We start from the raw sequence: 72,089 nt of genomic DNA, 5'->3' as shown, positions 1-72,089 counted from the left end.
TGACTATTTATACACTTGGCCAAGAAAAGGAGTTTGCTTTTCTCCAAAACCAGTTTGAGGGTGATTTTCTGAGTCCATTGCATACCAGTTCCACAACACTTTGTCTAGAAATGACTGAATGAAACCAGAAATATCATCTTGTGTTATGGCAAACTCAATCCCAGATCTTGCTACAGGCTCTGCTTTGTGTTTTTTGATATTATCAATGGATTTTATGGTTTTGAATGAATTTAAGCAGGGAATATTTTCTTTGGTGCTGGGAAGCAGTAATTAGTTCCACAGGGAGACATAAACTCAACACATTCGTGCTGTTTAGGCATAAAACTACAGCAATTGCTGCAAAGAAATATGATATTTGTGTTGGTGTAGATGACATTTTATGCACTTGCCTAAGAAAATGCTTTGCTATTCTCCAAAACCAGTTTGACTGTGATTATCTGAGTCCATTGCATACCAGTTCCACAGCACTTTGTCCCGATATGGCTGGATGAAACCAGAAATATCCTCTTGTGTTGTGGCTAACTCAATTCCAGTTCTTGCTACAAACTCTGTGTTTGTGTTTTCTTGATATTATCATTGGACTTTAAGTTTTAGAATGAATTTCAGTAGAAGAAATTCTGTTTTGTGCTGGAAATGCTAAGTGCTTCCATATGGAGTCGCAACTTGTTCACATTTGTGTTTCTACGCAGAAAGCTAGAGCAATCGTTGCAAACAAACACGATATTTATATTTGCAAACATGACTTTTTATCCACTTGGCCAAGGAAAAGAGTTTGCTTTTCTCCAAAACCAGTTTGAGGGTGATTTTCTGAGTCCATTGCCTACCAGTTCCACAACAGGTTGCATGGAATTGACTGGATGAAACCAGAAATATCCTCTTGTGTTATGGCAAACTCAATCCTAGATCTTGCTACAGGCTCTGCTTTGTGTTTTTTGATATTATCAATGGAGTTTATGGTTTTGAATGAATTTAAGCAGGGAATATTTTCTTTGGTGCTGGGAAGCAGTAATTAGTTCCACATGGAGACACAAACTCAACACATTCGTGCTGTCTAGGCAGGAAACTACAGCAATTGCTGGAAACAAACATGATATTTGTGTTTGTGTAGATGACATTTTATGCACTTGCTTAATAAATACTTTGCTATTCTCCAAAACCAGTTTGACTGTGATTATCGGAGTCCATTGCATATCAGTTCCACAGCACTTTGTCTGGATATTCCTGGATGAAACCAGAAATATCCTCTTGTGTTATGGCTCACTCAATCCCAGATCTTGCTACACACTCTGTGTTTGTGATTTCTGGATACTATCGATGCACTTCATTGTTTTGAATATTTTTTATCAGGGAATATTCTATTGCATATGAATTCCGCACCACTTTGTCCGCATATGACTGGATGAAACCGGAAATAACCGGTTTTGCTTTGGGTAACCCAATCAGAGATATTGCGACAGGCTCTGTGTTTGTGTTTTCTAGATATTATTGATGGACTTTATTGTTTTGAAAGTTTTTTTTTATCAGGGAACATTTAATTGTATGCTATGAAACACTAACTGGTTCTACATGGGGACACCAGCTCTACACATTCGTAATTTCTAGAGAGAAAGCAAGAGGAACTGCGGCAAACAAAGATGATATTTCTGTTTGTTTACATGACATTTTATTCACTGGCCTAATGAAAAGACTTTGCTTTTCTCCAAAACCATTTTTACTGTGATTTTCTCAGTCCATTGCATACGGATTCCAGACCACTTTTTCCAGATATGAGGGGATGAAACCAGAAATATGCGGTTCAGGTTTGGCTAACTCAATCCCAGATATTGCTACAGCCTCTGTGTTTGTGTTTTCTGGATATTATCGATGGACTTTATTGTATTGAATTTTTTTATCATGGAACATTTAATTTTGTACTGGGAAACTTTAATTGGTTCCACACGGAGACACCAGCTCTACACATTCGTATTTTCAAGGGAGAACGCAAGAGGAACTTCGGCAAACAAACATGATATTTCTGTTTGTATAGATGACATTTTATGCACTTGCTTAACGAAAAGACTTTGCTTTTCTCCAAAACCATTTTTACTGTGATTTACTCAGTCCATTGCATACAAATTCTACCCCAAATTGTCCGGATATGAGTGGATGAAACCAAAAATATGCGGTTGTGTTTTGGCTAACTGAATCCCAGATATTGCGACAGCCTCTGTGTTTGTGTTGTCTGGATATTATCGAAGGACTTCATAGTTTTGAATGTTTTTATCAGGGAACTTTTAATTTTGTACTGGGAAACTCTAATTGGTTCCACATGGAGACACCAGCTCTACACATTCGTATTTTCTAGGAGACAGCTAGAGGAACTGCGGCAAACAAAGATGATATTTCTGTTTGTTTACATGACATTTTATGCACTTGCCTAACGAAAAGACTTTGCTTTTTTCCAAAACCTTTTTCACTGTGATTTTCTCGGCCCATTGCACATGAATTCCGCACCACTTAGTCCGGATATGACTGGATGAAACCAGAAATATCCGGTTGCGTTTTGAATAACCCAATCCCAGATATTGGGACAGCTCCTGCGTTTGTGTTTTCTTGATATTATCGATGGACTTTATGGTTTTGAATGTTTTTTATCAGGGAACATTTAATTTTGAGCTTGGAAACACTAATTGGTTCCACATGGAGACACCAGCTCTACATATTCATATTTTCCAAGGAGAAAGCTAGAGGAACAGTGGCAAACAAACATGATATTTCTGTATGTATAGGTGATATTTTATGCACTTGCCTAATGAAAAGACTCGCTTTTCTCCAAAACCATTTTTATTGTGATGTTCCCGGGCTGTTGCATATGAATTCCACACCACTTTGTCCTTATTTGACTGGATAAAACCAGAAATATCCGGTTGTGTTTTGGCTAACTCAAGTCCACATATTGCGACAGCCTCTGTGTTTGTGTTTTCTGGATATTATCGATGGTCTTTATCGTTTTGATTGTTTTTTATCAGGGAACATTTAATTTTGTGCTGGGAAACAATAGTTGGTTCAACATAGAGAAACCAGCTCTACACATTCTTATTTTCTATGGAGAAAGCAAGAGGAACTGCGGCAAACAAACATGATATTTCTGTTTGTATAGGTGACATTTTAAGCACTTTCCTAATGAAAAGACTTTCCTTTTCTCAAAATCATTTTTACAGTGATTTTCTCGGTCGATTGCATATGAATTCCACATCACTTGTCCGGATATGCCTGGATGAAACCAGAAATATCCGGTTGTGTTTTTTCTAACTCAATCCCTGATATTGTGACAGCCTCTGTGTTTGTGTTTTCTGGATATTATCGATGGTCTTTATTGTTTTGAATGTTTTTTATCAGTGAACATTTAACTTTTTGCTTGAAAAACTAATTGGATCCACATGGAGACACAAGCTCTACACATTCTTGTTTTCTAGGGAGAAAGCTAGAGGAACTGCGGCAAACAAACATGATATTTCTGTTTGTATAGATGACATTTTATGCACTTGCCTAACGAAAAGACTTTGAATTTCTCCAAAAGCATTTTAACTGTGATTGAGTGTGTCCATTGTATACGAATTTCACAGCACTTTTTCATGATAGGACTAGATGAATCCAGAAATATCCGGTTGTGTTTTGTCTAACTCAATCCCATATGTTGCAACAGCCTCTTTGTTGGTGTATTCTGGATATTATCGATGGACTTTATTGTTTTGAATGTTTTTTATCAGGGTACATTTGACTTTGTGCTTGGAAACACTAATTGTTTCCACATGGAGACACCAGCTCTACACATTCATATTTTCAAGGGAGGAAGCTAGAGGACCTGCGGCAAACAAACATGATATTTCTGTTTGAATAGATGACATTTTGTGCACTTGTTGAAGGAAAAGACATTGCTTTCCTCCAAAACCATTTTTACTGTGACTACCTCGGTCCATTGCATATGAATCCCACACCAGTTTGTCCGGATATGACTTTATGAAAGCAGAAATATCCGGTTTTGTTTTGGCTAACTCAATCCCAGATATTGCTACAGGCTCTGTGTTTGTGTTTTCTGGATATTATCGATGGACTTTATTCTTTTGAATGTTTTTATCAGGGAACATTTATTTTTCTACCATAAAAACGCTAATTGGTAGCACATGCATACACCAGCTCTACACATTCGTATTTTCTAGGAAGAAAGATAGAGGAACTGCAGCAAACAAAGATGATATTTCTGTTTGTATAGATGACATTTTATGCACTTGCCTAAAGAGAAGACTTTGCTTTTCTCCAAAACCATTTTTACTCTGATTTTCTGGAACCATTTCATACGAATTCCACACCACTTTGTCCGGATATGACTGGATGAAACCAGAGATATCCGGTTGTGTTTTTGCTAACACAATCCCAGATATTTCGACAGCCTCTGTGTATGTGTTTTCCAGATATTATCGATGGACGAATCCCACAGAACTTTATCGGGATATGACAGGATGAAACCAGAAATATTTGGTTGTGTTTTGGCTAACTCAATCCGAAATATTGTGAAATCCTCTGTGTTTGTCTTTTCTGGATATTATCGATGCACTTTATTGTTTTGAATGTTTTTTTATCAGGGAACATTTAATTTTGTGCTGAAACACACTAATTGGTTTCACATGTAGACACCAGCTCTACACATTCATATTTTCTAGGGAGAAAGGTAGAGGAACTGCGGAAAACAAACATGATATTTATCTTTGTATACATGACATTCTATGCACTTCCCTAAAGAAAAGAATTTGCTTTTCTCCAAAACCATTTTACTGTGATTTTCTCGGTCCATTGCATACGAATTCCTCACCACATTCTCCGGATATGCCTGGATGAAACCAGAAATATCCGGTTGTGTTTTGGCTGACTCAATCCCAGATATTGCTAAAGCCTCTGTGTTTGTGTTTCTGGATATTATCAACGGACTTTTTGTGTTGAATGTTTTTTATCATGGAACATTTAATTTTGTACCGTAGAAACAGTAATTGGTTCCACATGGAGACACCAGCTCTAAACATTCATATTTTCTAGGGAGAAATCTAGAGAAACAGCGGCAAACAAACATATGATATTTCTGTTTGTATACATGACATTTTATGCACTAGCTGAAGGAAAAGACTTTGCTTTTCTCTAAAACCATTTTACTGTGATTTTCTCGGCCATTGCATTCGAATTCCACACCATTTTGTCCAGACATGACTGAATGAAACCCGAAATATCTGGTTGTGTTTTGGCTAACTCGACACCAGGTATTGCTACAGCTTCTGTGTTTGTGTTTTCTGCATATTAGCAAAGCACTTTTTGTTTTGAATGTTTTTTATCAGGGAACATTGAATTTTGTGCTGGGAAACTCTAGTTGACTCAACATGGAGACAGCAGCTCTACACATTCAGATTTTCTAGGGAGAAAGCTAGGGGAACTGCGGAAAACTAACAGGATATTTCTGTTTGTATAGCTGACATTTTATGTACTTGCCTAAAAAAAAGACTTTGCTTTTCTCTAAAACCATTTTACTGTGATTTTCTGGTCCATTGCATACGTATTATACACCACTTTGTCCGGATCTGACTGGATGAAACTAGAAGTATCCGGTTGTTTTTTGGCTAACTCTATCCCAGATAATTTTACATGCTCTGTGTTTCTGTTTTCGGATATTATCCACGGATTTATTATTTGAATGTTTTTTTATCAGGGAACATTGAATTTTGTGCTGGGAAACACTAATTGGTTCCACACGGAGACACCAACTCTACATATTCATATTTTCTATGTAGAAAGCCAGAGGAACTGCGGCAAACAAAGATGATATTTCTGTTTGTTTACATGACATTTTATTCACTGGACGAAGGCAAAGACTTTACTTTTCTCCAAAACCATTTTTACTGTGATTTTCTCGGTCCATTGCATGAGAATTCCACACCACTTTGTCCAGATATGACTGAATGAAACCAGAAATATCCGGTTGTGTTTCGGCTAACTCAATCCGAAATATTGTGAAAGCATCTATGTTTGTGTTTTCTAGATATTATTGATGGACTTTATTGTTTTGAATGTTTTTATCAGGGAACATTTAATTTTGTACCGTAGAAACACTAATTGGTTCCACATGGAGACACCAGCTCTACACATTCGTATTTTCTAGGGAGAAAGCTAGAGGAACTGCGGCAAAGAAACATGACATTTCTGTTTTTATAGAATACATTTTATGCACTTGCCTAATGAAAAGACTTTGCTTTTCTCCAAAACGATTTTTACTGTGATTTTCTCAATCCATTGTATATGAATTCAATACCACTTTGTCCAGATATGCCTGAATGAAACCAGAAATATCCGGTTGTGTTTTGGCTAACTATATCCCAGATATTGGTACAGCTTCAGTGTTTGTTTTTCTGGATATTATAGATGACTTTATTCTTTTGAATGTTTTTATCAGGGAACACTTAATTTTGTACCATACAAACACTAATTGATTCCACATGGAGACACCAGCTCTACACATTCGTATTTTCTAGGGAGAAGCTAGAGGAACTGCGCAAACAACATGATATTTCTGTTTGAATAGATGACATTTTATACATTTGCCTAACGAAAAGACTTTCCTTTTTTTCAAAACCATTTATACTGGCATTGTCTCGGTCCAATGTATACGAATTCCACACCACTTTTCCGGCTCTGCCTGGATGAAACCAGAATTATCCGGTTGTGTTTTGGCTAACTCAATCCCAGATATTGCTACAGGTTCTGTGATAATGTTTTCTGGATATTATCGACAGACATTATTGTTTTGAATGTTTTTTATGAGAGAACATTTAATTTTGTGCTGGGAAACAGTAGTTGACTCCACATGGAGACACCAGCTCTACACATTCATATTTTCTAGGGAGAAACTAGAGGAACTGCGGCAAACAAACATGATACTTCTGTGTGTATAGATGACATTTTATACACTTGCCTAACGAAAAGACTTTGCTTTTCTCCAAAACCATTTTTACTGTGATTTTCTCGGTACATTGCATACGAATTCCACACAACTTTGTCCAGATATGAGTGTATGAAACCAGAAATATCCTGTTGTTTTTTGGTAACTCAATCCAAAATATAGTGAAAGCCTCTGTGTTTGTGTTTTCTCGATATTATAGATGGACTTTATTGTTTTGAGTGTTTTTTCATGGAACATTTAATTTTGCACCGTAGAAAAAATGATTGGTTCCACATGGAGACACCAGCTGTGAACATTCGTATTTTCTAGGGAGAAATCTAGAGGAAATGCGGCAAACAAACATGATACTTCTGTTTGTATAGATGACATTTTATACACTTGCCTAACGAAAAGACTTTGCTTTTCTCCAAAACCATTTTTATTGTGATTTACTCGATCCATTGCATACGAATTCCACACCACTTTGTCAGGATATCACTGGATGAAACCAGAAATATCATCTTGTGTTATGGCAAACTCAATCCCAGATCTTGCTACAGGCTCTGCTTTGTGTTTTTTGATATTATCAATGGACTTTACGGTTTTGAATGAATTTAAGTAGGGAATATTTTCTTTGCTGCTGGAAAACACTAATTAGTTCCACATGGAGACACAAACTCATTCATTTGTTTTTTCTAGGCAGAAAACTACAGCAATTGCTGCAAAGAAACATGATATTTGTGTTGGTGTAGATGACATTTTATACACTTGCCTAAGAAATTACTTTGCTATTCTCCAAAGCCAGTTTGACTGTGATTTTCTGAGTCCATTGCATACCAGTTCCACAGCACTTTGTCCGGATATGCCTGGATGAAACCAGAAATATCCTCATGTGTTGTGGCTAACTCAATCCCAGATCTTGCTACAGGCTCTGCTTTGTGTTTTTGATATTATCAATGGACTTTATGGTTTTGAATGAATTTAAGCAGGGAATATTTTCTTTGCTGCTGGAAAACACTAATTAGTTCCACATGGAGACACAAAATCATTCATTTGTTTTTTTTTTTTTTTGGCAGAAAACTACAGCAATTGCTGCAAAGAAACATGATATTTGTGTTGGTGTAGATGACATTTTATGCAGTTGCCTAAGAAAATACTTTGCTTTGCTATTCTCCAAAACCAGTTTGACTGTGATTATCTGAGTCCATTGCATACCAGTTCCACAGCACTTTGTCCGGATATGCCTGGATGAAACCAGAAATATCCTCTTGTGTTGTGGCTAACTCAATCCCAGATCTTGCTACAACCACTGTGTTTGTGTTTTCTTGATATTATCAATGGACTTTACGTTTTAGAATGAATTTCAGTAGAAGAAATTCTGTTTTGTGCTGGAAATGCTAAGTGCTTCCATATGCAGGCCAAACGTCTTCACATTCGTGTTCTCTACGCAGTAAGCTAGAGCTATCATTGCAAACAAACAGGATATTTATATTCGGAAACATGACTTTTTAGGCACTTGGCCAAGAAAAAGAGTTTGCTTTTCTCCAAAACCAGTTTGAGGGTGATTTTCTGAGTCCATTGCCTACCAGTTCCACAACAGGTTGAATGGAAATGACTGAACGAAACCACAAATATCCTCTGTGTTATGGCTAACTCAATCCTAGATCTTGCTACAGGCTCTGCTTTGTGTTTTTTGACATTATCAATGGAGTTTATGGTTTTGAATGAATTTAAGCAGGGAATATTTTCTTTGGTGCTGGGAAGCAGTAATTAGTTCCACATGGAGACACAAACTCAACACATTCGTGCTGTCTAGGGAGAAAACTACAGCAATTGCTGCAAAGAAACGTGATATTTGTGTTGGTGTAGATGACATTTTATACACTTGCCTAAGAAATTACTTTGCTATTCTCCAAAACTAGTTTGAGGGTGATTTTCTGAGTCCATTGCATACCAGTTCCACAGCACTTTGTCCGGATATGCCTGGATGAAACCAGAAATATCCTCTTGTGTTGTGGCTAACTCAATCCCAGATCTTGCTACAACCTGTGTGTTTGTGTTTTCTGGATATTATCAATGGACTTTACGTTTTAGAATGAATTTCATTAAAGGAAATTTTGTTTTGTGCTGGAAATGCTAAGTGCTTCCATATGCAGGCCGAACATGTTCACATTTGTGTTTTCTATGCAGAAAGTTAGAGCTATTATCATTGCAAACAAACAGGACATTTCTATTTGCAAACATGACTTTTTATCCACTTGGCCAAGGAAAAGAGTTTGCTTTTCTCCAAAACCAGTTTGAGGGTGATTTTCTGAGTCCATTGCATACCAGTTCCACTACAATTTGTCTAGAAATGACTGAATGAAACCAGAAATATCATCTTGTGTTATGGCAAACTCAATCCTAGATCTTGCTACAGGCTCTGCTTTGTGTTTTTTGACATTATCAATGGAGTTTATGGTTTTGAATGAATTTAAGCAGGGAATATTTTCTTTGGTGCTGGGAAGCAGTAATTAGTTCCACATGGAGACACAAACTCAACACATTCGTGCTGTCTAGGGAGAAAACTACAGCAATTGCTGCAAAGAAACGTGATATTTGTGTTGGTGTAGATGACATTTTATACACTTGCCTAAGAAATTACTTTGCTATTCTCCAAAACTAGTTTGAGGGTGATTTTCTGAGTCCATTGCATACCAGTTCCACAGCACTTTGTCCGGATATGCCTGGATGAAACCAGAAATATCCTCTTGTGTTGTGGCTAACTCAATCCCAGATCTTGCTACAACCTGTGTGTTTGTGTTTTCTGGATATTATCAATGGACTTTACGTTTTAGAATGAATTTCAATAAAGGAAATTTTGTTTTGTGCTGGAAATGCTAAGTGCTTCCATATGCAGGCCGAACATGTTCACATTTGTGTTTTCTATGCAGAAAGTTAGAGCTATTATCATTGCAAACAAACAGGACATTTCTATTTGCAAACATGACTTTTTATCCACTTGGACAAGGAAAAGAGTTTGCTTTTCTCCAAAACCAGTTTGAGGGTGATTTTATGAGTCCATTGCATACCAGTTCCACTACAATTTGTCTAGAAATGACTGAATGAAACCAGAAATATCATCTTGTGTTATGGCAAACTCAAACTCAATCCCAGATCTTGCTACAGGCTCTGCTTTGTGTTTTTTGATATTATCAATGGACTTTACGGTTTTGAATGAATTTAAGTAGGGAATATTTTCTTTGCTGCTGGAAAACACTAATTAGTTCCACATGGAGACACAAAATCATTCATTTGTTTTTTTTTTTTTTTGGCAGAAAACTACAGCAATTGCTGCAAAGAAACATGATATTTGTGTTGGTGTAGATGACATGTTATGCACTTGCCTAAGAAAATACTTTGCTTTGCTATTCTCCAAAACCAGTTTGACTGTGATTATCTGAGTCCATTGCATACCAGTTCCACAGCACTTTGTCCGGATATGCCTGGATGAAACCAGAAATATGCTCTTGTGTTGTGGCTAACTCAATCCCAGATCTTGCTACAACCACTGTGTTTGTGTTTTCTTGATATTATGAATGGACTTTACGTTTTAGAATGAATTTCAGTAGAAGAAATTCTGTTTTGTGCTGGAAATGCTAAGTGCTTCCATATGCAGGCCAAACGTCTTTACATTCGTGTTCTCTACGCAGTAAGCTAGAGCTATCATTGCAACAAACAGGATATTTGTATTCGTAAACATGACTTTTTAGGCACTTGGCCAAGAAAAAGAGTTTGCTTTTCTCCAAAACCAGTTTGAGGGTGATTTTCTGAGTCCATTGCCTACCAGTTCCACAACAGGTTGAATGGAAATGACTGAACGAAACCACAAATATCCTCTGTGTTATGGCTAACTCAATCCTAGATCTTGCTACAGGCTCTGCTTTGTGTTTTTTGACATTATCAATGGAGTTTATGGTTTTGAATGAATTTAAGCAGGGAATATTTTCTTTGGTGCTGGGAAGCAGTAATTAGTTCCACATGGAGACACAAACTCAACACATTCGTGCTGTCTAGGGAGAAAACTACAGCAATTGCTGCAAAGAAACGTGATATTTGTGTTGGTGTAGATGACATTTTATACACTTGCCTAAGAAATTACTTTGCTATTCTCCAAAACTAGTTTGAGGGTGATTTTCTGAGTCCATTGCATACCATTTCCACAGCACTTTGTCCGGATATGCCTGGATGAAACCAGAAATATCCTCATGTGTTGTGGCTAACTCAATCCCAGATCTTGCCACAACCTGTGTGTTTGTGTTTTCTGGATATTATCAATGGACTTTACGTTTTAGAATGAATTTCAGTAGAAGAAATTCTGTTTTGTGCTGGAAATGCTAAGTGCTTCCATATGCAGGCCGAACATGTTCACATTTGTGTTTTCTATGCAGAAAGTTAGAGCTATTATCATTGCAAACAAACAGGACATTTCTATTTGCAAACATGACTTTTTATCCACTTGGCCAAGGAAAAGAGTTTGCTTTTCTCCAAAACCAGTTTGAGGGTGATTTTCTGAGTCCATTGCATACCAGTTCCACTACAATTTGTCTAGAAATGACTGAATGAAACCAGAAATATCATCTTGTGTTATGGCAAACTCAATCCCAGATCTTGCTACAGGCTCTGCTTTGTGTTTTTTGATATTATCAATGGACTTTACGGTTTTGAATGAATTTAAGTAGGGAATATTTTCTTTGCTGCTGGAAAACACTAATTAGTTCCACATGGAGACACAAAATCATTCATTTGTTTTTTTTTTTTGGCAGAAAACTACAGCAATTGCTGCAAAGAAACATGATATTTGTGTTGGTGTAGATGACATTTTATGCACTTGCCTAAGAAAATACTTTGCTTTGCTATTCTCCAAAACCAGTTTGACTGTGATTATCTGAGTCCATTGCATACCAGTTCCACAGCACTTTGTCCGGATATGCCTGGATGAAACCAGAAATATGCTCTTGTGTTGTGGCTAACTCAATCCCAGATCTTGCTACAACCACTGTGTTTGTGTTTTCTTGATATTATGAATGGACTTTACGTTTTAGAATGAATTTCAGTAGAAGAAATTCTGTTTTGTGCTGGAAATGCTAAGTGCTTCCATATGCAGGCCAAACATCTTTACATTCGTGTTCTCTACGCAGTAAGCTAGAGCTATCATTGCAACAAACAGGATATTTGTATTCGTAAACATGACTTTTTAGGCACTTGGCCAAGAAAAAGAGTTTGCTTTTCTCCAAAACCAGTTTGAGGGTGATTTTCTGAGTCCATTGCCTACCAGTTCCACAACAGGTTGAATGGAAATGACTGAACGAAACCACAAATATCCTCTGTGTTATGGCTAACTCAATCCTAGATCTTGCTACAGGCTCTGCTTTGTGTTTTTTGACATTATCAATGGAGTTTATGGTTTTGAATGAATTTAAGCAGGGAATATTTTCTTTGGTGCTGGGAAGCAGTAATTAGTTCCACATGGAGACACAAACTCAACACATTCGTGCTGTCTAGGGAGAAAACTACAGCAATTGCTGCAAAGAAACGTGATATTTGTGTTGGTGTAGATGACATTTTATACACTTGCCTAAGAAATTACTTTGCTATTCTCCAAAACTAGTTTGAGGGTGATTTTCTGAGTCCATTGCATACCAGTTCCACAGCACTTTGTCCGGATATGCCTGGATGAAACCAGAAATATCCTCATGTGTTGTGGCTAACTCAATCCCAGATCTTGCCACAACCTGTGTGTTTGTGTTTTCTGGATATTATCAATGGACTTTACGTTTTAGAATGAATTTCATTAAAGGAAATTTTGTTTTGTGCTGGAAATGCTAAGTGCTTCCATATGCAGGCCGAACATGTTCACATTTGTGTTTTCTATGCAGAAAGTTAGAGCTATTATCATTGCAAACAAACAGGACATTTCTATTTGCAAACATGACTTTTTATCCACTTGGCCAAGGAAAAGAGTTTGCTTTTCTCCAAAACCAGTTTGAGGGTGATTTTCTGAGTCCATTGCATACCAGTTCCACTACAATTTGTCTAGAAATGACTGAATGAAACCAGAAATATCATCTTGTGTTATGGCAAACTCAATCCCAGATCTTGCTACAGGCTCTGCTTTGTGTTTTTTGATATTATCAATGGACTTTACGGTTTTGAATGAATTTAAGTAGGGAATATTTTCTTTGCTGCTGGAAAACACTAATTAGTTCCACATGGAGACACAAAATCATTCATTTGTTTTTTTTTTTTTTTTTGGCAGAAAACTACAGCAATTGCTGCAAAGAAACATGATATTTGTGTTGGTGTAGATGACATTTTATGCACTTGCCTAAGAAAATACTTTGCTTTGCTATTCTCCAAAACCAGTTTGACTGTGATTTTCTGAGTGCATTGCATACCAGTTCCACAGCACTTTGTCCGGATATGCCTGGATGAAACCAGAAATATCCTCTTGTGTTGTGGCTAACTCAATCCCAGATCTTGCTACAACCACTGTGTTTGTGTTTTCTTGATATTATCAATGGACTTTACGTTTTAGAATGAATTTCAGTAGAAGAAATTCTGTTTTGTGCTGGAAATGCTAAGTGCTTCCATATGCAGGCCAAACGTCTTCACATTCGTGTTCTCTACGCAGTAAGCTAGAGCTATCATTGCAAACAAACAGGATATTTATATTCGGAAACATGACTTTTTAGGCACTTGGCCAAGAAAAAGAGTTTGCTTTTCTCCAAAACCAGTTTGAGGGTGATTTTCTGAGTCCATTGCCTACCAGTTCCACAACAGGTTGAATGGAAATGACTGAACGAAACCACAAATATCCTCTGTGTTATGGCTAACTCAATCCTAGATCTTGCTACAGGCTCTGCTTTGTGTTTTTTGACATTATCAATGGAGTTTATGGTTTTGAATGAATTTAAGCAGGGAATATTTTCTTTGGTGCTGGGAAGCAGTAATTAGTTCCACATGGAGACACAAACTCAACACATTCGTGCTGTCTAGGGAGAAAACTACAGCAATTGCTGCAAAGAAACGTGATATTTGTGTTGGTGTAGATGACATTTTATACACTTGCCTAAGAAATTACTTTGCTATTCTCCAAAACTAGTTTGAGGGTGATTTTCTGAGTCCATTGCATACCAGTTCCACAGCACTTTGTCCGGATATGCCTGGATGAAACCAGAAATATCCTCTTGTGTTGTGGCTAACTCAATCCCAGATCTTGCTACAACCTGTGTGTTTGTGTTTTCTGGATATTATCAATGGACTTTACGTTTTAGAATGAATTTCATTAAAGGAAATTTTGTTTTGTGCTGGAAATGCTAAGTGCTTCCATATGCAGGCCGAACATGTTCACATTTGTGTTTTCTATGCAGAAAGTTAGAGCTATTATCATTGCAAACAAACAGGACATTTCTATTTGCAAACATGACTTTTTATCCACTTGGCCAAGGAAAAGAGTTTGCTTTTCTCCAAAACCAGTTTGAGGGTGATTTTCTGAGTCCATTGCATACCAGTTCCACTACAATTTGTCTAGAAATGACTGAATGAAACCAGAAATATCATCTTGTGTTATGGCAAACTCAATCCCAGATCTTGCTACAGGCTCTGCTTTGTGTTTTTTGATATTATCAATGGACTTTACGGTTTTGAATGAATTTAAGTAGGGAATATTTTCTTTGCTGCTGGAAAACACTAATTAGTTCCACATGGAGACACAAAATCATTCATTTGTTTTTTTTTTTTTTGGCAGAAAACTACAGCAATTGCTGCAAAGAAACATGATATTTGTGTTGGTGTAGATGACATTTTATGCACTTGCCTAAGAAAATACTTTGCTTTGCTATTCTCCAAAACCAGTTTGACTGTGATTATCTGAGTCCATTGCATACCAGTTCCACAGCACTTTGTCCGGATATGCCTGGATGAAACCAGAAATATCCTCTTGTGTTGTGGCTAACTCAATCCCAGATCTTGCTACAACCACTGTGTTTGTGTTTTCTTGATATTATCAATGGACTTTACGTTTTAGAATGAATTTCAGTAGAAGAAATTCTGTTTTGTGCTGGAAATGCTAAGTGCTTCCATATGCAGGCCAAACGTCTTTACATTCGTGTTCTCTACGCAGTAAGCTAGAGCTATCATTGCAACAAACAGGATATTTATATTTGTAAACATGACTTTTTAGGCGCTTGGCCAAGAAAAAGAGTTTGCTTTTCTCCAAAACCAGTTTGAGGGTGATTTTCTGAGTCCATTACCTACCAGTTCCACAACAGGTTGAATGGAAATGACTGAACGAAACCACAAATATCCTCTGTGTTATGGCTAACTCAATCCTAGATCTTGCTACAGGCTCTGCTTTGTGTTTTTTGACATTATCAATGGAGTTTATGGTTTTGAATGAATTTAAGCAGGGAATATTTTCTTTGGTGCTGGGATGCGTTAATTAGTTCCACATGGAGACACAAACTCAACACATTCGTGCTGTCTAGGGAGAAAACTACAGCAATTGCTGCAAAGAAACGTGATATTTGTGTTGGTGTAGATGACATTTTATACACTTGCCTAAGAAATTACTTTGCTATTCTCCAAAACTAGTTTGAGGGTGATTTTCTGAGTCCATTGCATACCAGTTCCACAGCACTTTGTCCAGATATGCCTGGATGAACCCAGAAATATCCTCATGTGTTGTGGCTAACTCAATCCCAGATCTTGCTACAACCTGTGTGTTTGTGTTTTCTGGATATTATCAATGGACTTTACGTTTTAGAATGAATTTCATTAAAGGAAATTTTGTTTTGTGCTGGAAATGCTAAGTGCTTCCATATGCAGGCCGAACATGTTCACATTTGTGTTTTCTATGCAGAAAGTTAGAGCTATTATCATTGCAAACAAACAGGACATTTCTATTTGCAAACATGACTTTTTATCCACTTGGCCAAGGAAAAGAGTTTGCTTTTCTCCAAAACCAGTTTGAGGGTGATTTTCTGAGTCCATTGCATACCAGTTCCACTACAATTTGTCTAGAAATGACTGAATGAAACCAGAAATATCATCTTGTGTTATGGCAAACTCAATCCCAGATCTTGCTACAGGCTCTGCTTTGTGTTTTTTGATATTATCAATGGACTTTACGGTTTTGAATGAATTTAAGTAGGGAATATTTACTTTGCTGCTGGAAAACACTAATTAGTTCCACATGGAGACACAAACTCATTCATTTGTTTTTTCTAGGCAGAAAACTACAGCAATTGCTGCAAAGAAACATGATATTTGTGTTGGTGTAGATGACATTTTATACACTTGCCTAAGAAATTACTTTGCTATTCTCCAAAACCAGTTTGACTGTGATTTTCTGAGTCCATTGCATACCAGTTCCACAGCACTTTGTCCGGATATGCCTGGATGAAACCAGAAATATCCTCACGTGTTGTGGCTAACTCAATCCCAGATCTTGCTACAGGCTCTGCTTTGTGTTTTTGATATTATCAATGGACTTTATGGTTTTGAATGAATTTAAGCAGGGAATATTTTCTTTGCTGCTGGGAAACACTAATCAGTTCCACATGGAGACACAAACTCATTCATTTGTTTTTTTTTTTTTTGGCAGAAAACTACAGCAATTGCTGCAAAGAAACATGATATTTGTGTTGGTGTAGATGACATTTTATGCACTTGCCTAAGAAAATACTTTGCTTTGCTATTCTCCAAAACCAGTTTGACTGTGATTATCTGAGTCCATTGCATACCAGTTCCACAGCACTTTGTCCGGATATGCCTGGATGAAACCAGAAATATCCTCTTGTGTTGTGGCTAACTCAATCCCAGATCTTGCTACAACCACTGTGTTTGTGTTTTCTTGATATTATCAATGGACTTTACGTTTTAGAATGAATTTCAGTAGAAGAAATTCTGTTTTGTGCTGGAAATGCTAAGTGCTTCCATATGCAGGCCAAACGTCTTCACATTCGTGTTCTCTACGCAGTAAACTAGAGCTATCATTGCAAACAAACAGGATATTTATATTCGGAAACATGACTTTTAGGCACTTGGCCAAGAAAAAGAGTTTGCTTTTCTCCAAAACCAGTTTGAGGGTGATTTTCTGAGTCCATTGCCTACCAGTTCCACAACAGGTTGAATGGAAATGACTGAACGAAACCACAAATATCCTCTGTGTTATGGCTAACTCAATCCTAGATCTTGCTACAGGCTCTGCTTTGTGTTTTTTGACATTATCAATGGAGTTTATGGTTTTGAATGAATTTAAGCAGGGAATATTTTCTTTGGTGCTGGGAAGCAGTAATTAGTTCCACATGGAGACACAAACTCAACACATTCGTGCTGTCTAGGGAGGAAACTACAGCAATTGCTGCAAAGAAACGTGATATTTGTGTTGGTGTAGATGACATTTTATACACTTGCCTAAGAAATTACTTTGCTATTCTCCAAAACTAGTTTGAGGGTGATTTTCTGAGTCCATTGCATACCAGTTCCACAGCACTTTGTCCGGATATGCCTGGATGAAACCAGAAATATCCTCTTGTGTTGTGGCTAACTCAATCCCAGATCTTGCTACAACCTGTGTGTTTGTGTTTTCTGGATATTATCAATGGACTTTACGTTTTAGAATGAATTTCATTAAAGCAAATTTTGTTTTGTGCTGGAAATGCTAAGTGCTTCCATATGCAGGCCGAACATGTTCACATTTGTGTTTTCTATGCAGAAAGTTAGAGCTATTATCATTGCAAACAAACAGGACATTTCTATTTGCAAACATGACTTTTTATCCACTTGGCCAAGGAAAAGAGTTTGCTTTTCTCCAAAACCAGTTTGAGGGTGATTTTCTGAGTCCATTGCATACCAGTTCCACTACAATTTGTCTAGAAATGACTGAATGAAACCAGAAATATCATCTTGTGTTATGGCAAACTCAATCCCAGATCTTGCTACAGGCTCTGCTTTGTGTTTTTTGACATTATCAATGGAGTTTATGGTTTTGAATGAATTTAAGCAGGGAATATTTTCTTTGGTGCTGGGAAGCAGTAATTAGTTCCACATGGAGACACAAACTCATTCATTTGTTTTTTCTAGGCAGAAAACTACAGCAATTGCTGCAAAGAAACATGATATTTGTGTTGGTGTAGATGACATTTTATACACTTGCCTAAGAAATTACTTTGCTATTCTCCAAAACCAGTTTGACTGTGATTTTCTGAGTCCATTGCATACCAGTTCCACAGCACTTTGTCCGGATATGCCTGGATGAAACCAGAAATATCCTCATGTGTTGTGGCTAACTCAATCCCAGATCTTGCTACAGGCTCTGCTTTGTGTTTTTGATATTATCAATGGACTTTATGGTTTTGAATGAATTTAAGCAGGGAATATTTTCTTTGCTGCTGGGAAACACTAATTAGTTCCACATGGAGACTCAAACTCATTCATTTGTTTTTTTTTTGGCAGAAAACTACAGCAATTGCTGCAAAGAAACATGATATTTGTGTTGGTGTAGATGACATTTTATGCACTTGCCTAAGAAAATACTTTGCTTTGCTATTCTCCAAAACCAGTTTGACTGTGATTATCTGAGTCCATTGCATACCAGTTCCACAGCACTTTGTCCGGATATGCCTGGATGAAACCAGAAATATCCTCTTGTGTTGTGGCTAACTCAATCCCAGATCTTGCTACAACCACTGTGTTTGTGTTTTCTTGATATTATCAATGGACTTTACGTTTTAGAATGAATTTCAGTAGAAGAAATTCTGTTTTGTGCTGGAAATGCTAAGTGCTTCCATATGCAGGCCAAACGTCTTCACATTCGTGTTCTCTACGCAGTAAACTAGAGCTATCATTGCAAACAAACAGGATATTTATATTCGGAAACATGACTTTTAGGCACTTGGCCAAGAAAAAGAGTTTGCTTTTCTCCAAAACCAGTTTGAGGGTGATTTTCTGAGTCCATTGCCTACCAGTTCCACAACAGGTTGAATGGAAATGACTGAACGAAACCACAAATATCCTCTTTGTTATGGCTAACTCAATCCTAGATCTTGCTACAGGCTCTGCTTTGTGTTTTTTGACATTATCAATGGAGTTTATGGTTTTGAATGAATTTAAGCAGGGAATATTTTCTTTGGTGCTGGGAAGCAGTAATTAGTTCCACATGGAGACACAAACTCAACACATTCGTGCTGTCTAGGGAGGAAACTACAGCAATTGCTGCAAAGAAACGTGATATTTGTGTTGGTGTAGATGACATTTTATACACTTGCCTAAGAAATTACTTTGCTATTCTCCAAAACTAGTTTGAGGGTGATTTTCTGAGTCCATTGCATACCAGTTCCACAGCACTTTGTCCGGATATGCCTGGATGAAACCAGAAATATCCTCTTGTGTTGTGGCTAACTCAATCCCAGATCTTGCTACAACCTGTGTTTGTGTTTTCTGGATATTATCAATGGACTTTACGTTTTAGAATGAATTTCATTAAAGCAAATTTTGTTTTGTGCTGGAAATGCTAAGTGCTTCCATATGCAGGCCGAACATGTTCACATTTGTGTTTTCTATGCAGAAAGTTAGAGCTATTATCATTGCAAACAAACAGGACATTTATATTTGCAAACATGACTTTTTATCCACTTGGCCAAGGAAAAGAGTTTGCTTTTCTCCAAAACCAGTTTGAGGGTGATTTTCTGAGTCCATTGCATACCAGTTCCACTACAATTTGTCTAGAAATGACTGAATGAAACCAGAAATATCATCTTGTGTTATGGCAAACTCAATCCCAGATCTTGCTACAGGCTCTGCTTTGTGTTTTTTGACATTATCAATGGAGTTTATGGTTTTGAATGAATTTAAGCAGGGAATATTTTCTTTGGTGCTGGGCAGCAGTAATTAGTTCCACATGGAGACACAAACTCATTCATTTGTTTTTTCTAGGCAGAAAACTACAGCAATTGCTGCAAAGAAACATGATATTTGTGTTGGTGTAGATGACATTTTATACACTTGCCTAAGAAATTACTTTGCTATTCTCCAAAACCAGTTTGACTGTGATTTTCTGAGTCCATTGCATACCAGTTCCACAGCACTTTGTCCGGATATGCCTGGATGAAACCAGAAATATCCTCATGTGTTGTGGCTAACTCAATCACAGATCTTGCTACAGGCTCTGCTTTGTGTTTTTGATATTATCAATGGACTTTATGGTTTTGAATGAATTTAAGCAGGGAATATTTTCTTTGCTGCTGGGAAACACTAATTAGTTCCACAGGGAGACACAAAATCATTCATTTGTTTTTTTTTTTTTTTTGGCAGAAAACTACAGCAATTGCTGCAAAGAAACATGATATTTGTGTTGGTGTAGATGACATTTTATGCACTTGCCTAAGAAAATACTTTGCTTTGCTATTCTCCAAAACCAGTTTGACTGTGATTATCTGAGTCCATTGCATACCAGTTCCACAGCACGTTGTCCGGATATGCCTGGATGAAACCAGAAATATCCTCTTGTGTTGTGGCTAACTCAATCCCAGATCTTGCTACAACCACTGTGTTTGTGTTTTCTTGATATTATCAATGGACTTTACGTTTTAGAATGAATTTCAGTAGAAGAAATTCTGTTTTGTGCTGGAAATGCTAAGTGCTTCCATATGCAGGCCAAACGTCTTCACATTCGTGTTCTCTACGCAGTAAACTAGAGCTATCATTGCAAACAAACAGGATATTTATATTCGGAAACATGACTTTTAGGCACTTGGCCAAGAAAAAGAGTTTGCTTTTCTCCAAAACCAGTTTGAGGGTGATTTTCTGAGTCCATTGCCTACCAGTTCCACAACAGGTTGAATGGAAATGACTGAACGAAACCACAAATATCCTCTGTGTTATGGCTAACTCAATCCTAGATCTTGCTACAGGCTCTGCTTTGTGTTTTTTGACATTATCAATGGAGTTTATGGTTTTGAATGAATTTAAGCAGGGAATATTTTCTTTGGTGCTGGGAAGCAGTAATTAGTTCCACATGGAGACACAAACTCAACACATTCGTGCTGTCTAGGGAGGAAACTACAGCAATTGCTGCAAAGAAACGTGATATTTGTGTTGGTGTAGATGACATTTTATACACTTGCCTAAGAAATTACTTTGCTATTCTCCAAAACTAGTTTGAGGGTGATTTTCTGAGTCCATTGCATACCAGTTCCACAGCACTTTGTCCGGATATGCCTGGATGAAACCAGAAATATCCTCTTGTGTTGTGGCTAACTCAATCCCAGATCTTGCTACAACCTGTGTGTTTGTGTTTTCTGGATATTATCAATGGACTTTACGTTTTAGAATGAATTTCATTAAAGCAAATTTTGTTTTGTGCTGGAAATGCTAAGTGCTTCCATATGCAGGCCGAACATGTTCACATTTGTGTTTTCTATGCAGAAAGTTAGAGCTATTATCATTGCAAACAAACAGGACATTTCTATTTGCAAACATGACTTTTTATCCACTTGGCCAAGGAAAAGAGTTTGCTTTTCTCCAAAACCAGTTTGAGGGTGATTTTCTGAGTCCATTGCATACCAGTTCCACTACAATTTGTCTAGAAATGACTGAATGAAACCAGAAATATCATCTTGTGTTATGGCAAACTCAATCCCAGATCTTGCTACAGGCTCTGCTTTGTGTTTTTTGATATTATCAATGGAGTTTATGGTTTTGAATGAATTTAAGTAGGGAATATTTTCTTTGCTGCTGGAAAACACTAATTAGTTCCACATGGAGACACAAACTCATTCATTTGTTTTTTCTAGGCAGAAAACTACAGCAATTGCTGCAAAGAAACATGATATTTGTGTTGGTGTAGATGACATTTTATACACTTGCCTAAGAAATTACTTTGCTATTCTCCAAAACTAGTTTGAGGGTGATTTTCTGAGTCCATTGCATACCAGTTCCACAGCACTTTGTCCGGATATGCCTGGATGAAACCAGAAATATCCTCATGTGTTGTGGATAACTCAATCCCAGATCTTGCTACAGGCTCTGCTTTGTGTTTTTGATATTATCAATGGACTTTATGGTTTTGAATGAATTTAAGCAGGGAATATTTTCTTTGCTGCTGGGAAACACTAATTAGTTCCACATGGAGACACAAACTCATTCATTTGTTTTTTTTTTTTTTTTTTGGCAGAAAACTACAGCAATTGCTGCAAAGAAACATGATATTTGTGTTGGTGTAGATGACATTTTATGCACTTGCCTAAGAAAATACTTTGCTTTGCTATTCTCCAAAACCAGTTTGACTGTGATTATCTGAGTCCATTGCATACCAGTTCCACAGCACTTTGTCCGGATATGCCTGGATGAAACCAGAAATATCCTCTTGTGTTGTGGCTAACTCAATCCCAGATCTTGCTACAACCACTGTGTTTGTGTTTTCTTGATATTATCAATGGACTTTACGTTTTAGAATGAATTTCAGTAGAAGAAATTCTGTTTTGTGCTGGAAATGCTAAGTGCTTCCATATGCAGGCCAAACGTCTTCACATTCGTGTTCTCTACGCAGTAAGCTAGAGCTATCATTGCAAACAAACAGGATATTTATATTCGGAAACATGACTTTTTAGGCACTTGGCCAAGAAAAAGAGTTTGCTTTTCTCCAAAACCAGTTTGAGGGTGATTTTCTGAGTCCATTGCCTACCAGTTCCACAACAGGTTGAATGGAAATGACTGAACGAAACCACAAATATCCTCTGTGTTATGGCTAACTCAATCCTAGATCTTGCTACAGGCTCTGCTTTGTGTTTTTTGACATTATCAATGGAGTTTATGGTTTTGAATGAATTTAAGCAGGGAATATTTTCTTTGGTGCTGGGAAGCAGTAATTAGTTCCACATGGAGACACAAACTCAACACATTCGTGCTGTCTAGGGAGAAAACTACAGCAATTGCTGCAAAGAAACGTGATATTTGTGTTGGTGTAGATGACATTTTATACACTTGCCTAAGAAATTACTTTGCTATTCTCCAAAACTAGTTTGAGGGTGATTTTCTGAGTCCATTGCATACCAGTTCCACAGCACTTTGTCCGGATATGCCTGGATGAAACCAGAAATATCCTCTTGTGTTGTGGCTAACTCAATCCCAGATCTTGCTACAACCTGTGTGTTTGTGTTTTCTGGATATTATCAATGGACTTTACGTTTTAGAATGAATTTCATTAAAGGAAATTTTGTTTTGTGCTGGAAATGCTAAGTGCTTCCATATGCAGGCCGAACATGTTCACATTTGTGTTTTCTATGCAGAAAGTTAGAGCTATTATCATTGCAAACAAACAGGACATTTCTATTTGCAAACATGACTTTTTATCCACTTGGCCAAGGAAAAGAGTTTGCTTTTCTCCAAAACCAGTTTGAGGGTGATTTTCTGAGTCCATTGCATACCAGTTCCACTACAATTTGTCTAGAAATGACTGAATGAAACCAGAAATATCATCTTGTGTTATGGCAAACTCAATCCCAGATCTTGCTACAGGCTCTGCTTTGTGTTTTTTGATATTATCAATGGACTTTACGGTTTTGAATGAATTTAAGTAGGGAATATTTTCTTTGCTGCTGGAAAACACTAATTAGTTCCACATGGAGACACAAACTCATTCATTTGTTTTTTCTAGGCAGAAAACTACAGCAATTGCTGCAAAGAAACATGATATTTGTGTTGGTGTAGATGACATTTTATACACTTGCCTAAGAAATTACTTTGCTATTCTCCAAAACCAGTTTGACTGTGATTTTCTGAGTCCATTGCATACCAGTTCCACAGCACTTTGTCCGGATATGCCTGGATGAAACCAGAAATATCCTCATGTGTTGTGGATAACTCAATCCCAGATCTTGCTACAGGCTCTGCTTTGTGTTTTTGATATTATCAATGGACTTTATGGTTTTGAATGAATTTAAGCAGGGAATATTTTCTTTGCTGCTGGAAAACACTAATCAGTTATACATGGAGACACAAACTCATTCTTTTTTTTTTTTTTGGCAGAAAACTACAGCAATTGCTGCAAAGAAACATGATATTTGTGTTGGTGTAGATGACATTTTATGCACTTGCCTAAGAAAATACTTTGCTTTGCTATTCTCCAAAACCAGTTTGACTGTGATTATCTGAGTCCATTGCATACCAGTTCCACAGCACTTTGTCCGGATATGCCTGGATGAAACCAGAAATATCCTCTTGTGTTGTGGCTAACTCAATCCCAGATCTTGCTACAACCACTGTGTTTGTGTTTTCTTGATATTATCAATGGACTTTACGTTTTAGAATGAATTTCAGTAGAAGAAATTCTGTTTTGTGCTGGAAATGCTAAGTGCTTCCATATGCAGGCCAAACGTCTTCACATTCGTGTTCTCTACGCAGTAAGCTAGAGCTATCATTGCAAACAAACAGGATATTTATATTCGGAAACATGACTTTTTAGGCACTTGGCCAAGAAAAAGAGTTTGCTTTTCTCCAAAACCAGTTTGAGGGTGATTTTCTGAGTCCATTGCCTACCAGTTCCACAACAGGTTGAATGGAAATGACTGAACGAAACCACAAATATCCTCTGTGTTATGGCTAACTCAATCCTAGATCTTGCTACAGGCTCTGCTTTGTGTTTTTTGACATTATCAATGGAGTTTATGGTTTTGAATGAATTTAAGCAGGGAATATTTTCTTTGGTGCTGGGAAGCAGTAATTAGTTCCACATGGAGACACAAACTCAACACATTCGTGCTGTCTAGGGAGAAAACTACAGCAATTGCTGCAAAGAAACGTGATATTTGTGTTGGTGTAGATGACATTTTATACACTTGCCTAAGAAATTACTTTGCTATTCTCCAAAACTAGTTTGAGGGTGATTTTCTGAGTCCATTGCATACCAGTTCCACAGCACTTTGTCCGGATATGCCTGGATGAAACCAGAAATATCCTCTTGTGTTGTGGCTAACTCAATCCCAGATCTTGCTACAACCTGTGTGTTTGTGTTTTCTGGATATTATCAATGGACTTTACGTTTTAGAATGAATTTCATTAAAGCAAATTTTGTTTTGTGCTGGAAATGCTAAGTGCTTCCATATGCAGGCCGAACATGTTCACATTTGTGTTTTCTATGCAGAAAGTTAGAGCTATTATCATTGCAAACAAACAGGACATTTCTATTTGCAAACATGACTTTTTATCCACTTGGCCAAGGAAAAGAGTTTGCTTTTCTCCAAAACCAGTTTGAGGGTGATTTTCTGAGTCCATTGCATACCAGTTCCACTACAATTTGTCTAGAAATGACTGAATGAAACCAGAAATATCATCTTGTGTTATGGCAAACTCAATCCCAGATCTTGCTACAGGCTCTGCTTTGTGTTTTTTGATATTATCAATGGACTTTACGGTTTTGAATGAATTTAAGTAGGGAATATTTACTTTGCTGCTGGAAAACACTAATTAGTTCCACATGGAGACACAAACTCATTCATTTGTTTTTTCTAGGCAGAAAACTACAGCAATTGCTGCAAAGAAACATGATATTTGTGTTGGTGTAGATGACATTTTATACACTTGCCTAAGAAATTACTTTGCTATTCTCCAAAACCAGTTTGACTGTGATTTTCTGAGTCCATTGCATACCAGTTCCACAGCACTTTGTCCGGATATGCCTGGATGAAACCAGAAATATCCTCATGTGTTGTGGCTAACTCAATCCCAGATCTTGCTACAGGCTCTGCTTTGTGTTTTTGATATTATCAATGGACTTTATGGTTTTGAATGAATTTAAGCAGGGAATATTTTCTTTGCTGCTGGAAAACACTAATCAGTTATACATGGAGACACAAACTCATTCTTTTTTTTTTTTTTTTGGCAGAAAACTACAGCAATTGCTGCAAAGAAACATGATATTTGTGTTGGTGTAGATGACATTTTATGCACTTGCCTAAGAAAATACTTTGCTTTGCTATTCTCCAAAACCAGTTTGACTGTGATTATCTGAGTCCATTGCATACCAGTTCCACAGCACTTTGTCCGGATATGCCTGGATGAAACCAGAAATATCCTCTTGTGTTGTGGCTAACTCAATCCCAGATCTTGCTACAACCACTGTGTTTGTGTTTTCTTGATATTATCTATGGACTTTACGTTTTAGAATGAATTTCAGTAGAAGAAATTCTGTTTTGTGCTGGAAATGCTAAGTGCTTCCATATGCAGGCCAAACGTCTTCACATTCGTGTTCTCTACGCAGTAAGCTAGAGCTATCATTGCAAACAAACAGGATATTTATATTCGGAAACATGACTTTTTAGGCACTTGGCCAAGAAAAAGAGTTTGCTTTTCTCCAAAACCAGTTTGAGGGTGATTTTCTGAATCCATTGCCTACCAGTTCCACTACAGGTTGAATGGAAATGACTGAACGAAACCACAAATATCCTCTGTGTTATGGCTAACTCAATCCTAGATCTTGCTACAGACTCTGCTTTGTGTTTTTTGACATTATCAATGGAGTTTATGGTTTTGAATGAATTTAAGCAGGGAATATTTTCTTTGGTGCTGGGAAGCAGTAATTAGTTCCACATGGAGACACAAACTCAACACATTCGTGCTGCCTAGGGAGAAAACTACAGCAATTGCTGCAAAGAAACGTGATATTTGTGTTGGTGTAGATGACATTTTATACACTTGCCTAAGAAATTACTTTGCTATTCTCCAAAACTAGTTTGAGGGTGATTTTCTGAGTCCATTGCATACCAGTTCCACAGCACTTTGTCCGGATATGCCTGGATGAAACCAGAAATATCCTCTTGTGTTGTGGCTAACTCAATCCCAGATCTTGCTACAACCTGTGTGTTTGTGTTTTCTGGATATTATCAATGGACTTTACGTTTTAGAATGAATTTCATTAAAGGAAATTTTGTTTTGTGCTGGAAATGCTAAGTGCTTCCATATGCAGGCCGAACATGTTCACATTTGTGTTTTCTATGCAGAAAGTTAGAGCTATTATCATTGCAAACAAACAGGACATTTATATTTGCAAACATGACTTTTTATCCACTTGGCCAAGGAAAAGAGTTTGCTTTTCTCCAAAACCAGTTTGAGGGTGATTTTCTGAGTCCATTGCATACCAGTTCCACTACAATTTGTCTAGAAATGACTGAATGAAACCAGAAATATCATCTTGTGTTATGGCAAACTCAATCCCAGATCTTGCTACAGGCTCTGCTTTGTGTTTTTTGATATTATCAATGGACTTTACGGTTTTGAATGAATTTAAGTAGGGAATATTTTCTTTGCTGCTGGAAAACACTAATTAGTTCCACATGGAGACACAAACTCATTCATTTGTTTTTTCTAGGCAGAAAACTACAGCAATTGCTGCAAAGAAACATGATATTTGTGTTGGTGTAGATGACATTTTATACACTTGCCTAAGAAATTACTTTGCTATTCTCCAAAACCAGTTTGACTGTGATTTTCTGAGTCCATTGCATACCAGTTCCACAGCACTTTGTCCGGATATGCCTGGATGAAACCAGAAATATCCTCATGTGTTGTGGATAACTCAATCCCAGATCTTGCTACAGGCTCTGCTTTGTGTTTTTGATATTATCAATGGACTTTATGGTTTTGAATGAATTTAAGCAGGGAATATTTTCTTTGCTGCTGGAAAACACTAATCAGTTATACATGGAGACACAAACTCATTCTTTTTTTTTTTTTGGCAGAAAACTACAGCAATTGCTGCAAAGAAACATGATATTTGTGTTGGTGTAGATGACATTTTATGCACTTGCCTAAGAAAATACTTTGCTTTGCTATTCTCCAAAACCAGTTTGACTGTGATTATCTGAGTCCATTGCATACCAGTTCCACAGCACTTTGTCCGGATATGCCTGGATGAAACCAGAAATATCCTCTTGTGTTGTGGCTAACTCAATCCCAGATCTTGCTACAACCACTGTGTTTGTGTTTTCTTGATATTATCAATGGACTTTACGTTTTAGAATGAATTTCAGTAGAAGAAATTCTGTTTTGTGCTGGAAATGCTAAGTGCTTCCATATGCAGGCCAAACGTCTTCACATTCGTGTTCTCTACGCAGTAAGCTAGAGCTATCATTGCAAACAAACAGGATATTTATATTCGGAAACATGACTTTTTAGGCACTTGGCCAAGAAAAAGAGTTTGCTTTTCTCCAAAACCAGTTTGAGGGTGATTTTCTGAGTCCATTGCCTACCAGTTCCACAACAGGTTGAATGGAAATGACTGAACGAAACCACAAATATCCTCTGTGTTATGGCTAACTCAATCCTAGATCTTGCTACAGGCTCTGCTTTGTGTTTTTTGACATTATCAATGGAGTTTATGGTTTTGAATGAATTTAAGCAGGGAATATTTTCTTTGGTGCTGGGAAGCAGTAATTAGTTCCACATGGAGACACAAACTCAACACATTCGTGCTGTCTAGGGAGAAAACTACAGCAATTGCTGCAAAGAAACGTGATATTTGTGTTGGTGTAGATGACATTTTATACACTTGCCTAAGAAATTACTTTGCTATTCTCCAAAACTAGTTTGAGGGTGATTTTCTGAGTCCATTGCATACCAGTTCCACAGCACTTTGTCCGGATATGCCTGGATGAAACCAGAAATATCCTCTTGTGTTGTGGCTAACTCAATCCCAGATCTTGCTACAACCTGTGTGTTTGTGTTTTCTGGATATTATCAATGGACTTTACGTTTTAGAATGAATTTCATTAAAGCAAATTTTGTTTTGTGCTGGAAATGCTAAGTGCTTCCATATGCAGGCCGAACATGTTCACATTTGTGTTTTCTATGCAGAAAGTTAGAGCTATTATCATTGCAAACAAACAGGACATTTCTATTTGCAAACATGACTTTTTATCCACTTGGCCAAGGAAAAGAGTTTGCTTTTCTCCAAAACCAGTTTGAGGGTGATTTTCTGAGTCCATTGCATACCAGTTCCACTACAATTTGTCTAGAAATGACTGAATGAAACCAGAAATATCATCTTGTGTTATGGCAAACTCAATCCCAGATCTTGCTACAGGCTCTGCTTTGTGTTTTTTGATATTATCAATGGACTTTACGGTTTTGAATGAATTTAAGTAGGGAATATTTACTTTGCTGCTGGAAAACACTAATTAGTTCCACATGGAGACACAAACTCATTCATTTGTTTTTTCTAGGCAGAAAACTACAGCAATTGCTGCAAAGAAACATGATATTTGTGTTGGTGTAGATGACATTTTATACACTTGCCTAAGAAATTACTTTGCTATTCTCCAAAACCAGTTTGACTGTGATTTTCTGAGTCCATTGCATACCAGTTCCACAGCACTTTGTCCGGATATGCCTGGATGAAACCAGAAATATCCTCATGTGTTGTGGCTAACTCAATCCCAGATCTTGCTACAGGCTCTGCTTTGTGTTTTTGATATTATCAATGGACTTTATGGTTTTGAATGAATTTAAGCAGGGAATATTTTCTTTGCTGCTGGAAAACACTAATCAGTTATACATGGAGACACAAACTCATTCTTTTTTTTTTTTTTTTTTTGGCAGAAAACTACAGCAATTGCTGCAAAGAAACATGATATTTGTGTTGGTGTAGATGACATTTTATGCACTTGCCTAAGAAAATACTTTGCTTTGCTATTCTCCAAAACCAGTTTGACTGTGATTATCTGAGTCCATTGCATACCAGTTCCACAGCACTTTGTCCGGATATGCCTGGATGAAACCAGAAATATCCTCTTGTGTTGTGGCTAACTCAATCCCAGATCTTGCTACAACCACTGTGTTTGTGTTTTCTTGATATTATCTATGGACTTTACGTTTTAGAATGAATTTCAGTAGAAGAAATTCTGTTTTGTGCTGGAAATGCTAAGTGCTTCCATATGCAGGCCAAACGTCTTCACATTCGTGTTCTCTACGCAGTAAGCTAGAGCTATCATTGCAAACAAACAGGATATTTATATTCGGAAACATGACTTTTTAGGCACTTGGCCAAGAAAAAGAGTTTGCTTTTCTCCAAAACCAGTTTGAGGGTGATTTTCTGAATCCATTGCCTACCAGTTCCACTACAGGTTGAATGGAAATGACTGAACGAAACCACAAATATCCTCTGTGTTATGGCTAACTCAATCCTAGATCTTGCTACAGACTCTGCTTTGTGTTTTTTGACATTATCAATGGAGTTTATGGTTTTGAATGAATTTAAGCAGGGAATATTTTCTTTGGTGCTGGGAAGCAGTAATTAGTTCCACATGGAGACACAAACTCAACACATTCGTGCTGCCTAGGGAGAAAACTACAGCAATTGCTGCAAAGAAACGTGATATTTGTGTTGGTGTAGATGACATTTTATACACTTGCCTAAGAAATTACTTTGCTATTCTCCAAAACTAGTTTGAGGGTGATTTTCTGAGTCCATTGCATACCAGTTCCACAGCACTTTGTCCGGATATGCCTGGATGAAACCAGAAATATCCTCTTGTGTTGTGGCTAACTCAATCCCAGATCTTGCTACAACCTGTGTGTTTGTGTTTTCTGGATATTATCAATGGACTTTACGTTTTAGAATGAATTTCATTAAAGGAAATTTTGTTTTGTGCTGGAAATGCTAAGTGCTTCCATATGCAGGCCGAACATGTTCACATTTGTGTTTTCTATGCAGAAAGTTAGAGCTATTATCATTGCAAACAAACAGGACATTTCTATTTACAAACATGACTTTTTATCCACTTGGCCAAGGAAAAGAGTTTGCTTTTCTCCAAAACCAGTTTGAGGGTGATTTTCTGAGTCCATTGCATACCAGTTCCACCACAATTTGTCTAGAAATGACTGAATGAAACCAGAAATATCATCTTGTGTTATGGCAAACTCAATCCCAGATCTTGCTACAGGCTCTGCTTTGTGTTTTTTGATATTATCAATGGACTTTACGGTTTTGAATGAATTTAAGTAGGGAATATTTTCTTTGCTGCTGGAAAACACTAATTAGTTCCACATGGAGACACAAACTCATTCATTTGGTTTTTCTAGGCAGAAAACTACAGCAATTGCTGCAAAGAAACATGATATTTGTGTTGGTGTAGATGACATTTTATGCACTTGCCTAAGAAATTACTTTGCTATTCTCCAAAACCAGTTTGACTGTGATTTTCTGAGTCCATTGCATACCAGTTCCACAGCACTTTGTCCGGATATGCCTGGATGAAACCAGAAATATCCTCATGTGTTGTGGCTAACTCAATCCCAGATCTTGCTACAGGCTCTGCTTTGTGTTTTTGATATTATCAATGGACTTTATGGTTTTGAATGAATTTAAGCAGGGAATATTTTCTTTGCTGCTGGGAAACACTAATTAGTTCCACAGGGAGACACAAAATCATTCATTTGTTTTTTTTTTTTTTTTGGCAGAAAACTACAGCAATTGCTGCAAAGAAACATGATATTTGTGTTGGTGTAGATGACATTTTATGCACTTGCCTAAGAAAATACTTTGCTTTGCTATTCTCCAAAACCAGTTTGACTGTGATTATCTGAGTCCATTGCATACCAGTTCCACAGCACTTTGTCCGGATATGCCTGGATGAAACCAGAAATATCCTCTTGTGTTGTGGCTAACTCAATCCCAGATTTTGCTACAACCACTGTGTTTGTGTTTTCTTGATATTATCAATGGACTTTACGTTTTAGAATGAATTTCAGTAGAAGAAATTCTGTTTTGTGCTGGAAATGCTAAGTGCTTCCATATGCAGGCCAAACGTCTTCACATTCGTGTTCTCTACGCAGTAAGCTAGAGCTATCATTGCAAACAAACAGGATATTTTTATTCGTAAACATGACTTTTTAGGCACTTGGCCAAGAAAAAGAGTTTGCTTTTCTCCAAAACCAGTTTGAGGGTGATTTTCTGAATCCATTGCCTACCAGTTCCACAACAGGTTGAATGGAAATGACTGAACGAAACCACAAATATCCTCTGTGTTATGGCTAACTCAATCCCAGATCTTGCTACAGGCTCTGCTTTGTGTTTTTTGATATTATCAATGGAGTTTATGGTTTTGAATGAATTTAAGCAGGGAATATTTTCTTTGGTGCTGGGAAGCAGTAATTAGTTCCACATGGAGACACAAACTCAACACATTCGTGCTGTCTAGGGAGAAAACTACAGCAATTGCTGCAAAGAAACGTGATATTTGTGTTGGTGTAGATGACATTTTATACACTTGCCTAAGAAATTACTTTGCTATTCTCCAAAACTAGTTTGAGGGTGATTTTCTGAGTCCATTGCATACCAGTTCCACAGCACTTTGTTCGGATATGCCTGGATGAAACCAGAAATATCCTCATGTGTTGTGGCTAACTCAATCCCAGATCTTGCTACAACCTGTGTGTTTGTGTTTTCTGGATATTATCAATGGACTTTACGTTTTAGAATGAATTTCATTAAAGGAAATTTTGTTTTGTGCTGGAAATGCTAAGTGCTTCCATATGCAGGCCGAACATGTTCACATTTGTGTTTTCTATGCAGAAAGTTAGAGCTATTATCATTGCAAACAAACAGGACATTTATATTTGCAAACATGACTTTTTATCCACTTGGCCAAGGAAAAGAGTTTGCTTTTCTCCAAAACCAGTTTGAGGGTGATTTTCTGAGTCCATTGCATACCAGTTCCACTACAATTTGTCTAGAAATGACTGAATGAAACCAGAAATATCATCTTGTGTTATGGCAAACTCAATCCCAGATCTTGCTACAGGCTCTGCTTTGTGTTTTTTGATATTATCAATGGACTTTACGGTTTTGAATGAATTTAAGTAGGGAATATTTTCTTTGCTGCTGGAAAACACTAATTAGTTCCACATGGAGACACAATCTCATTCATTTGTTTTTTCTAGGCAGAAAACTACAGCAATTGCTGCAAAGAAACATGATATTTGTGTTGGTGTAGATGACATTTTATACACTTGCCTAAGAAATTACTTTGCTATTCTCCAAAACCAGTTTGACTGTGATTTTCTGAGTCCATTGCATACCAGTTCCACAGCACTTTGTCCAGATATGCCTGGATGAAACCAGAAATATCCTCATGTGTTGTGGCTAACTCAATCCAGATCTTGCTACAGGCTCTGCTTTGTGTTTTTGATATTATCAATGGACTTTATGGTTTTGAATGAATTTAAGCAGGGAATATTTTCTTTGCTGCTGGGAAACACTAATTAGTTCCACAGGGAGACACAAACTCATTCATTCGGTTTTTTTTTTTTTTTTGGCAGAAAACTACAGCAATTGCTGCAAAGAAACATGATATTTGTGTTGGTGTAGATGACATTTTATGCACTTGCCTAAGAAAATACTTTGCTTTGCTATTCTCCAAAACCAGTTTGACTGTGATTATCTGAGTCCATTGCATACCAGTTCCACAGCACTTTGTCCGGATATGCCTGGATGAAACCAGAAATATCCTCTTGTGTTGTGGCTAACTCAATCCCAGATCTTGCTACAACCACTGTGTTTGTGTTTTCTTGATATTATCAATGGACTTTACGTTTTAGAATGAATTTCAGTAGAAGAAATTCTGTTTTGTGCTGGAAATGCTAAGTGCTTCCATATGCAGGCCAAACGTCTTCACATTCGTGTTCTCTACGCAGTAAGCTAGAGCTATCATTGCAAACAAACAGGATATTTATATTCGCAAACATGACATTTTAGGCACTTGGCCAAGAAAAAGAGTTTGCTTTTCTCCAAAACCAGTTTGAGGGTGATTTTCTGAGTCCATTGCCTACCAGTTCCACAACAGGTTGAATGGAAATGACTGAACGAAACCACAAATATCCTCTGTGTTATGGCTAACTCAATCCTAGATCTTGCTACAGGCTCTGCTTTGCGTTTTTTGACATTATCAATGGAGTTTATGGTTTTGAATGAATTTAAGCAGGGAATATTTTCTTTGGTGCTGGGAAGCAATAATTAGTTCCACATGGAGACACAAACTCAACACATTCGTGCTGTCTATGGAGAAAACTACAGCAATTGCTGCAAAGAAACATGATATTTGTGTTGGTGTAGATGACATTTTATGCACTTGCCTAAGAAAATACTTTGCTATTCTCCAAAACCAGTTTGACTGTGATTATCTGAGTCCATTGCATACCAGTTCCACAGCACTTTGTCCGGATATGCCTGGATGAAACCAGAAATATCCTCTTGTGTTGTGGCTAACTCAATCCCAGATTTTGCTACAACCACTGTGTTTGTGTTTTCTTGATATTATCAATGGACTTTACGTTTTAGAATGAATTTCAGTAGAAGAAATTCTGTTTTGTGCTGGAAATGCTAAGTGCTTCCATATGCAGGCCAAACGTCTTCACATTCGTGTTCTCTACGCAGTAAGCTAGAGCTATCATTGCAAACAAACAGGATATTTTTATTCGTAAACATGACTTTTTAGGCACTTGGCCAAGAAAAAGAGTTTGCTTTTCTCCAAAACCAGTTTGAGGGTGATTTTCTGAATCCATTGCCTACCAGTTCCACAACAGGTTGAATGGAAATGACTGAACGAAACCACAAATATCCTCTGTGTTATGGCTAACTCAATCCCAGATCTTGCTACAGGCTCTGCTTTGTGTTTTTTGATATTATCAATGGAGTTTATGGTTTTGAATGAATTTAAGCAGGGAATATTTTCTTTGGTGCTGGGAAGCAGTAATTAGTTCCACATGGAGACACAAACTCAACACATTCGTGCTGTCTAGGGAGAAAACTACAGCAATTGCTGCAAAGAAACGTGATATTTGTGTTGGTGTAGATGACATTTTATACACTTGCCTAAGAAATTACTTTGCTATTCTCCAAAACTAGTTTGAGGGTGATTTTCTGAGTCCATTGCATACCAGTTCCACAGCACTTTGTTCGGATATGCCTGGATGAAACCAGAAATATCCTCATGTGTTGTGGCTAACTCAATCCCAGATCTTGCTACAACCTGTGTGTTTGTGTTTTCTGGATATTATCAATGGACTTTACGTTTTAGAATGAATTTCATTAAAGGAAATTTTGTTTTGTGCTGGAAATGCTAAGTGCTTCCATATGCAGGCCGAACATGTTCACATTTGTGTTTTCTATGCAGAAAGTTAGAGCTATTATCATTGCAAACAAACAGGACATTTATATTTGCAAACATGACTTTTTATCCACTTGGCCAAGGAAAAGAGTTTGCTTTTCTCCAAAACCAGTTTGAGGGTGATTTTCTGAGTCCATTGCATACCAGTTCCACTACAATTTGTCTAGAAATGACTGAATGAAACCAGAAATATCATCTTGTGTTATGGCAAACTCAATCCCAGATCTTGCTACAGGCTCTGCTTTGTGTTTTTTGATATTATCAATGGACTTTACGGTTTTGAATGAATTTAAGTAGGGAATATTTTCTTTGCTGCTGGAAAACACTAATTAGTTCCACATGGAGACACAATCTCATTCATTTGTTTTTTCTAGGCAGAAAACTACAGCAATTGCTGCAAAGAAACATGATATTTGTGTTGGTGTAGATGACATTTTATACACTTGCCTAAGAAATTACTTTGCTATTCTCCAAAACCAGTTTGACTGTGATTTTCTGAGTCCATTGCATACCAGTTCCACAGCACTTTGTCCAGATATGCCTGGATGAAACCAGAAATATCCTCATGTGTTGTGGCTAACTCAATCCCAGATCTTGCTACAGGCTCTGCTTTGTGTTTTTGATATTATCAATGGACTTTATGGTTTTGAATGAATTTAAGCAGGGAATATTTTCTTTGCTGCTGGGAAACACTAATTAGTTCCACAGGGAGACACAAACTCATTCATTCGTTTTTTTTTTTTTTTTTTGGCAGAAAACTACAGCAATTGCTGCAAAGAAACATGATATTTGTGTTGGTGTAGATGACATTTTATGCACTTGCCTAAGAAAATACTTTGCTTTGCTATTCTCCAAAACCAGTTTGACTGTGATTATCTGAGTCCATTGCATACCAGTTCCACAGCACTTTGTCCGGATATGCCTGGATGAAACCAGAAATATCCTCTTGTGTTGTGGCTAACTCAATCCCAGATCTTGCTACAACCACTGTGTTTGTGTTTTCTTGATATTATCAATGGACTTTACGTTTTAGAATGAATTTCAGTAGAAGAAATTCTGTTTTGTGCTGGAAATGCTAAGTGCTTCCATATGCAGGCCAAACGTCTTCACATTCGTGTTCTCTACGCAGTAAGCTAGAGCTATCATTGCAAACAAACAGGATATTTATATTCGCAAACATGACATTTTAGGCACTTGGCCAAGAAAAAGAGTTTGCTTTTCTCCAAAACCAGTTTGAGGGTGATTTTCTGAGTCCATTGCCTACCAGTTCCACAACAGGTTGAATGGAAATGACTGAACGAAACCACAAATATCCTCTGTGTTATGGCTAACTCAATCCTAGATCTTGCTACAGGCTCTGCTTTGCGTTTTTTGACATTATCAATGGAGTTTATGGTTTTGAATGAATTTAAGCAGGGAATATTTTCTTTGGTGCTGGGAAGCAATAATTAGTTCCACATGGAGACACAAACTCAACACATTCGTGCTGTCTATGGAGAAAACTACAGCAATTGCTGCAAAGAAACATGATATTTGTGTTGGTGTAGATGACATTTTATGCACTTGCCTAAGAAAATACTTTGCTATTCTCCAAAACCAGTTTGACTGTGATTATCTGAGTCCATTGCATACCAGTTCCACAGCACTTTGTCCGGATATGCCTGGATGAAACCAGAAATATCCTCTTGTGTTGTGGCTAACTCAATCCCAGATCTTGCTACAACCACTGTGTTTGTGTTTTCTTGATATTATCAATGGACTTTACGTTTTAGAATGAATTTCAGTAGAAGAAATTCTGTTTTGTGCTGGAAATGCTAAGTGCTTCCATATGCAGGCCAAACGTCTTCACATTTGTGTTCTCTACGCAGTAAGCTAGAGCTATCATTGCAAACAAACAGGATATTTATATTCGTAAACATGACTTTTTAGGCACTTGGCCAAGAAAAAGAGTTTGCTTTTCTCCAAAACCAGTTTGAGGGTGATTTTCTGAATCCATTGCCTACCAGTTCCACAACAGGTTGAATGGAAATGACTGAACGAAACCACAAATATCCTCTGTGTTATGGCTAACTCAATCCTAGATTTTGCTACAGGCTCTGCTTTGTGTTTTTTGATATTATCAATGGAGTTTATGGTTTTGAATGAATTTAAGCAGGGAATATTTTCTTTGATGCTGGGAAGCAGTAATTAGTTCCACATGGAGACACAAACTCAACACATTCGTGCTGTCTAGGGAGAAAACTACAGCAATTGCTGCAAAGAAACGTGATATTTGTGTTGGTGTAGATGACATTTTATACACTTGCCTAAGAAATTACTTTGCTATTCTCCAAAACTAGTTTGAGGGTGATTTTCTGAGTCCATTGCATACCAGTTCCACAGCACTTTGTCCGGATATGCCTGGATGAAACCAGAAATATCCTCTTGTGTTGTGGCTAACTCAATCCCAGATCTTGCTACAACCTGTGTGTTTGTGTTTTCTGGATATTATCAATGGACTTTACGTTTTAGAATGAATTTCATTAAAGGAAATTTTGTTTTGTGCTGGAAATGCTAAGTGCTTCCATATGCAGGCCGAACATGTTCACATTTGTGTTTTCTATGCAGAAAGTTAGAGCTATTATCATTGCAAACAAACAGGACATTTATATTTGCAAACATGACTTTTTATCCACTTGGCCAAGGAAAAGTGTTTGCTTTTCTCCAAAACCAGTTTGAGGGTGATTTTCTGAGTCCATTGCATACCAGTTCCACTACAATTTGTCTAGAAATGACTGAATGAAACCAGAAATATCAACTTGTGTTATGGCAAACTCAATCCCAGATCTTGCTACAGGCTCTGCTTTGTGTTTTTTGATATTATCAATGGACTTTACGGTTTTGAATGAATTTAAGTAGGGAATATTTTCTTTGCTGCTGGAAAACACTAATTAGTTCCACATGGAGACACAAACTCATTCATTTGGTTTTTCTAGGCAGAAAACTACAGCAATTGCTGCAAAGAAACATGATATTTGTGTTGGTGTAGATGACATTTTATGCACTTGCCTAAGAAATTACTTTGCTATTCTCCAAAACCAGTTTGACTGTGATTTTCTGAGTCCATTGCATACCAGTTCCACAGCACTTTGTCCGGATATGCCTGGATGAAACCAGAAATATCCTCATGTGTTGTGGCTAACTCAATCCCAGATCTTACTACAGGCTATGCTTTGTGTTTTTGATATTATCAATGGACTTTATGGTTTTGAATGAATTTAAGCAGGGAATATTTTCTTTGCTGCTGGGAAACACTAATTAGTTCCACAGGGAGACACAAAATCATTCATTTGTTTTTTTTTTTTTTTGGCAGAAAACTACAGCAATTGCTGCAAAGAAACATGATATTTGTGTTGGTGTAGATGACATTTTATGCACTTGCCTAAGAAAATACTTTGCTTTGCTATTCTCCAAAACCAGTTTGACTGTGATTATCTGAGTCCATTGCATACCAGTTCCACAGCACTTTGTCCGGATATGCCTGGATGAAACCAGAAATATCCTCTTGTGTTGTGGCTAACTCAATCCCAGATTTTGCTACAACCACTGTGTTTGTGTTTTCTTGATATTATCAATGGACTTTACGTTTTAGAATGAATTTCAGTAGAAGAAATTCTGTTTTGTGCTGGAAATGCTAAGTGCTTCCATATGCAGGCCAAACGTCTTCACATTCGTGTTCTCTACGCAGTAAGCTAGAGCTATCATTGCAAACAAACAGGATATTTTTATTCGTAAACATGACTTTTTAGGCACTTGGCCAAGAAAAAGAGTTTGCTTTTCTCCAAAACCAGTTTGAGGGTGATTTTCTGAATCCATTGCCTACCAGTTCCACAACAGGTTGAATGGAAATGACTGAACGAAACCACAAATATCCTCTGTGTTATGGCTAACTCAATCCCAGATCTTGCTACAGGCTCTGCTTTGTGTTTTTTGATATTATCAATGGAGTTTATGGTTTTGAATGAATTTAAGCAGGGAATATTTTCTTTGGTGCTGGGAAGCAGTAATTAGTTCCACATGGAGACACAAACTCAACACATTCGTGCTGTCTAGGGAGAAAACTACAGCAATTGCTGCAAAGAAACGTGATATTTGTGTTGGTGTAGATGACATTTTATACACTTGCCTAAGAAATTACTTTGCTATTCTCCAAAACTAGTTTGAGGGTGATTTTCTGAGTCCATTGCATACCAGTTCCACAGCACTTTGTTCGGATATGCCTGGATGAAACCAGAAATATCCTCATGTGTTGTGGCTAACTCAATCCCAGATCTTGCTACAACCTGTGTGTTTGTGTTTTCTGGATATTATCAATGGACTTTACGTTTTAGAATGAATTTCATTAAAGGAAATTTTGTTTTGTGCTGGAAATGCTAAGTGCTTCCATATGCAGGCCGAACATGTTCACATTTGTGTTTTCTATGCAGAAAGTTAGAGCTATTATCATTGCAAACAAACAGGACATTTATATTTGCAAACATGACTTTTTATCCACTTGGCCAAGGAAAAGAGTTTGCTTTTCTCCAAAACCAGTTTGAGGGTGATTTTCTGAGTCCATTGCATACCAGTTCCACTACAATTTGTCTAGAAATGACTGAATGAAACCAGAAATATCATCTTGTGTTATGGCAAACTCAATCCCAGATCTTGCTACAGGCTCTGCTTTGTGTTTTTTGATATTATCAATGGACTTTACGGTTTTGAATGAATTTAAGTAGGGAATATTTTCTTTGCTGCTGGAAAACACTAATTAGTTCCACATGGAGACACAAAATCATTCATTTGGTTTTTCTAGGCAGAAAACTACAGCAATTGCTGCAAAGAAACATGATATTTGTGTTGGTGTAGATGACATTTTATACACTTGCCTAAGAAATTACTTTGCTATTCTCCAAAACCAGTTTGACTGTGATTTTCTGAGTCCATTGCATACCAGTTCCACAGCACTTTGTCCGGATATGCCTGGATGAAACCAGAAATATCCTCATGTGTTCTGGCTAACTCAATCCCAGATCTTGCTACAGGCTCTGCTTTGTGTTTTTGATATTATCAATGGACTTTATGGTTTTGAATGAATTTAAGCAGGGAATATTTTCTTTGCTGCTGGGAAACACTAATTAGTTCCACAGGGAGACACAAAATCATTCATTTGTTTTTTTTTTTTTTTTGGCAGAAAACTACAGCAATTGCTGCAAAGAAACATGATATTTATGTTGGTGTAGATGACATTTTATGCACTTGCCTAAGAAAATACTTTGCTTTGCTATTCTCCAAAACCAGTTTGACTGTGATTATCTGAGTCCATTGCATACCAGTTCCACAGCACTTTGTCCGGATATGCCTGGATGAAACCAGAAATATCCTCTTGTGTTGTGGCTAACTCAATCCCAGATTTTGCTACAACCACTGTGTTTGTGTTTTCTTGATATTATCAATGGACTTTACGTTTTAGAATGAATTTCAGTAGAAGAAATTCTGTTTTGTGCTGGAAATGCTAAGTGCTTCCATATGCAGGCCAAACGTCTTCACATTCGTGTTCTCTACGCAGTAAGCTAGAGCTATCATTGCAAACAAACAGGATATTTTTATTCGTAAACATGACTTTTTAGGCACTTGGCCAAGAAAAAGGGTTTGCTTTTCTCCAAAACCAGTTTGAGGGTGATTTTCTGAGTCCATTGCATACCAGTTCCACAACAGGTTGAATGGAAATGACTGAACGAAACCACAAATATCCTCTGTGTTATGGCTAACTCAATCCTAGATCTTGCTACAGGCTCTGCTTTGTGTTTTTTGATATTATCAATGGAGTTTATGGTTTTGAATGAATTTAAGCAGGGAATATTTTCTTTGGTGCTGGGAAGCAGTAATTAGTTCCACATGGAGACACAAACTCAACACATTCGTGCTGTCTAGGGAGAAAACTACAGCAATTGCTGCAAAGAAACGTGATATTTGTGTTGGTGTAGATGACATTTTATACACTTGCCTAAGAAATTACTTTGCTATTCTCCAAAACTAGTTTGAGGGTGATTTTCTGAGTCCATTGCATACCAGTTCCACAGCACTTTGTCCGGATATGCCTGGATGAAACCAGAAATATCCTCTTGTGTTGTGGCTAACTCAATCCCAGATCTTGCTACAACCTGTGTGTTTGTGTTTTCTGGATATTATCAATGGACTTTACGTTTTAGAATGAATTTCATTAAAGGAAATTTTGTTTTGTGCTGGAAATGCTAAGTGCTTCCATATGCAGGCCGAACATGTTCACATTTGTGTTTTCTATGCAGAAAGTTAGAGCTATTATCATTGCAAACAAACAGGACATTTCTATTTGCAAACATGACTTTATATCCACTTGGCCAAGGAAAAGAGTTTGCTTTTCTCCAAAACCAGTTTGAGGGTGATTTTCTGAGTCCATTGCATACCAGTTCCACTACAATTTGTCTAGAAATGACTGAATGAAACCAGAAATATCATCTTGTGTTATGGCAAACTCAATCCCAGATCTTGCTACAGGCTCTGCTTTGTGTTTTTTGATATTATCAATGGACTTTACGGTTTTGAATGAATTTAAGTAGGGAATATTTTCTTTGCTGCTGGGAAACACTAATTAGTTCCACATGGAGACACAAACTCATTCATTTGTTTTTTCTAGGCAGAAAACTACAGCAATTGCTGCAAAGAAACATGATATTTGTGTTGGTGTAGATGACATTTTATGCACTTGCCTAAGAAATTACTTTGCTATTCTCCAAAACCAGTTTGACTGTGATTTTCTGAGTCCATTGCATACCAGTTCCACAGCACTTTGTCCGGATATGCCTGGATGAAACCAGAAATATCCTCATGTGTTGTGGCTAACTCAATCCCAGATCTTGCTACAGGCTCTGCTTTGTGTTTTTGATATTATCAATGGACTTTATGGTTTTGAATGAATTTAAGCAGGGAATATTTTCTTTGCTGCTGGGAAATACTAATTAGTTCCACAGGGAGACACAAAATCATTCATTTGTTTTTTTTTTTTTTTGGCAGAAAACAACAGCAATTGCTGCAAAGAAACATGATATTTGTGTTGGTGTAGATGACATTTTATGCACTTGCCTAAGAAAATACTTTGCTTTGCTATTCTCCAAAACCAGTTTGACTGTGATTATCTGAGTCCATTGCATACCAGTTCCACAGCACTTTGTCCGGATATGCCTGGATGAAACCAGAAATATCCTCTTGTGTTGTGGCTAACTCAATCCCAGATCTTGCTACAACCACTGTGTTTGTGTTTTCTTGATATTATCAATGGACTTTACGTTTTAGAATGAATTTCAGTAGAAGAAATTCTGTTTTGTGCTGGAAATGCTAAGTGCTTCCATATGCAGGCCAAACGTCTTCACATTTGTGTTCTCTACGCAGTAAGCTAGAGCTATCATTGCAAACAAACAGGATATTTATATTCGTAAACATGACTTTTTAGGTGCTTGGCCAAGAAAAAGGGTTTGCTTTTCTCCAAAACCAGTTTGAGGGTGATTTTCTGAGTCCATTGCCTACCAGTTCCACAACAGGTTGAATGGAAATGACTGAACGAAACCACAAATATCCTCTGTGTTATGGCTAACTCAATCCTAGATCTTGCTACAGGCTCTGCTTTGTGTTTTTTGATATTATCAATGGAGTTTATGGTTTTGAATGAATTTAAGCAGGGAATATTTTCTTTGGTGCTGGGAAGCAGTAATTAGTTCCACATGGAGACACAAACTCAACACATTCGTGCTGTCTAGGGAGAAAACTACAGCAATTGCTGCAAAGAAACGTTATATTTGTGTTGGTGTAGATGACATTTTATACACTTGCCTAAGAAATTACTTTGCTATTCTCCAAAACCAGTTTGAGGGTGATTTTCTGAGTCCATTGCATACCAGTTCCACAGCACTTTGTCCGGATATGCCTGGATGAAACCAGAAATATCCTCTTGTGTTGTGGCTAACTCAATCCCAGATCATGCTACAGGCTCTGCTTTGTGTTTTTGATATTATCAATGGACTTTATGGTTTTGAATGAATTTAAGCAGGGAATATTTTCTTTGCTGCTGGGAAACACTAATTAGTTCCACAGGGAGACACAAACTCATTCATTTGTTTTTTTTTTTTTTTTGGCAGAAAACTACAGCAATTGCTGCAAAGAAACATGATATTTGTGTTGGTGTAGATGACATTTTATGCACTTGCCTAAGAAAATACTTTGCTTTGCTATTCTCCAAAACCAGTTTGACTGTGATTATCTGAGTCCATTGCATACCAGTTCCACAGCACTTTGTCCGGATATGCCTGGATGAAACCAGAAATATCCTCTTGTGTTGTGGCTAACTCAATCCCAGATCTTGCTACAACCACTGTGTTTGTGTTTTCTTGATATTATCAATGGACTTTACGTTTTAGAATGAATTTCAGTAGAAGAAATTCTGTTTTGTGCTGGAAATGCTAAGTGCTTCCATATGCAGGCCAAACGTCTTCACATTCGTGTTCTCTACGCAGTAAGCTAGAGCTATCATTGCAAACAAACAGGATATTTATATTCGTAAACATGACTTTTTAGGCGCTTGGCCAAGAAAAAGGGTTTGCTTTTCTCCAAAACCAGATGAGGGTGATTTTCTGAGTCCATTGCCTACCAGTTCCACAACAGGTTGAATGGAAATGACTGAACGAAACCACAAATATCCTCTGTGTTATGGCTAACTCAATCCTAGATCTTGCTACAGGCTCTGCTTTGTGTTTTTTGATATTATCAATGGAGTTTATGGTTTTGAATGAATTTAAGCAGGGAATATTTTCTTTGGTGCTGGGAAGCAGTAATTAGTTCCACATGGAGACACAAACTCAACACAATCGTGCTGTCTAGGGAGAAAACTACAGCAATCGCTGCAAAGAAACGTGATATTTGTGTTGGTGTAGATGACATTTTATACACTTGCCTAAGAAATTACTTTGCTATTCTCCAAAACCAGTTTGAGGGTGATTTTCTGAGTCCATTGCATACCAGTTCCACAGCACTTTGTCCGGATATGCCTGGATGAAACCAGAAATATCCTCTTGTGTTGTGGCTAACTCAATCCCAGATCTTGCTACAGGCTCTGCTTTGTGTTTTTGATATTATCAATGGACTTTATGGTTTTGAATGAATTTAAGCAGGGAATATTTTCTTTGCTGCTGGGAAACACTAATTAGTTCCACAGGGAGACACAAACTCATTTATTTGTTTTTTTTTTTTTTGGCAGAAAACTACAGCAATTGCTGCAAAGAAACATGATATTTATGTTGGTGTAGATGACATTTTATGCACTTGCCTAAGAAAATACTTTGCTTTGCTATCTCCAAAACCAGTTTGACTGTGATTATCTGAGTCCATTGCATACCAGTTCCACAGCACTTTGTCCGGATATGCCTGGATGAAACCAGAAATATCCTCTTGTGTTGTGGCTAACTCAATCCCAGATCTTGCTACAACCACTGTGTTTGTGTTTTCTTGATATTATCAATGGACTTTACGTTTTAGAATGAATTTCAGTAGAAGAAATTCTGTTTTGTGCTGGAAATGCTAAGTGCTTCCATATGCAGGCCAAACGTCTTCACATTCGTGTTCTCTACGCAGTAAGCTAGAGCTATCATTGCAAACAAACAGGATATTTATATTCGGAAACATGACTTTTTAGGCACTTGGCCAAGAAAAAGAGTTTGCTTTTCTCCAAAACCAGTTTGAGGGTGATTTTCTGAGTCCATTGCCTACCAGTTCCACAACAGGTTGAATGGAAATGACTGAACGAAACCACAAATATCCTCTGTGTTATGGCTAACTCAATCCTAGATCTTGCTACAGGCTCTGCTTTGTGTTTTTTGATATTATCAATGGAGTTTATGGTTTTGAATGAATTTAAGCAGGGAATATTTTCTTTGGTGCTGGGAAGCAGTAATTAGTTCCACATGGAGACACAAACTCAACACATTCGTGCTGTCTAGGGAGAAAACTACAGCAATTGCTGCAAAGAAACGTGATATTTGTGTTGGTGTAGATGACATTTTATGCACTTGCCTAAGAAATTACTTTGCTATTCTCCAAAACTAGTTTGAGGGTGATTTTCTGAGTCCATTGCATACCAGTTCCACAGCACTTTGTCCGGATATGCCTGGATGAAACCAGAAATATCCTCTTGTGTTGTGGCTAACTCAATCCCAGATCTTGCTACAGGCTCTGCTTTGTGTTTTTGATATTATCAATGGACTTTATGGTTTTGAATGAATTTAAGCAGGGAATATTTTCTTTGCTGCTGGGAAACACTAATTAGTTCCACAGGGAGACACAAACTCATTTATTTGTTTTTTTTTTTTTTTTGGCAGAAAACTACAGCAATTGCTGCAAAGAAACATGATATTTGTGTTGGTGTAGATGACATTTTATGCACTTGCCTAAGAAAATACTTTGCTTTGCTATTCTCCAAAACCAGTTTGACTGTGATTATCTGAGTCCATTGCATACCAGTTCCACAGCACTTTGTCCGGATATGCCTGGATGAAACCAGAAATATCCTCTTGTGTTGTGGCTAACTCAATCCCAGATCTTGCTACAACCACTGTGTTTGTGTTTTCTTGATATTATCAATGGACTTTACGTTTTAGAATGAATTTCAGTAGAAGAAATTCTGTTTTGTGCTGGAAATGCTAAGTGCTTCCATATGCAGGCCAAACGTCTTCACATTCGTGTTCTCTACGCAGTAAGCTAGAGCTATCATTGCAAACAAACAGGATATTTATATTCGGAAACATGACTTTTTAGGCACTTGGCCAAGAAAAAGAGTTTGCTTTTCTCCAAAACCAGTTTGAGGGTGATTTTCTGAATCCATTGCCTACCAGTTCCACAACAGGTTGAATGGAAATGACTGAACGAAACCACAAATATCCTCTGTGTTATGGCTAACTCAATCCTAGATCTTGCTACAGGCTCTGCTTTGTGTTTTTTGACATTATCAATGGAGTTTATGGTTTTGAATGAATTTAAGCAGGGAATATTTTCTTTGGTGCTGGGAAGCAGTAATTAGTTCCACATGGAGACACAAACTCAACACATTCGTGCTGTCTAGGGAGAAAACTACAGCAATTGCTGCAAAGAAACGTGATATTTGTGTTGGTGTAGATGACATTTTATACACTTGCCTAAGAAATTACTTTGCTATTCTCCAAAACCAGTTTGAGGGTGATTTTCTGAGTCCATTGCATACCAGTTCCACAGCACTTTGTCCGGATATGCCTGGATGAAACCAGAAATATCCTCTTGTGTTGTGGCTAACTCAATCCCAGATCTTGCTACAACCTGTGTGTTTGTGTTTTCTGGATATTATCAATGGACTTTACGTTTGAGAATGAATTTCATTAAAGGAAATTTTGTTTTGTGCTGGAAATGCTAAGTGCTTCCATATGCAGGCCGAACATGTTCACATTTGTGTTTTCTATGCAGAAAGTTAGAGCTATTATCATTGCAAACAAACAGGACATTTCTATTTGCAAACATGACTTTTTATCCACTTGGCCAAGGAAAAGAGTTTGCTTTTCTCCAAAACCAGTTTGAGGGTGATTTTCTGAGTCCATTGCATACCAGTTCCACTACAATTTGTCTAGAAATGACTGAATGAAACCAGAAATATCATCTTGTGTTATGGCAAACTCAATCCCAGATCTTGCTACAGGCTCTGCTTTGTGTTTTTTGATATTATCAATGGACTTTACGGTTTTGAATGAATTTAAGTAGGGAATATTTTCTTTGCTGCTGGAAAACACTAATTAGTTCCACATGGAGACACAAACTCATTCATTTGTTTTTTCTAGGCAGAAAACTACAGCAATTGCTGCAAAGAAACATGATATTTGTGTTGGTGTAGATGACATTTTATGCACTTGCCTAAGAAATTACTTTGCTATTCTCCAAAACCAGTTTGACTGTGATTTTCTGAGTCCATTGCATACCAGTTCCACAGCACTTTGTCCGGATATGCCTGGATGAAACCAGAAATATCCTCATGTGTTGTGGCTAACTCAATCCCAGATCTTGCTACAGGCTCTGCTTTGTGTTTTTGATATTATCAATGGACTTTATGGTTTTGAATGAATTTAAGCAGGGAATATTTTCTTTGCTGCTGGGAAATACTAATTAGTTCCACAGGGAGACACAAAATCATTCATTTGTTTTTTTTTTTTTTTTTTGGCAGAAAACTACAGCAATTGCTGCAAAGAAACATGATATTTGTGTTGGTGTAGATGACATTTTATGCACTTGCCTAAGAAAATACTTTGCTTTGCTATTCTCCAAAACCAGTTTGACTGTGATTATCTGAGTCCATTGCATACCAGTTCCACAGCACTTTGTCCGGATATGCCTGGATGAAACCAGAAATATCCTCTTGTGTTGTGGCTAACTCAATCCCAGATCTTGCTACAACCACTGTGTTTGTGTTTTCTTGATATTATCAATGGACTTTACGTTTTAGAATGAATTTTAGTAGAAGAAATTCTGTTTTGTGCTGGAAATGCTAAGTGCTTCCATATGCAGGCCAAACGTCTTCACATTCGTGTTCTCTACGCAGTAAGCTAGAGCTATCATTGCAAACAAACAGGATATTTATATTCGTAAACATGACTTTTTAGGCGCTTGGCCAAGAAAAAGGGTTTGCTTTTCTCCAAAACCAGTTTGAGGGTGATTTTCTGAGTCCATTGCCTACCAGTTCCACAACAGGTTGAATGGAAATGACTGAACGAAACCACAAATATCCTCTGTGTTATGGCTAACTCAATCCTAGATCTTGCTACAGGCTCTGCTTTGTGTTTTTTGACATTATCAATGGAGTTTATGGTTTTGAATGAATTTAAGCAGGGAATATTTTCTTTGGTGCTGGGAAGCAGTAATTAGTTCCACATGGAGACACAAACTCAACACATTCGTGCTGTCTAGGGAGAAAACTACAGCAATTGCTGCAAAGAAACGTGATATTTGTGTTGGTGTAGATGACATTTTATACACTTGCCTAAGAAATTACTTTGCTATTCTCCAAAACCAGTTTGAGGGTGATTTTCTGAGTCCATTGCATACCAGTTCCACAGCACTTTGTCCGGATATGCCTGGATGAAACCAGAAATATCCTCTTGTGTTGTGGCTAACTCAATCCCAGATCTTGCTACAACCTGTGTGTTTGTGTTTTCTGGATATTATCAATGGACTTTACGTTTGAGAATGAATTTCATTAAAGGAAATTTTGTTTTGTGCTGGAAATGCTAAGTGCTTCCATATGCAGGCCGAACATGTTCACATTTGTGTTTTCTATGCAGAAAGTTAGAGCTATTATCATTGCAAACAAACAGGACATTTCTATTTGCAAACATGACATTTTATCCACTTGGCCAAGGAAAAGAGTTTGCTTTTCTCCAAAACCAGTTTGAGGGTGATTTTCTGAGTCCATTGCATACCAGTTCCACTACAATTTGTCTAGAAATGACTGAATGAAACCAGAAATATCATCTTGTGTTATGGCAAACTCAATCCCAGATCTTGCTACAGGCTCTGCTTTGTGTTTTTTGATATTATCAATGGACTTTACGGTTTTGAATGAATTTAAGTAGGGAATATTTTCTTTGCTGCTGGAAAACACTAATTAGTTCCACATGGAGACACAAACTCATTCATTTGTTTTTTCTAGGCAGAAAACTACAGCAATTGCTGCAAAGAAACATGATATTTGTGTTGGTGTAGATGACATTTTATGCACTTGCCTAAGAAATTACTTTGCTATTCTCCAAAACCAGTTTGACTGTGATTTTCTGAGTCCATTGCATACCAGTTCCACAGCACTTTGTCCGGATATGCCTGGATGAAACCAGAAATATCCTCATGTGTTGTGGCTAACTCAATCCCAGATCTTGCTACAGGCTCTGCTTTGTGTTTTTGATATTATCAATGGACTTTATGGTTTTGAATGAATTTAAGCAGGGAATATTTTCTTTGCTGCTGGGAAATACTAATTAGTTCCACAGGGAGACACAAAATCATTCATTTGTTTTTTTTTTTTTTGGCAGAAAACTACAGCAATTGCTGCAAAGAAACATGATATTTGTGTTGGTGTAGATGACATTTTATGCACTTGCCTAAGAAAATACTTTGCTTTGCTATTCTCCAAAACCAGTTTGACTGTGATTATCTGAGTCCATTGCATACCAGTTCCACAGCACTTTGTCCGGATATGCCTGGATGAAACCAGAAATATCCTCTTGTGTTGTGGCTAACTCAATCCCAGATCTTGCTACAACCACTGTGTTTGTGTTTTCTTGATATTATCAATGGACTTTACGTTTTAGAATGAATTTCAGTAGAAGAAATTCTGTTTTGTGCTGGAAATGCTAAGTGCTTCCATATGCAGGCCAAACGTCTTCACATTCGTGTTCTCTACGCAGTAAGCTAGAGCTATCATTGCAAACAAACAGGATATTTATATTCGTAAACATGACTTTTTAGGCGCTTGGCCAAGAAAAAGGGTTTGCTTTTCTCCAAAACCAGTTTGAGGGTGATTTTCTGAGTCCATTGCCTACCAGTTCCACAACAGGTTGAATGGAAATGACTGAACGAAACCACAAATATCCTCTGTGTTATGGCTAACTCAATCCTAGATCTTGCTACAGGCTCTGCTTTGTGTTCTTTGATATTATCAATGGACTTTATGGTTTTGAATGAATTTAAGCAGGGAATATTTTCTTTGGTGCTGGGAAGCAGTAATTAGTTCCACATGGAGACACAAACTCATTCATTTGTTTTTTCTAGGCAGAAAACTACAGCAATTGCTGCAAAGAAACATGATATTTGTGTTGGTGTAGATGACATTTTATGCACTTGCCTAAGAAATTACTTTGCTATTCTCCAAAACTAGTTTGAGGGTGATTTTCTGAGTCCATTGCATACCAGTTCCACAGCACTTTGTCCGGATATGCCTGGATGAAACCAGAAATATCCTCTTGTGTTGTGGCTAACTCAATCCCAGATCTTGCTACAACCTGTGTGTTTGTGTTTTCTGGATATTATCAATGGACTTTACGTTTGAGAATGAATTTCATTAAAGGAAATTTTGTTTTGTGCTGGAAATGCTAAGTGCTTCCATATGCAGGCCGAACATGTTCACATTTGTGTTTTCTATGCAGAAAGTTAGAGCTATTATCATTGCAAACAAACAGGACATTTCTATTTGCAAACATGACTTTTTATCCACTTGGCCAAGGAAAAGAGTTTGCTTTTCTCCAAAACCAGTTTGAGGGTGATTTTCTGAGTCCATTGCATACCAGTTCCACTACAATTTGTCTAGAAATGACTGAATGAAACCAGAAATATCATCTTGTGTTATGGCAAACTCAATCCCAGATCTTGCTACAGGCTCTGCTTTGTGTTTTTTGATATTATCAATGGACTTTACGGTTTTGAATGAATTTAAGTAGGGAATATTTTCTTTGCTGCTGGAAAACACTAATTAGTTCCACATGGAGACACAAACTCATTCATTTGTTTTTTCTAGGCAGAAAACTACAGCAATTGCTGCAAAGAAACATGATATTTGTGTTGGTGTAGATGACATTTTATGCACTTGCCTAAGAAATTACTTTGCTATTCTCCAAAACCAGTTTGACTGTGATTTTCTGAGTCCATTGCATACCAGTTCCACAGCACTTTGTCCGGATATGCCTGGATGAAACCAGAAATATCCTCATGTGTTGTGGCTAACTCAATCCCAGATCTTGCTACAGGCTCTGCTTTGTGTTTTTGATATTATCAATGGACTTTATGGTTTTGAATGAATTTAAGCAGGGAATATTTTCTTTGCTGCTGGGAAATACTAATTAGTTCCACAGGGAGACACAAAATCATTCATTTGTTTTTTTTTTTTTTTGGCAGAAAACTACAGCAATTGCTGCAAAGAAACATGATATTTGTGTTGGTGTAGATGACATTTTATGCACTTGCCTAAGAAAATACTTTGCTTTGCTATTCTCCAAAACCAGTTTGACTGTGATTATCTGAGTCCATTGCATACCAGTTCCACAGCACTTTGTCCGGATATGCCTGGATGAAACCAGAAATATCCTCTTGTGTTGTGGCTAACTCAATCCCAGATCTTGCTACAACCACTGTGTTTGTGTTTTCTTGATATTATCAATGGACTTTACGTTTTAGAATGAATTTCAGTAGAAGAAATTCTGTTTTGTGCTGGAAATGCTAAGTGCTTCCATATGCAGGCCAAACGTCTTCACATTCGTGTTCTCTACGCAGTAAGCTAGAGCTATCATTGCAAACAAACAGGATATTTATATTCGTAAACATGACTTTTTAGGCGCTTGGCCAAGAAAAAGGGTTTGCTTTTCTCCAAAACCAGTTTGAGGGTGATTTTCTGAGTCCATTGCCTACCAGTTCCACAACAGGTTGAATGGAAATGACTGAACGAAACCACAAATATCCTCTGTGTTATGGCTAACTCAATCCTAGATCTTGCTACAGGCTCTGCTTTGTGTTTTTTGATATTATCAATGGAGTTTATGGTTTTGAATGAATTTAAGCAGGGAATATTTTCTTTGGTGCTGGGAAGCAGTAATTAGTTCCACATGGAGACACAAACTCATTCATTTGTTTTTTCTAGGCAGAAAACTACAGCAATTGCTGCAAAGAAACATGATATTTGTGTTGGTGTAGATGACATTTTATGCACTTGCCTAAGAAATTACTTTGCTATTCTCCAAAACTAGTTTGAGGGTGATTTTCTGAGTCCATTGCATACCAGTTCCACAGCACTTTGTCCGGATATGCCTGGATGAAACCAGAAATATCCTCTTGTGTTGTGGCTAACTCAATCCCAGATCTTGCTACAACCTGTGTGTTTGTGTTTTCTGGATATTATCAATGGACTTTACGTTTTAGAATGAATTTCATTAAAGGAAATTTTGTTTTGTGCTGGAGATGCTAAGTGCTTCCATATGCAGGCCGAACATGTTCACATTTGTGTTTTCTATGCAGAAAGTTAGAGCTATTATCATTGCAAACAAACAGGACATTTCTATTTGCAAACATGACTTTTTATCCACTTGGCCAAGGAAAAGAGTTTGCTTTTCTCCAAAACCAGTTTGAGGGTGATTTTCTGAGTCCATTGCATACCACTTCCACTACAATTTGTCTAGAAATGACTGAATGAAACCAGAAATATCATCTTGTGTTATGGCAAACTCAATCCCAGATCTTGCTACAGGCTCTGCTTTGTGTTTTTTGATATTATCAATGGACTTTACGGTTTTGAATGAATTTAAGTAGGGAATATTTTCTTTGCTGCTGGAAAACACTAATTAGTTCCACATGGAGACACAAACTCATTCATTTGTTTTTTCTAGGCAGAAAACTACAGCAATTGCTGCAAAGAAACATGATATTTGTGTTGGTGTAGATGACATTTTATACACTTGCCTAAGAAATTACTTTGCTATTCTCCAAAACCAGTTTGACTGTGATTTTCTGAGTCCATTGCATACCAGTTCCACAGCACTTTGTCCGGATATGCCTGGATGAAACCAGAAATATCCTCATGTGTTGTGGCTAACTCAATCCCAGATCTTGCTACAGGCTCTGCTTTGTGTTTTTGATATTATCAATGGACTTTATGGTTTTGAATGAATTTAAGCAGGGAATATTTTCTTTGCTGCTGGGAAACACTAATTAGTTCCACAGGGAGACACAAACTCATTCATTTGTTTTTTTTTTTTTTTTTTGGCAGAAAACTACAGCAATTGCTGCAAAGAAACATGATATTTGTGTTGGTGTAGATGACATTTTATGCACTTGCCTAAGAAAATACTTTGCTTTGCTATTCTCCAAAACCAGTTTGACTGTGATTATCTGAGTCCATTGCATACCAGTTCCACAGCACTTTGTCCGGATATGCCTGGATGAAACCAGAAATATCCTCTTGTGTTGTGGCTAACTCAATCCCAGATTTTGCTACAACCACTGTGTTTGTGTTTTCTTGATATTATCAATGGACTTTACGTTTTAGAATGAATTTCAGTAGAAGAAATTCTGTTTTGTGCTGGAAATGCTAAGTGCTTCCATATGCAGCCCAAACGTCTTCACATTCGTGTTCTCTACGCAGTAAGCTAGAGCTATCATTGCAAACAAACAGGATATTTTTATTCGTAAACATGACTTTTTAGGCACTTGGCCAAGAAAAAGAGTTTGCTTTTCTCCAAAACCAGTTTGAGGGTGATTTTCTGAATCCATTGCCTACCAGTTCCACAACAGGTTGAATGGAAATGACTGAATGAAACCAGAAATATCATCTTGTGTTATGGCAAACTCAATCCCAGATCTTGCTACAGGCTCTGCTTTGTGTTTTTTGATATTATCAATGGACTTTACGGTTTTGAATGAATTTAAGTAGGGAATATTTTCTTTGCTGCTGGAAAACACTAATTAGTTCCACATGGAGACACAAACTCATTCATTTGTTTTTTCTAGGCAGAAAACTACAGCAATTGCTGCAAAGAAACATGATATTTGTGTTGGTGTAGATGACATTTTATGCACTTGCCTAAGAAATTACTTTGCTATTCTCCAAAACCAGTTTGACTGTGATTTTCTGAGTCCATTGCATACCAGTTCCACTACAATTTGTCTAGAAATGACTGAATGAAACCAGAAATATCATCTTGTGTTATGGCAAACTCAATCCCAGATCTTGCTACAGGCTCTGCTTTGTGTTTTTTGATATTATCAATGGACTTTACGGTTTTGAATGAATTTAAGTAGGGAATATTTTCTTTGCTGCTGGAAAACACTAATTAGTTCCACATGGAGACACAAACTCATTCATTTGTTTTTTCTAGGCAGAAAACTACAGCAATTGCTGCAAAGAAACATGATATTTGTGTTGGTGTAGATGACATTTTATACACTTGCCTAAGAAATTACTTTGCTATTCTCCAAAACCAGTTTGAGGGTGATTTTCTGAGTCCATTGCATACCAGTTCCACTACAATTTGTCTAGAAATGACTGAATGAAACCAGAAATATCATCTTGTGTTATGGCAAACTCAATCCCAGATCTTGCTACAGGCTCTGCTTTGTGTTTTTTGATATTATCAATGGACTTTACGGTTTTGAATGAATTTAAGTAGGGAATATTTTCTTTGCTGCTGGAAAACACTAATTAGTTCCACATGGAGACACAAACTCATTCATTTGTTTTTTCTAGGCAGAAAACTACAGCAATTGCTGCAAAGAAACATGATATTTGTGTTGGTGTAGATGACATTTTATGCACTTGCCTAAGAAATTACTTTGCTATTCTCCAAAACCAGTTTGACTGTGATTTTCTGAGTCCATTGCATACCAGTTCCACAGCACTTTGTCCGGATATGCCTGGATGAAACCAGAAATATCCTCATGTGTTGTGGCTAACTCAATCCCAGATCTTGCTACAACCACTGTGTTTGTGTTTTCTTGATATTATCAATGGACTTTACGTTTTAGAATGAATTTCAGTAGAAGAAATTCTGTTTTGTGCTGGAAATGCTAAGTGCTTCCATATGCAGGCCAAACGTCTTCACATTCGTGTTCTCTACGCAGTAAGCTAGAGCTATCATTGCAAACAAACAGGATATTTATATTCGTAAACATGACTTTTTAGGCGCTTGGCCAAGAAAAAGGGTTTGCTTTTCTCCAAAACCAGTTTGAGGGTGATTTTCTGAGTCCATTGCCTACCAGTTCCACAACAGGTTGAATGGAAATGACTGAACGAAACCACAAATATCCTCTGTGTTATGGCTAACTCAATCCTAGATCTTGCTACAGGCTCTGCTTTGTGTTTTTTGATATTATCAATGGAGTTTATGGTTTTGAATGAATTTAAGCAGGGAATATTTTCTTTGGTGCTGGGAAGCAGTAATTAGTTCCACATGGAGACACAAACTCATTCATTTGTTTTTTCTAGGCAGAAAACTACAGCAATTGCTGCAAAGAAACATGATATTTGTGTTGGTGTAGATGACATTTTATGCACTTGCCTAAGAAATTACTTTGCTATTCTCCAAAACTAGTTTGAGGGTGATTTTCTGAGTCCATTGCATACCAGTTCCACAGCACTTTGTCCGGATATGCCTGGATGAAACCAGAAATATCCTCTTGTGTTGTGGCTAACTCAATCCCAGATCTTGCTACAACCTGTGTGTTTGTGTTTTCTGGATATTATCAATGGACTTTACGTTTTAGAATGAATTTCATTAAAGGAAATTTTGTTTTGTGCTGGAGATGCTAAGTGCTTCCATATGCAGGCCGAACATGTTCACATTTGTGTTTTCTATGCAGAAAGTTAGAGCTATTATCATTGCAAACAAACAGGACATTTCTATTTGCAAACATGACTTTTTATCCACTTGGCCAAGGAAAAGAGTTTGCTTTTCTCCAAAACCAGTTTGAGGGTGATTTTCTGAGTCCATTGCATACCACTTCCACTACAATTTGTCTAGAAATGACTGAATGAAACCAGAAATATCATCTTGTGTTATGGCAAACTCAATCCCAGATCTTGCTACAGGCTCTGCTTTGTGTTTTTTGATATTATCAATGGACTTTACGGTTTTGAATGAATTTAAGTAGGGAATATTTTCTTTGCTGCTGGAAAACACTAATTAGTTCCACATGGAGACACAAACTCATTCATTTGTTTTTTCTAGGCAGAAAACTACAGCAATTGCTGCAAAGAAACATGATATTTGTGTTGGTGTAGATGACATTTTATACACTTGCCTAAGAAATTACTTTGCTATTCTCCAAAACCAGTTTGACTGTGATTTTCTGAGTCCATTGCATACCAGTTCCACAGCACTTTGTCCGGATATGCCTGGATGAAACCAGAAATATCCTCATGTGTTGTGGCTAACTCAATCCCAGATCTTGCTACAGGCTCTGCTTTGTGTTTTTGATATTATCAATGGACTTTATGGTTTTGAATGAATTTAAGCAGGGAATATTTTCTTTGCTGCTGGGAAACACTAATTAGTTCCACAGGGAGACACAAACTCATTCATTTGTTTTTTTTTTTTTTTGGCAGAAAACTACAGCAATTGCTGCAAAGAAACATGATATTTGTGTTGGTGTAGATGACATTTTATGCACTTGCCTAAGAAAATACTTTGCTTTGCTATTCTCCAAAACCAGTTTGACTGTGATTATCTGAGTCCATTGCATACCAGTTCCACAGCACTTTGTCCGGATATGCCTGGATGAAACCAGAAATATCCTCTTGTGTTGTGGCTAACTCAATCCCAGATTTTGCTACAACCACTGTGTTTGTGTTTTCTTGATATTATCAATGGACTTTACGTTTTAGAATGAATTTCAGTAGAAGAAATTCTGTTTTGTGCTGGAAATGCTAAGTGCTTCCATATGCAGCCCAAACGTCTTCAAATTCGTGTTCTCTACGCAGTAAGCTAGAGCTATCATTGCAAACAAACAGGATATTTTTATTCGTAAACATGACTTTTTAGGCACTTGGCCAAGAAAAAGAGTTTGCTTTTCTCCAAAACCAGTTTGAGGGTGATTTTCTGAATCCATTGCCTACCAGTTCCACAACAGGTTGAATGGAAATGACTGAATGAAACCAGAAATATCATCTTGTGTTATGGCAAACTCAATCCCAGATCTTGCTACAGGCTCTGCTTTGTGTTTTTTGATATTATCAATGGACTTTACGGTTTTGAATGAATTTAAGTAGGGAATATTTTCTTTGCTGCTGGAAAACACTAATTAGTTCCACATGGAGACACAAACTCATTCATTTGTTTTTTCTAGGCAGAAAACTACAGCAATTGCTGCAAAGAAACATGATATTTGTGTTGGTGTAGATGACATTTTATGCACTTGCCTAAGAAATTACTTTGCTATTCTCCAAAACCAGTTTGACTGTGATTTTCTGAGTCCATTGCATACCAGTTCCACTACAATTTGTCTAGAAATGACTGAATGAAACCAGAAATATCATCTTGTGTTATGGCAAACTCAATCCCAGATCTTGCTACAGGCTCTGCTTTGTGTTTTTTGATATTATCAATGGACTTTACGGTTTTGAATGAATTTAAGTAGGGAATATTTTCTTTGCTGCTGGAAAACACTAATTAGTTCCACATGGAGACACAAACTCATTCATTTGTTTTTTTTTTTTTTGGCAGAAAACTACAGCAATTGCTGCAAAGAAACATGATATTTGTGTTGGTGTAGATGACATTTTATGCACTTGCCTAAGAAAATACTTTGCTTTGCTATTCTCCAAAACCAGTTTGACTGTGATTATCTGAGTCCATTGCATACCAGTTCCACAGCACTTTGTCCGGATATGCCTGGATGAAACCAGAAATATCCTCTTGTGTTGTGGCTAACTCAATCCCAGATCTTGCTACAACCACTGTGTTTGTGTTTTCTTGATATTATCAATGGACTTTACGTTTTAGAATGAATTTCAGTAGAAGAAATTCTGTTTTGTGCTGGAAATGCTAAGTGCTTCCATATGCAGGCCAAACGTCTTCACATTCGTGTTCTCTACGCAGTAAGCTAGAACTATCATTGCAAACAAACAGGATATTTATATTCGTAAACATGACTTTTTAGGCGCTTGGCCAAGAAAAAGGGTTTGCTTTTCTCCAAAACCAGTTTGAGGGTGATTTTCTGAGTCCATTGCCTACCAGTTCCACAACAGGTTGAATGGAAATGACTGAACGAAACCACAAATATCCTCTGTGTTATGGCTAACTCAATCCTAGATATTGCTACAGGCTCTGCTTTGTGTTTTTTGATATTATCAATGGAGTTTATGGTTTTGAATGAATTTAAGCAGGGAATATTTTCTTTGGTGCTGGGAAGCAGTAATTAGTTCCACATGGAGACACAAACTCAACACATTCGTGCTGTCTAGGGAGGAAACTACAGCAATTGCTGCAAAGAAACGTGATATTTGTGTTGGTGTAGATGACATTTTATACACTTGCCTAAGAAATTACTTTGCTATTCTCCAAAACTAGTTTGAGGGTGATTTTCTGAGTCCATTGCATACCAGTTCCACAGCACTTTGTCCGGATATGCCTGGATGAAACCAGAAATATCCTCTTGTGTTGTGGCTAACTCAATCCCAGATCTTGCTACAACCTGTGTGTTTGTGTTTTCTGGATATTATCAATGGACTTTACGTTTTAGAATGAATTTCATTAAAGGAAATTTTGTTTTGTGCTGGAAATGCTAACTGCTTCCATATGCAGGCCGAACATGTTCACATTTGTGTTTTCTATGCAGAAAGTTAGAGCTATTATCATTGCAAACAAACAGGACATTTATGTTTGCAAACATGACTTTTTATCCACTTGGCCAAGGAAAAGAGTTTGCTTTTCTCCAAAACCAGTTTGAGGGTGATTTTCTGAGTCCATTGCATACCAGTTCCACTACAATTTGTCTAGAAATGACTGAATGAAACCAGAAATATCATCTTGTGTTATGGCAAACTCAATCCCAGATCTTGCTACAGGCTCTGCTTTGTGTTTTTTGATATTATCAATGGACTTTACGGTTTTGAATGAATTTAAGTAGGGAATATTTTCTTTGCTGCTGGAAAACACTAATTAGTTCCACATGGAGACACAAACTCATTCATTTGTTTTTTCTAGGCAGAAAACTACAGCAATTGCTGCAAAGAAACATGATATTTGTGTTGGTGTAGATGACATTTTATGCACTTGCCTAAGAAATTACTTTGCTATTCTCCAAAACCAGTTTGACTGTGATTTTCTGAGTCCATTGCATACCAGTTCCACAGCACTTTGTCCAGATATGCCTGGATGAAACCAGAAATATCCTCATGTGTTGTGGCTAACTCAATCCCAGATCTTGCTACAGGCTCTGCTTTGTGTTTTTGATATTATCAATGGACTTTATGGTTTTGAATGAATTTAAGCAGGGAATATTTTCTTTGCTGCTGGGAAACACTAATTAGTTCCACAGGGAGACACAAACTCATTCATTTGTTTTTTTTTTTTTTGGCAGAAAACTACAGCAATTGCTGCAAAGAAACATGATATTTGTGTTGGTGTAGATGACATTTTATGCACTTGCCTAAGAAAATACTTTGCTTTGCTATTCTCCAAAACCAGTTTGACTGTGATTATCTGAGTCCATTGCATACCCGTTCCACAGCACTTTGTCCGGATATGCCTGGATGAAACCAGAAATATCCTCTTGTGTTGTGGCTAACTCAATCCCAGGTCTTGCTACAACCACTGTGTTTGTGTTTTCTTGATATTATCAATGGACTTTACGTTTTAGAATGAATTTCAGTAGAAGAAATTCTGTTTTGTGCTGGAAATGCTAAGTGCTTCCATATGCAGGCCAAACGTCTTCACATTCGTGTTCTCTACGCAGTAAGCTAGAGCTATCATTGCAAACAAACAGGATATTTATATTCGTAAACATGACTTTTTAGGCGCTTGGCCAAGAAAAAGGGTTTGCTTTTCTCCAAAACCAGTTTGAGGGTGATTTTCTGAGTCCATTGCCTACCAGTTCCACAACAGGTTGAATGGAAATGACTGAACGAAACCACAAATATCCTCTGTGTTATGGCTAACTCAATCCTAGATCTTGCTACAGGCTCTGCTTTGTGTTTTTTGACATTATCAATGGAGTTTATGGTTTTGAATGAATTTAAGCAGGGAATATTTTCTTTGGTGCTGGGAAGCAGTAATTAGTTCCACATGGAGACACAAACTCAACACATTCGTGCTGTCTAGGGAGAAAACTACAGCAATTGCTGCAAAGAAACGTGATATTTGTGTTGGTGTAGATGACATTTTATACACTTGCCTAAGAAATTACTTTGCTATTCTCCAAAACTAGTTTGAGGGTGATTTTCTGAGTCCATTGCATACCAGTTCCACAGCACTTTGTCCGGATATGCCTGGATGAAACCAGAAATATCCTCTTGTGTTGTGGCTAACTCAATCCCAGATCTTGCTACAACCTGTGTGTTTGTGTTTTCTGGATATTATCAATGGACTTTACGTTTTAGAATGAATTTCATTAAAGCAAATTTTGTTTTGTGCTGGAAATGCTAAGTGCTTCCATATGCAGGCCGAACATGTTCACATTTGTGTTTTCTATGCAGAAAGTTAGAGCTATTATCATTGCAAACAAACAGGACATTTATATTTGCAAACATGACTTTTTATCCACTTGGCCAAGGAAAAGAGTTTGCTTTTCTCCAAAACCAGTTTGAGGGTGATTTTCTGAGTCCATTGCATACCAGTTCCACTACAATTTGTCTAGAAATGACTGAATGAAACCAGAAATATCATCTTGTGTTATGGCAAACTCAATCCCAGATCTTGCTACAGGCTCTGCTTTGTGTTTTTTGATATTATCAATGGACTTTACGGTTTTGAATGAATTTAAGTAGGGAATATTTTCTTTGCTGCTGGAAAACACTAATTAGTTCCACATGGAGACACAAACTCATTCATTTGTTTTTTCTAGGCAGAAAACTACAGCAATTGCTGCAAAGAAACATGATATTTGTGTTGGTGTAGATGACATTTTATGCACTTGCCTAAGAAATTACTTTGCTATTCTCCAAAACCAGTTTGACTGTGATTTTCTGAGTCCATTGCATACCAGTTCCACAGCACTTTGTCCGGATATGCCTGGATGAAACCAGAAATATCCTCTTGTGTTGTGGCTAACTCAATCCCAGATCTTGCTACAACCACTGTGTTTGTGTTTTCTTGATATTATCAATGGACTTTACGTTTTAGAATGAATTTCAGTAGAAGAAATTCTGTTTTGTGCTGGAAATGCTAAGTGCTTCCATATGCAGGCCAAACGTCTTCACATTCGTGTTCTCTACGCAGTAAGCTAGAACTATCATTGCAAACAAACAGGATATTTATATTCGTAAACATGACTTTTTAGGCGCTTGGCCAAGAAAAAGGGTTTGCTTTTCTCCAAAACCAGTTTGAGGGTGATTTTCTGAGTCCATTGCCTACCAGTTCCACAACAGGTTGAATGGAAATGACTGAACGAAACCACAAATATCCTCTGTGTTATGGCTAACTCAATCCTAGATATTGCTACAGGCTCTGCTTTGTGTTTTTTGATATTATCAATGGAGTTTATGGTTTTGAATGAATTTAAGCAGGGAATATTTTCTTTGGTGCTGGGAAGCAGTAATTAGTTCCACATGGAGACACAAACTCAACACATTCGTGCTGTCTAGGGAGGAAACTACAGCAATTGCTGCAAAGAAACGTGATATTTGTGTTGGTGTAGATGACATTTTATACACTTGCCTAAGAAATTACTTTGCTATTCTCCAAAACTAGTTTGAGGGTGATTTTCTGAGTCCATTGCATACCAGTTCCACAGCACTTTGTCCGGATATGCCTGGATGAAACCAGAAATATCCTCTTGTGTTGTGGCTAACTCAATCCCAGATCTTGCTACAACCTGTGTGTTTGTGTTTTCTGGATATTATCAATGGACTTTACGTTTTAGAATGAATTTCATTAAAGGAAATTTTGTTTTGTGCTGGAAATGCTAACTGCTTCCATATGCAGGCCGAACATGTTCACATTTGTGTTTTCTATGCAGAAAGTTAGAGCTATTATCATTGCAAACAAACAGGACATTTATGTTTGCAAACATGACTTTTTATCCACTTGGCCAAGGAAAAGAGTTTGCTTTTCTCCAAAACCAGTTTGAGGGTGATTTTCTGAGTCCATTGCATACCAGTTCCACTACAATTTGTCTAGAAATGACTGAATGAAACCAGAAATATCATCTTGTGTTATGGCAAACTCAATCCCAGATCTTGCTACAGGCTCTGCTTTGTGTTTTTTGATATTATCAATGGACTTTACGGTTTTGAATGAATTTAAGTAGGGAATATTTTCTTTGCTGCTGGAAAACACTAATTAGTTCCACATGGAGACACAAACTCATTCATTTGTTTTTTCTAGGCAGAAAACTACAGCAATTGCTGCAAAGAAACATGATATTTGTGTTGGTGTAGATGACATTTTATGCACTTGCCTAAGAAATTACTTTGCTATTCTCCAAAACCAGTTTGACTGTGATTTTCTGAGTCCATTGCATACCAGTTCCACAGCACTTTGTCCAGATATGCCTGGATGAAACCAGAAATATCCTCATGTGTTGTGGCTAACTCAATCCCAGATCTTGCTACAGGCTCTGCTTTGTGTTTTTGATATTATCAATGGACTTTATGGTTTTGAATGAATTTAAGCAGGGAATATTTTCTTTGCTGCTGGGAAACACTAATTAGTTCCACAGGGAGACACAAACTCATTCATTTGTTTTTTTTTTTTTTGGCAGAAAACTACAGCAATTGCTGCAAAGAAACATGATATTTGTGTTGGTGTAGATGACATTTTATGCACTTGCCTAAGAAAATACTTTGCTTTGCTATTCTCCAAAACCAGTTTGACTGTGATTATCTGAGTCCATTGCATACCCGTTCCACAGCACTTTGTCCGGATATGCCTGGATGAAACCAGAAATATCCTCTTGTGTTGTGGCTAACTCAATCCCAGGTCTTGCTACAACCACTGTGTTTGTGTTTTCTTGATATTATCAATGGACTTTACGTTTTAGAATGAATTTCAGTAGAAGAAATTCTGTTTTGTGCTGGAAATGCTAAGTGCTTCCATATGCAGGCCAAACGTCTTCACATTCGTGTTCTCTACGCAGTAAGCTAGAGCTATCATTGCAAACAAACAGGATATTTATATTCGTAAACATGACTTTTTAGGCGCTTGGCCAAGAAAAAGGGTTTGCTTTTCTCCAAAACCAGTTTGAGGGTGATTTTCTGAGTCCATTGCCTACCAGTTCCACAACAGGTTGAATGGAAATGACTGAACGAAACCACAAATATCCTCTGTGTTATGGCTAACTCAATCCTAGATCTTGCTACAGGCTCTGCTTTGTGTTTTTTGACATTATCAATGGAGTTTATGGTTTTGAATGAATTTAAGCAGGGAATATTTTCTTTGGTGCTGGGAAGCAGTAATTAGTTCCACATGGAGACACAAACTCAACACATTCGTGCTGTCTAGGGAGAAAACTACAGCAATTGCTGCAAAGAAACGTGATATTTGTGTTGGTGTAGATGACATTTTATACACTTGCCTAAGAAATTACTTTGCTATTCTCCAAAACTAGTTTGAGGGTGATTTTCTGAGTCCATTGCATACCAGTTCCACAGCACTTTGTCCGGATATGCCTGGATGAAACCAGAAATATCCTCTTGTGTTGTGGCTAACTCAATCCCAGATCTTGCTACAACCTGTGTGTTTGTGTTTTCTGGATATTATCAATGGACTTTACGTTTTAGAATGAATTTCATTAAAGCAAATTTTGTTTTGTGCTGGAAATGCTAAGTGCTTCCATATGCAGGCCGAACATGTTCACATTTGTGTTTTCTATGCAGAAAGTTAGAGCTATTATCATTGCAAACAAACAGGACATTTATATTTGCAAACATGACTTTTTATCCACTTGGCCAAGGAAAAGAGTTTGCTTTTCTCCAAAACCAGTTTGAGGGTGATTTTCTGAGTCCATTGCATACCAGTTCCACTACAATTTGTCTAGAAATGACTGAATGAAACCAGAAATATCATCTTGTGTTATGGCAAACTCAATCCCAGATCTTGCTACAGGCTCTGCTTTGTGTTTTTTGATATTATCAATGGACTTTACGGTTTTGAATGAATTTAAGTAGGGAATATTTTCTTTGCTGCTGGAAAACACTAATTAGTTCCACATGGAGACACAAACTCATTCATTTGTTTTTTCTAGGCAGAAAACTACAGCAATTGCTGCAAAGAAACATGATATTTGTGTTGGTGTAGATGACATTTTATGCACTTGCCTAAGAAATTACTTTGCTATTCTCCAAAACCAGTTTGACTGTGATTTTCTGAGTCCATTGCATACCAGTTCCACAGCACTTTGTCCAGATATGCCTGGATGAAACCAGAAATATCCTCATGTGTTGTGGCTAACTCAATCCCAGATCTTGCTACAGGCTCTGCTTTGTGTTTTTGATATTATCAATGGACTTTATGGTTTTGAATGAATTTAAGCAGGGAATATTTTCTTTGCTGCTGGGAAACACTAATTAGTTCCACAGGGAGACACAAACTCATTCATTTGTTTTTTTTTTTTTGGCAGAAAACTACAGCAATTGCTGCAAAGAAACATGATATTTGTGTTGGTGTAGATGACATTTTATGCACTTGCCTAAGAAAATACTTTGCTTTGCTATTCTCCAAAACCAGTTTGACTGTGATTATCTGAGTCCATTGCATACCCGTTCCACAGCACTTTGTCCGGATATGCCTGGATGAAACCAGAAATATCCTCTTGTGTTGTGGCTAACTCAATCCCAGGTCTTGCTACAACCACTGTGTTTGTGTTTTCTTGATATTATCAATGGACTTTACGTTTTAGAATGAATTTCAGTAGAAGAAATTCTGTTTTGTGCTGGAAATGCTAAGTGCTTCCATATGCAGGCCAAACGTCTTCACATTCGTGTTCTCTACGCAGTAAGCTAGAGCTATCATTGCAAACAAACAGGATATTTATATTCGTAAACATGACTTTTTAGGCGCTTGGCCAAGAAAAAGGGTTTGCTTTTCTCCAAAACCAGTTTGAGGGTGATTTTCTGAGTCCATTGCCTACCAGTTCCACAACAGGTTGAATGGAAATGACTGAACGAAACCACAAATATCCTCTGTGTTATGGCTAACTCAATCCTAGATATTGCTACAGGCTCTGCTTTGTGTTTTTTGATATTATCAATGGAGTTTATGGTTTTGAATGAATTTAAGCAGGGAATATTTTCTTTGGTGCTGGGAAGCAGTAATTAGTTCCACATGGAGACACAAACTCAACACATTCGTGCTGTCTAGGGAGGAAACTACAGCAATTGCTGCAAAGAAACGTGATATTTGTGTTGGTGTAGATGACATTTTATACACTTGCCTAAGAAATTACTTTGCTATTCTCCAAAACTAGTTTGAGGGTGATTTTCTGAGTCCATTGCATACCAGTTCCACAGCACTTTGTCCGGATATGCCTGGATGAAACCAGAAATATCCTCTTGTGTTGTGGTTAACTCAATCCCAGATCTTGCTACAACCTGTGTGTTTGTGTTTTCTGGATATTATCAATGGACTTTACGTTTTAGAATGAATTTCATTAAAGGAAATTTTGTTTTGTGCTGGAAATGCTAACTGCTTCCATATGCAGGCCGAACATGTTCACATTTGTGTTTTCTATGCAGAAAGTTAGAGCTATTATCATTGCAAACAAACAGGACATTTATGTTTGCAAACATGACTTTTTATCCACTTGGCCAAGGAAAAGAGTTTGCTTTTCTCCAAAACCAGTTTGAGGGTGATTTTCTGAGTCCATTGCATACCAGTTCCACTACAATTTGTCTAGAAATGACTGAATGAAACCAGAAATATCATCTTGTGTTATGGCAAACTCAATCCCAGATCTTGCTACAGGCTCTGCTTTGTGTTTTTTGATATTATCAATGGACTTTACGGTTTTGAATGAATTTAAGTAGGGAATATTTTCTTTGCTGCTGGAAAACACTAATTAGTTCCACATGGAGACACAAACTCATTCATTTGTTTTTTCTAGGCAGAAAACTACAGCAATTGCTGCAAAGAAACATGATATTTGTGTTGGTGTAGATGACATTTTATGCACTTGCCTAAGAAATTACTTTGCTATTCTCCAAAACCAGTTTGACTGTGATTTTCTGAGTCCATTGCATACCAGTTCCACAGCACTTTGTCCAGATATGCCTGGATGAAACCAGAAATATCCTCATGTGTTGTGGCTAACTCAATCCCAGATCTTGCTACAGGCTCTGCTTTGTGTTTTTGATATTATCAATGGACTTTATGGTTTTGAATGAATTTAAGCAGGGAATATTTTCTTTGCTGCTGGGAAACACTAATTAGTTCCACAGGGAGACACAAACTCATTCATTTGTTTTTTTTTTTTTTGGCAGAAAACTACAGCAATTGCTGCAAAGAAACATGATATTTGTGTTGGTGTAGATGACATTTTATGCACTTGCCTAAGAAAATACTTTGCTTTGCTATTCTCCAAAACCAGTTTGACTGTGATTATCTGAGTCCATTGCATACCCGTTCCACAGCACTTTGTCCGGATATGCCTGGATGAAACCAGAAATATCCTCTTGTGTTGTGGCTAACTCAATCCCAGGTCTTGCTACAACCACTGTGTTTGTGTTTTCTTGATATTATCAATGGACTTTACGTTTTAGAATGAATTTCAGTAGAAGAAATTCTGTTTTGTGCTGGAAATGCTAAGTGCTTCCATATGCAGGCCAAACGTCTTCACATTCGTGTTCTCTACGCAGTAAGCTAGAGCTATCATTGCAAACAAACAGGATATTTATATTCGTAAACATGACTTTTTAGGCGCTTGGCCAAGAAAAAGGGTTTGCTTTTCTCCAAAACCAGTTTGAGGGTGATTTTCTGAGTCCATTGCCTACCAGTTCCACAACAGGTTGAATGGAAATGACTGAACGAAACCACAAATATCCTCTGTGTTATGGCTAACTCAATCCTAGATCTTGCTACAGGCTCTGCTTTGTGTTTTTTGACATTATCAATGGAGTTTATGGTTTTGAATGAATTTAAGCAGGGAATATTTTCTTTGGTGCTGGGAAGCAGTAATTAGTTCCACATGGAGACACAAACTCAACACATTCGTGCTGTCTAGGGAGAAAACTACAGCAATTGCTGCAAAGAAACGTGATATTTGTGTTGGTGTAGATGACATTTTATACACTTGCCTAAGAAATTACTTTGCTATTCTCCAAAACTAGTTTGAGGGTGATTTTCTGAGTCCATTGCATACCAGTTCCACAGCACTTTGTCCGGATATGCCTGGATGAAACCAGAAATATCCTCTTGTGTTGTGGCTAACTCAATCCCAGATCTTGCTACAACCTGTGTGTTTGTGTTTTCTGGATATTATCAATGGACTTTACGTTTTAGAATGAATTTCATTAAAGCAAATTTTGTTTTGTGCTGGAAATGCTAAGTGCTTCCATATGCAGGCCGAACATGTTCACATTTGTGTTTTCTATGCAGAAAGTTAGAGCTATTATCATTGCAAACAAACAGGACATTTATATTTGCAAACATGACTTTTTATCCACTTGGCCAAGGAAAAGAGTTTGCTTTTCTCCAAAACCAGTTTGAGGGTGATTTTCTGAGTCCATTGCATACCAGTTCCACTACAATTTGTCTAGAAATGACTGAATGAAACCAGAAATATCATCTTGTGTTATGGCAAACTCAATCCCAGATCTTGCTACAGGCTCTGCTTTGTGTTTTTTGATATTATCAATGGACTTTACGGTTTTGAATGAATTTAAGTAGGGAATATTTTCTTTGCTGCTGGAAAACACTAATTAGTTCCACATGGAGACACAAACTCATTCATTTGTTTTTTCTAGGCAGAAAACTACAGCAATTGCTGCAAAGAAACATGATATTTGTGTTGGTGTAGATGACATTTTATGCACTTGCCTAAGAAATTACTTTGCTATTCTCCAAAACCAGTTTGACTGTGATTTTCTGAGTCCATTGCATACCAGTTCCACAGCACTTTGTCCAGATATGCCTGGATGAAACCAGAAATATCCTCATGTGTTGTGGCTAACTCAATCCCAGATCTTGCTACAGGCTCTGCTTTGTGTTTTTGATATTATCAATGGACTTTATGGTTTTGAATGAATTTAAGCAGGGAATATTTTCTTTGCTGCTGGGAAACACTAATTAGTTCCACAGGGAGACACAAACTCATTCATTTGTTTTTTTTTTTTTGGCAGAAAACTACAGCAATTGCTGCAAAGAAACATGATATTTGTGTTGGTGTAGATGACATTTTATGCACTTGCCTAAGAAAATACTTTGCTTTGCTATTCTCCAAAACCAGTTTGACTGTGATTATCTGAGTCCATTGCATACCCGTTCCACAGCACTTTGTCCGGATATGCCTGGATGAAACCAGAAATATCCTCTTGTGTTGTGGCTAACTCAATCCCAGGTCTTGCTACAACCACTGTGTTTGTGTTTTCTTGATATTATCAATGGACTTTACGTTTTAGAATGAATTTCAGTAGAAGAAATTCTGTTTTGTGCTGGAAATGCTAAGTGCTTCCATATGCAGGCCAAACGTCTTCACATTCGTGTTCTCTACGCAGTAAGCTAGAGCTATCATTGCAAACAAACAGGATATTTATATTCGTAAACATGACTTTTTAGGCGCTTGGCCAAGAAAAAGGGTTTGCTTTTCTCCAAAACCAGTTTGAGGGTGATTTTCTGAGTCCATTGCCTACCAGTTCCACAACAGGTTGAATGGAAATGACTGAACGAAACCACAAATATCCTCTGTGTTATGGCTAACTCAATCCTAGATCTTGCTACAGGCTCTGCTTTGTGTTTTTTGACATTATCAATGGAGTTTATGGTTTTGAATGAATTTAAGCAGGGAATATTTTCTTTGGTGCTGGGAAGCAGTAATTAGTTCCACATGGAGACACAAACTCAACACATTCGTGCTGTCTAGGGAGAAAACTACAGCAATTGCTGCAAAGAAACGTGATATTTGTGTTGGTGTAGATGACATTTTATACACTTGCCTAAGAAATTACTTTGCTATTCTCCAAAACTAGTTTGAGGGTGATTTTTTGAGTCCATTGCATACCAGTTCCACAGCACTTTGTCCGGATATGCCTGGATGAAACCAGAAATATCCTCTTGTGTTGTGGCTAACTCAATCCCAGATCTTGCTACAACCTGTGTGTTTGTGTTTTCTGGATATTATCAATGGACTTTACGTTTTAGAATGAATTTCATTAAAGCAAATTTTGTTTTGTGCTGGAAATGCTAAGTGCTTCCATATGCAGGCCGAACATGTTCACATTTGTGTTTTCTATGCAGAAAGTTAGAGCTATTATCATTGCAAACAAACAGGACATTTCTATTTGCAAACATGACTTTTTATCCACTTGGCCAAGGAAAAGAGTTTGCTTTTCTCCAAAACCAGTTTGAGGGTGATTTTCTGAGTCCATTGCATACCAGTTCCACTACAATTTGTCTAGAAATGACTGAATGAAACCAGAAATATCATCTTGTGTTATGGCAAACTCAATCCCAGATCTTGCTACAGGCTCTGCTTTGTGTTTTTTGATATTATCAATGGACTTTACGGTTTTGAATGAATTTAAGTAGGGAATATTTTCTTTGCTGCTGGAAAACACTAATTAGTTCCACATGGAGACACAAACTCATTCATTTGTTTTTTCTAGGCAGAAAACTACAGCAATTGCTGCAAAGAAACATGATATTTGTGTTGGTGTAGATGACATTTTATGCACTTGCCTAAGAAATTACTTTGCTATTCTCCAAAACCAGTTTGACTGTGATTTTCTGAGTCCATTGCATACCAGTTCCACAGCACTTTGTCCGGATATGCCTGGATGAAACCAGAAATATCCTCATGTGTTGTGGCTAACTCAATCCCAGATCTTGCTACAGGCTCTGCTTTGTGTTTTTGATATTATCAATGGACTTTATGGTTTTGAATGAATTTAAGCAGGGAATATTTTCTTTGCTGCTGGGAAACACTAATTAGTTCCACAGGGAGACACAAAATCATTCATTTGTTTTTTTTTTTTTTTTTTTTGGCAGAAAACTACAGCAATTGCTGCAAAGAAACATGATATTTGTGTTGGTGTAGATGACATTTTATGCACTTGCCTAAGAAAATACTTTGCTTTGCTATTCTCCAAAACCAGTTTGACTGTGATTATCTGAGTCCATTGCATACCAGTTCCACAGCACTTTGTCCGGATATGCCTGGATGAAACCAGAAATATCCTCTTGTGTTGTGGCTAACTCAATCCCAGATTTTGCTACAACCACTGTGTTTGTGTTTTCTTGATATTATCAATGGACTTTACGTTTTAGAATGAATTTCAGTAGAAGAAATTCTGTTTTGTGCTGGAAATGCTAAGTGCTTCCATATGCAGCCCAAACGTCTTCACATTCGTGTTCTCTACGCAGTAAGCTAGAGCTATCATTGCAAACAAACAGGATATTTTTATTCGTAAACATGACTTTTTCGGCACTTGGCCAAGAAAAAGAGTTTGCTTTTCTCCAAAACCAGTTTGAGGGTGATTTTCTGAATCCATTGCCTACCAGTTCCACAACAGGTTGAATGGAAATGACTGAACGAAACCACAAATATCCTCTGTGTTATGGCTAACTCAATCCTAGATCTTGCTACAGGCTCTGCTTTGTGTTTTTTGACATTATCAATGGAGTTTATGGTTTTGAATGAATTTAAGCAGGGAATATTTTCTTTGGTGCTGGGAAGCAGTAATTAGTTCCACATGGAGACACAAACTCAACACATTCGTGCTGTCTAGGGAGAAAACTACAGCAATTGCTGCAAAGAAACATGATATTTGTGTTGGTGTAGATGACATTTTATACACTTGCCTAAGAAATTACTTTGCTATTCTCCAAAACTAGTTTGAGGGTGATTTTCTGAGTCCATTGCATACCAGTTCCACAGCACTTTGTCCGGATATGCCTGGATGAAACCAGAAATATCCTCTTGTGTTGTGGCTAACTCAATCCCAGATCTTGCTACAACCTGTGTGTTTGTGTTTTCTGGATATTATCAATGGACTTTATGTTTTAGAATGAATTTCATTAAAGGAAATTTTGTTTTGTGCTGGAAATGCTAAGTGCTTCCATATGCAGGCCGAACATGTTCACATTTGTGTTTTCTATGCAGAAAGTTAGAGCTATTATCATTGCAAACAAACAGGACATTTCTATTTGCAAACATGACTTTTTATCCACTTGGCCAAGGAAAAGAGTTTGCTTTTCTCCAAAACCAGTTTGAGGGTGATTTTCTGAGTCCATTGCATACCAGTTCCACTACAATTTGTCTAGAAATGACTGAATGAAACCAGAAATATCATCTTGTGTTATGGCAAACTCAATCCCAGGTCTTGCTACAGGCTCTGCTTTGTGTTTTTTGATATTATCAATGGACTTTACGGTTTTGAATGAATTTAAGTAGGGAATATTTTCTTTGCTGCTGGAAAACACTAATTAGTTCCACATGGAGACACAAACTCATTCATTTGTTTTTTCTAGGCAGAAAACTACAGCAATTGCTGCAAAGAAAAGAGATATTTGTGTTGGTGTAGATGACATTTTATATACTTGCCTAAGATATTACTTTGCTATTCTCCAAAACCAGTTTGACTGTGATTTTCTGAGTCCATTGCATACCAGTTCCACAGCACTTTGTCCGGATATGCCTGGATGAAACCAGAAATATCCTCATGTGTTGTGGCTAACTCAATCCCAGATCTTGCTACAGGCTCTGCTTTGTGTTTTTTGATATTATCAATGGACTTTATGGTTTTGAATGAATTTAAGCAGGGAATATTTTCTTTGCTGCTGGGAAACACTAATTAGTTCCACAGGGAGACACAAACTCATTTATTTGTTTTTTTTTTTTTTTTTGGGCAGAAAACTACAGCAATTGCTGCAAAGAAACATGATATTTATGTTGGTGTAGATGACATTTTATGCACTTGCCTAAGAAAATACTTTGCTTTGCTATTCTCCAAAACCAGTTTGACTGTGATTATC

The sequence above is a fragment of the Lepus europaeus genome, unplaced genomic scaffold (assembly GCF_033115175.1).
Source record: "Lepus europaeus isolate LE1 unplaced genomic scaffold, mLepTim1.pri SCAFFOLD_43, whole genome shotgun sequence".
NCBI classification, from domain to species: domain Eukaryota; kingdom Metazoa; phylum Chordata; class Mammalia; order Lagomorpha; family Leporidae; genus Lepus; species Lepus europaeus.
Note: the sequence above shows the minus strand (reverse complement) of the source record.